The following is a 72,089-nucleotide window of genomic DNA, read 5'->3' as shown; positions in this document are numbered from 1 at the left end:
TATCTGACAACCCGTGTGCACATTATTTTCCGGATATTTGCTATATTAAGGGAAATATTTGATAAATTGTTCATCTGCAGAGCGATTTTCATGTTAATAAGATACCGAACCTGCGTTCCAACAAAACTGAACCCGCTAATGTTGCGTTGAACCTGGTGATATTAGCATAGATAATGATACACCATAGTGGTTTTTCCAAGGACAGCTGCTTCTTAAAGGTGTCCAGAGGTCGCCAACATTTCGTTTATGTATACTTTTTTTTTTTTTTTTTTTTTTTTTTTTTACATATGACATACCTTTTACAAAATTGATAATTTGTTTCACCATCATAACGAAGGCAAATACATATTCAGATACCCCCCCCCCCCCCGGGGGGGAAGTAGATTCCTCCCCATGCAATATTTTTGCTATTTTTGGGATTCAATTGAAACAAGGGACTAACATTTAGTATTATACAACTTTTTAAAAAGTGCTTGAAAATATGCAAATATATTAATTTGCTACTAAGCTCAGGGGGTGATGAATTCGGACCCTCAAACCCATCCTGGTCCTATGCGCGCCTGATATAACCTTTACATTCAATTCAGAAGAAAATGGGGGGAAATCGTAGTGTAATGAAAATCGCACAATGGGATAATAAAAAAATCGATTTCCATGTAGCAATAAAGTACTTTTTAATGAGGACATTAAACAATATCATATTGTACAGAACAAAATCTTTATTACAATGCCGATATATTTGCTACATGTTTGACCCCTCCCCTTCCCCTTTTTGGGGGGAGGGGGGGCTTGTAATTTGTAAGGATACACTGGGATTCATTCACAAGCCTAAAATAAATTAAGTTGATCATAAATATTTGACGTCAAGCTTACAGTAAACACAAGTCTCTGCAATAGAATATTCCACTCCGGATATGTTGAAATTTCTGAATATTTTCATTATTTCCAAAGTTGAATAATGTTACTGGGGATTTATTTTTACTTTGCACAGTATAACAGATAGTTCAATATTCAATATAAGCAACTTCGTAAGTGGAGTGACAACCGTCTTTTGCATCGTCGGGCATACGAAGGAGTTAGACGTGACACTTGAGCGATTGGTTTTCCCCAGTTTGCCGGAAAGACCCGAACAGTTGATTTGAACAAACATAGATCTATATACTCTATGCCAGGAAACTTTTGCTTAAAATTTCAATTTTGCTAACCAAGTGGCTCTTAAGGATTTGTATTTTTAAAAATCCGGTATGTCCGCATGCTAAACTTCGATCATCTATTATCATACTACCCTACTATCGGGGGCCCTGATGTATAAGTGAAGATAACGAACAGGGATCAATCTCATAACTTCTATAAAGAAAACAAAATTAAGAGTAGGACAAACACAGACACCTGGATATACCAGAGGTGGAATAAGGTGCCAAAGAGGATTAAGCATCCCCTGTTGATCGGTCACACCCACCGTTAGTAATCCGTAGTCAAAATCAGGGTGTCAAGAATGGTATGAAACATGGCAAACAGCATGTTACCCAAACTGACTGTAGCTAACGTGTGTTCTGGGCACATCGCAGTCATTTAACGGAAATTTTATTATTTCGTCTACATTATTATTTTTCTTTCAGACCACCTATTCTTCCTGTGGTTATCAGGGAGCTAAATGTAACAGTGTGGTTACTTTCACGAATTTCATTGGATGCACTGCCATTGGGATGACCACGTGATAACTGGTTTGACAGTGAGGTGCATGTATCAATCCCTCGTGAAAGGGTTTTTTCCCGGGGTGTCCTAAGAAAATTTAGTTTGAATTTAAATATTCCTAATCAACGTGTTGTAAACAATAAAAAAGAGTCATATACATATGTACATATAAAACATTAATTTCATTTAATTTGTAAATATGATTACATCAAGAATGTACAACAAACACGAAAAACATACATTCAATAAAATCAATACCTTTTAAAAATGAAGACATATGACACAATATCTAGAGTTGCACCTCGCTGCCTATAGAAAGAGAGCATATATATAGAATACATGTATATTTCCACAGATGTTTCATACAATGCGTTTCACTTCCATATATCTTGTTGATATTTCTCATCATTAACAGTGCCATATTTGTGCATATTGAAACAGTATCAAATCTTTTAAGATTAATTCATTGTCGTGTGAGCTGGATTTACCCATGTGAAAAACTCTCCGAGAAATCTTTAGATATCCAAATTCAAAAAATAATTTGAAACTCTTCTTTTGAAAATAAAAGTTTTCGTATATTACCAGCAATACATATACCGCGGTAGCTCTATCCCGCGGGGGAGAGCGGAAAATACGGGATCCGCGCTGGCCGTACTGTATGTAAAAATATGTAAAATGTGGTTTCAAAAGATCATAAAAGGCATCTTACAAATGGTTGATATCTTAAAAAAAAAAAAAAAAGAGAAAGAAAGAAAAGAAATTAATGAAGTATGATAAACTCGAACACAATAGAGAAATCGTCAATGTTTGGTCATATAAATAACCAATTACAAATATCGTCATGCATAGATAAATAACGTAAAATTGGTTTATATCCTATCGGGGTAGCGTTACATGTATGGCACAATGCAACTAAACGGAGTAGAATGTAGGACGTTGAACGGTGTAAATTACCGCTGAAGGTGTGAGATACTTCGGGAGGGAATAGAAAACAAGAACATCGACACTGTAGATTACCACCGGTTATGTAGAATACAACTGGACGGAGCAGAATCAGTCACATAAAATCACCCGGAATCGCTTTAATCTTCAGTATCGTATCTTACAGCAAGGAAGGTCTCTCAATTCCTGTATTCTTTGATCTTTATGCCAAATTGATAAGGGTAAAATGATGACAAATTTTGTACCCTTTTCTATGACCGCCTGTAAAACTTCGATAAGTGTTCCCTTTACTTCATCAACACAGTGTTCTTGATCTATATCTACCCAATTTCGGAAAAAATACATCAACCTCGATTTGTTCGTCTCCCACATTTTGAAATCATTTTCTATGACGATCTTCTCTCCCATTAACCCTGATGCCTCTTCAATTTTCGTTTCACTTACACTTGTGTGTGAAAGAAGAAGGCATATTCTTATATCCGTATACAGCCCTTCTAGTCTGTTAGCGTAATCTGAAAATAAAAAAAAACAATCTTGTAAATATTAACATTCTTCACGCAGGTTTTAGATTTGGTAATATCAAATGTTTTAGATAAAATTATGTTTATTTCAGTTTATGAAAAGTTAATAAAAGTTCAATCACGCATACGTTTGCAAGTTGTAGCATGTAAAGACTATTGTGTGTAGTAAGGGACAATGTTTACATGCTTTATTTCTAATATGTTGTTCGGTGTGACCGTTGAGACGAGCGAAGCCCATTAACATCTTGCAACACGACTTTTATCCGCCTCTTCATTTAACGCGGGAAATATAACGCGCTTGGTGTAAACAGTTACAAATTGTGACGTCATATTAGCTGCAATGTTTTTTCTTCTCTCAAACCAAGCAAAAACAAAACGTTTGAAGCTATGAGAAAGCTTGTCTGGAATTTTTAAAAAACGTTAATTGTACTTTCTAAACAATCTAATTATTTTAATGACGGGATTGTCAATGAAGTATACCGCAGTGACTGCGACATTTTTCCGGAGGCATTATGGGTAGTCCCCATCATTTTTCAGCTGATGAAGAGCAAACCACGTGACTCAATTGCGTAATCGTTGGAGCGACCTCGTCGCGTCGCTTCACGACACGAGCTTCGCTCACTATAAAAATCATTTATCATTTGTAAGCATAAGAAATCAAAGTGAATCCGCTGATCTTAAAAATTTAATCAGAAAATGGCCTGGTAATTGTTAACAAGAGGCCCATGGGCCACATCGCTCACCTGAGTCACCTTGGCCCATATCTGAAGACTTTCCATATATATTTGCATGTAAAACTTTAGTCCCTATTATGGCCCCAACTACCCCTGGAGGCCACGATTTTTGCAAACTTGAATCTACACTACGTCAGAAAGCTTTCATGTAAATGTCAACTTCCTTGGCCCAATGGTTTTTGAGAAGATTTTTAAAGATTTTCCCTATATTTGTATGTAAAACTTTGACTCCCCCCCCCCCCACTTGTGGCCCCGGCATCCTACTCCTGGGGGCCATGGTTTGAACAAACATGAATCTGCACCATGTCAGAAAGTTTTCTTGTAAATATCAGCTTTTCTGACTCAGTGGTTATTGATAAAAAGATTTTAACTACAATGTATAAATTTATATGTAAAACTTTGATCCCCTTGTGGCCCCATCCTATCCCTGGGGGGCATGATTTGAATAAACTTAAATCTGCATTATGTCAGGAAGCTTTCATGTAAATATCAGCTTTTCTGGCTTAGTGGTTCTTGAGAAGAAGATTTTTAAAGTTTTCCCCTATATATTTGTATGTAAAACTTTGATCCCCCCTTGTGACCCCATCCTACCCCCGGGGCCATGATTTGAACAAACTTGAATCTTCACCATGTCGGAAAGTTTTCATGTAAAAATCAGCTTTTCTGGCTTAGTGGTTCTTGAGAAGATTTTTCCTATTTGTATGTAAAACTTTGATCTTCTACTGTGGCCCCATCCTAACCCCGGGGCCCATGATTTGAACAAACTTAAATCTGCATAATGTCAGGAAGCTTTCATGTAAATATCAGCTTTTCTGGCTTAGTGGTTCTTGAGAAGAAGATTTTTTAATTTTTCCCTATATATTTGTATGTAAAACTTTGATCCCCCTTGTGGCCCCACCCTACCTCCGGGGGCCATGATTTAAACAAACTTGAATTTGCACTATGTCAGAAAGTTTTCATGTAAATATCAGCTTTTCTGGCTCAGTGGTTCTTGAGAAGAAGATTTTAAAAGATTTTTCCTATATATTTGTATGTAAAACTTTGATCCCCTATTATGGCCCCATCCAACCCCAGGGCCAATGAATTGAACAAACTTGAATCTGCACTATGTCAGAAAGTTTTCATGTAAATCTCAGCTTTTCTGGCTCAGTGGTTCTTGAGAAGATTTTTAAATGACCCCACCCTATTTTTGTGATTATCTCCCCTTTGAAAGGGACATGGCCCTTCATTTGAACAAACTCCAAAGCCCTTCATCCAAAGATGCTTTTGGCCAAGTTTGGTTGAAATTGGCCCAGTGGTTCTGAAGGAGAAGATAAAATTGTGAAAAGTTTACAACAACGACAACAACGACGACAGACAACGGACAAATTTTGATCAGAAAAGCTCACTTCAGCCTTCGGCTCAGGTGAGCTAATAATAAAGACCTCAATACTAAACATGCTGGGAATCAGTAAGACCTGGCTAAGCCAAAGAGTGTAGCATAGAACAAAAACAATAATATTTCATGAAAACTTCACACAAAACCTGAAATATTTAATTTTAAAAAGAACAAATATGGTCGTCCGGGTACAAATCTTCAACACAAACTTAATTGTGCTGGTCAGATACTTTAAAAAATAGCTTTCCTAAAGCTATACACTACTGCTTATCAACAAACATAGGAAATCTTATCAGGAAGTTTGTGAGTTCTAATCTCTGAAGTTGGAAACCAGAGCAATGTATATGGAACATGCATGATGCTGATTGGCCACCATATTCTCTAACTTAACATGGTACCCATAATGATTAGATTAATATGGTACACTTTTTATAACTTTTTAAAAATATATAATAGATAGAAAAGCAATTGAAGACAAATGAGATCCATTGGTAGTTATTATCGCTTGGCATGTCCTCTAAAATCCCAAAAACTTGAATCAAGACCTGTTGTCTGTATTCAAAGAGAGAAAATTTTCTTATCTTAACTCAAACCATACGCGGAAATAGCCATTTTATCTTAAATACTGAAAGTGTTAAAATCTGGTTCTACAAAATTTTGATCAAACTGAGAATATCGGGATTCTCTGTCTACCTTATAATGCAAATAAAAACGAAAACCTTACCCCTGAGCTGTCCATCAAGTTTCATAGAATTGTCATAACGTTCGTTTTTGGGAGAGTCGTCTAGAAAAGAAGTAGATAACACATAAATCAAGGGGCTTTGGGAGACGATCTTAAAAACCATCAACATAAAGGAATTTCAGCAGTCTAATTCTATTCTAATGTTCCATGTCAATTCTTTAATATATTTGCATGTTCATAGATACAGGTATGGCTAGTTATCGAGCATTACCTCGCATCACAGATGTCTCGGATAAAGGTAGATTTTCTTCAGCTACATTATTAATTCTTTGCGTTGTGGGCGAATCTGAAAGTGGAGAAGAAAGACGATTCAATATATAAAGTCTCAGTTAGAAGTAGATTGACATCATCTACACTCTTCATTCTTTTCTCAGTGAGTGAATCTAAAACTGGAGAAGAATTGACAATACAACATTGGGGAACGTTATATATATATATCCCATGGGCCACATCGCTCACCTGAGTCACCTTTGCCAATATCTGAAGAATTTCCATATATATTTGCATGTAAAACCTTAGTCCGTATTGTGGGCCCAACCTATTCCCGGAGGACAAGATTTTTAAAAACTTGAATCTGCACTATGTCGGAAAGCTTTCATGTAAATGTCAACTTCTTTGGCCCAATGGTTCTTGAGAAGAAGATTTTTAAAGATTTCCCCTCTATATTTGTATGTAAAGCTTTCATCCCCTATTGTGACCCCAACCTACCACCAGTGGCCATACTTTGAACAAACTTGAATCTGCACTATGTCAGGAAGCTGTCATGTAAATCTCAGCTCTTCTAGGTCATTGGTTCTTGAGAATAAGATTTTTAAAGATTCTTCCTATATATTTCTATGTAAAATTTTAATCCCCTATTGTGGCCCCAACCTAACCCTGGGGGACATGATTTGAACAAACTTGAATTAGCACTGTGTCAGAAAGCTTTCATGTAAATCTCAGCTCTTCTGGCTCATTCGTTCTTGAGAAGAATATTTTTAAAGATTTTCCCTATATATTTGTATTCAAAATTTTGATCCCCCCTTGTGGCCCCATCCTAACCCCGGGGGACATGATTTGAACAAACGTGAATCTGCATTATCTCAGAAAGCTTTCCAGTAAATCTCAGCTTTTCAGGCTCAGTGGTTCTTGAGGATAAGATTTTTAAAGATTTTCCCTATACATGTATATTTGTATTCAAAACTTTGATCCCCCTTGTGACTCCATCCCACACCCGGGGACAATGATTTGAACAAACTTAAATCTGCACTATATTAGGAAACTTTCATGTAAATTTCAGCTTTTCTGGCCCAGTGGTTTTTGAGGAAAAGATTTTTAAATGACCCCACCCTATTTTTGCATTTTTGTGATTATCTCCCTTTTGAAAAGGACATGGCTCTTCATTTGAACAAACGTGAAAGCCCTTCACCCAAGGATGCTTTTTGCCAAGTTTCGTTGAAATTGGCCTTGGAGTGATTCTGGAGAAGGAGGTTGAAAATGTAAAAAGTTTACAGACGGATAGACAACGAACAGGCGATCAGAAAATCTCACTTGAACTTTCAGCTCAGGTGAGCTAAAACAATCTTTCGTGAAAACTTCACACAAAACCTGAAATATTTAATTTTAAAAAGAACAAAGATGATTGTCCGGGTACAAATCTTCAACACAAACTTGATTGTGCTGGTCAGATACTTTAGAAAATAGCTTTCCTAAAGCTATACACTACTGGTTATCAACAAACATAGGAAATCTTATCAGGAAGTTTGCGAGTTCTAATCTCTGAAGTTGGAAACCAGAGCAATGTATATGGAACATGCATGATGCTGATTGGCCACCATATTCTCTAACTTAACATGGTACCCATAATGATTAGATTAATATGGTACACTTTTTATAACTTTTTAAAAATATATAATAGATAGAAAAGCAATTGAAGACAAATGAGATCTATCGGTGGTTATTATCGCTTGGTATGTCCTCTAAAATCCCAAAAACTTGAATCAAGACCTGTTGTCTGTATTCAAAGAGAGAAAATTTTCTTATCTTGACTCAAACCATACGCGGAAACAGCCATTTTATCTTAAATACTGAAAGTGCCGGTCAAACGTCATGTTTATGATGTTAAAATCTGGTTCTACAAAATTTTGATCAAACTGAGAATATCGGGATTCTCTGTCTACCTTGTAACATAATGCAAATAAAAACGAAAACCTTACCCCTGAGCTGTCCATCAAGTTTCATAGAATTGTCATAACGTTCGTTTTTGGGAGAGTCGTCTAGAAAAGAAGTAGATAACACATAAATCAAGGGGCTTTGGGAGACGATCTTAAAAACCATCAACATAAAGGAATTTCAGCAGTCTAATTCTATTCTAATGTTCCATGTCAATTCTTTAATTAATATATTTGCATGTTCATAGATACAGGTATGGCTAGTTATCGAGCATTACCTCGCATCACAGATGTTTCAGATAAAGGTAGATTAACTTCAGCTACATTATCAATTCTTTGCGTTGTGGGCGAATCTGAAAGTGGAGAAGAAAGACGATTCAATATATTATAAAGTCTCAGTTAGAAGTAGATTGACATCATCTACACTCTTCATTCTTTTCTCAGTGAGTGAATCTAAAAGTGGAGAAGATTGGAGAACGTTATATATATACATGTATATATATCCAAATTGTGTTTTTAAAAAAAATCACAGTGTCCGGTATAAAATATTAAAAGAAATAGAATAAACAGTACACAAAGTTAAAAATTTAACGCAAGCGCTTTCATTTTATAATCCTCAGGCGTTACATTTTAAAATAGTTTTGAAATGGTTTGACGTCATAAAGGCGTCCTAACATTTCACGTGCATAACGACGTCATAAACGAATGAAGGGAAAAGGATTTTACGTTAAGCATATTATGACGTCATAGATAATAACAGTAAACATATTTTACAGTAAGCTATTGAGAGCCGGTTTTAAAGTCTTAATAAAGTGTCTTTCTTTTTCTCGTCGGGAAATAGTATTTTCTGTATACAGTTTATAAAACGGAAATACACTGAATTGTCCGTGGCCACACACATCTATATGTTCACTAACTTTAATTTTTCTGTATTCGGGTGCTGAAATGTGTTGTTTATGAACTCGTATACGAGTTCGCAGAGTAGTTCCAGTTTCACCGATATAATGTTTTCCACAGCCAGCACATGTTATAACATAAATTAAATTTTTGGTGGAGCACGTCATATCTGAATTAACCGTAAATTCCTTGTTAAATTCGAACGAATTTCCTTCCCTTAAGTATGGGCACGTTCCGCATCGCCGATCGTCACATTTGGTAACGGTGAAATTTTTTTTGTTGGACTTCTCCTGAAAATTAGATTTACATAACAGTCTCCTAAGATTTTTCGGTTGTCTCTTGCTGTTGATAAAAGTATATTTCTTCATAATTTTCCCCATTTTTTCATCTGTTTTTAGTAGGTCGTTGAGTTGCCGAACGATAGGTGTAACATTAGAGTTCCTTGGGTTGTATGTTGTAACAAACGGTAAAATGTGTGAATTTGTTGTGGGATTGATTTTGGATTTATTGATAAGATTTTCTCTATTGAGTTCTCTGGCTTTCTTGATTCCGTCGTTTATAAGTTTGATTGGATAATTCTGTTTTTGTAAATAACTATTTAATTCCCCTAAACGTTGTTCTCTGGTAGGTTCTTCGCTAACGATGGTACATATTCTTCTGGCGAGGTTGTAAGGTATGGCACGTTTTGTGTGTCTTGGATGCGAGGACGAAAAGTGTAAATACTGGTGAGTGTCCGTGTGTTTGTAAAAAATATCTGTAATTATTTTATCCTCCTTTTTGATAACAGAAACATCCAGGAATGGTATACAAGATGTACTGTAATCCATTGTGAATTTTAAATTGATATCCAATTCGTTTAGAATGTTCTTAAATTTATTCAAATCCGTAATGTATATTATATATATTATTATTACTACTACTACTACTACTACTACTACTACAGTAACTTGATCCGAAGAGTCGGATCATGTCGAGCTGACAGGCGCGGATCATCAGATCACACGAGACGCGAAGTGTCGAGTTTGATCTGATGATTCGCGCCTGTCAGCGAGACGTGATCCAACTCTTCGGATCAAGTTACTGTAGTAATGATGAATTTATTATATACCCCCTATATGCATTTTAAATCCACATTTATATGATACTAAATGTAATCCAAATTATCAAAAATACAGACATACAGGGAAATTATGTTTTGTGTATGCAGTTTTGTTTGTGACGCGGCCAATATTTTAAGCATAAAAACGTTGCGTTGATGCATTGTGACGTCATTGTGACGTTATCAGTTTCAGAGGATACTGATACTTAATCAGAAAACTACAGGGTGATGATCCGGAAAACCGGAACACACGCTGTGAAATCCACAATATCAAAGAACGATACATTGATGGGTATATAATATATATATATATATATATATATATATATATATATATATATATTTATTATATACCCATCAATGTATCGCTCATTGATACTGTGGATTTGACAGTGTGTGATCCGGTTTTCCGGATCACCACACTGTGGTTTTCTGATTCCGTATCAGTATCCTCTGAAACTGATGCCGTCACAATGACGTCACAATGCATCAACGCAACGTTATTTGTGGAAAATATTGAACGCGTCACAAACGAAACTGCGTACACAAAACATAATTTCATAGTATGTCTGTGTTTTTGATAGTTTGGATTACATTTATTATCTTAGAAATGTGGATTTAAAATGCAGAAGGGGGTATATAATAAATTTATCATTACCACAGTAACTTGATCCGAAGAGTTGGATCACGTCTCGTTGACAGGCGCGGATCATCAGATCAAACTCGACGCTTCGCGTCTCGTGTGATCTGATGACCCGCGCCTGTCAACTCGACGTGATCCGACTCTTCGGATCAAGTTACTGTAGTAATAATATATATATATATATATATATATATATATATATATTATTTCCAATCAAGGGCCCTCAAGGGGCAGCATGAAAATACATACAAATAATGTACATATACATATACAAGTAAAGAAAGAAGTGATTACATAACACATAGTTATATACAAATAGTGTCATATATTGTTCAAAATAAATTTTCCAGTTATAAGCTGTATTCCCCCTTATACTTTTTAATTAAAAGTAGTTTACATGTTCTAAATTTATAAATCATTGTCATTTTGTAATTTTTGAGGTCAATTGATGACAAGTGGCCCACATGACGTATTGATCACCAGCTTATTAGTTATAAGTATCACTAGTCCCAAGGGCTATGGAATCTAGAAAAAATTCCTGTTTTCAGGTGTTTTGAATACAAAAATTCAACAAAAGTACATGTACAAGTTGTAAGAACACTTCATTCTTTTAAATGTCCTCGAAGGTGCCTGAAGTGATGAAAGGTTTTACATGATATATGTCACATTAAGATAATATGACTACACGAAAGGTGAAGATAACGAACAGTGATCACATCCTTTTCTGCATTTCCTAAAGTTAGCTTTTATACCATATTAACAAACTTCAAGAAAATAATTCAAATGTTAAAGAAAACATTATCGCTGTAATAATTTTAGCTCCACCCCGTGGTCATAAATATTAATTTTGATAAAGGACTACCTACTCCTTCTTAATACCTAATTAGTTTCAATTTAGTATCAATAACATTGAAAAGGGTATTATCTAAATGTTCCACACATATACACTTTATATACCAAGTTTGGCCCCTTCCTGGAGTCAGAACCTTTACCCAGGAATCATGAAACTTACAATTTTGGTGAAGGTCTTTTTGAAAAGCATTCAAATGGTAGTTATCACGAAGAAGTTAAAAATGTTCTATTGTTCACACATTTAATAACTAACCACTTTGGTCCCATCCCCGATATCAAATTCCCTATCCCTGTGATCATCAACTTTACAATTTTGGTAAAGAACTACCTGCTCTTTCTAAATATCCATTTAGTTTTAATTTAGTATTAATAGCAGTAAAGAAGATGTTATCTAAATGTTTTACACAAACATTATGTATCAAGTTTGGTCCCGCCCTGGGGTTAGAATCTCTATCCCGGGAATCATGAAATTTACAAATGGTAGTAGTCTTCCTGCTCTACATCACTATGTTTTTATTTATTCCTAGACATGTGCGGTTGTAGAGAAGATTTTTGAAATTTTGTCAATTTTTGGCAGTTTTTAACCCGCTCCTCAGGCCCCAGGGGTGCACGAGTCCCGAAATTCACAATTTATGTCCCCCTTGTTCCAATGATTAATACCATATTTGAAAAGAATTGGAATGGTAGTTATCAAGAAGTTAAAAATGTTCAATTGTTAACACACGACGGACGACAACCAATTAATAATTATTACCAACTAATAAAGCTATATGGGAAATACAATATTCACACTGGCAGAACCCTAAAGTTTGGTCATTTTTGTTATACAGATACATAAATGCTTGTTCTGCGTATGATAAGCTTTTAAATCAAGGCAGACTACTGACAAGCAAGTTAATGTTAAAGGAGTTCCAACAGTCTCGTTTGAATTAAGCATTTCGCAAATTCTATGGTCGTTATAACGATCTAGTTCGTCAATACAACCTATCATTGGGTCAAATGCTGTCTGCTTTTCATACCGATTGTTAGGCCGTTCTTGACACACTGATTTTGACTACAGATTACTCCGTTTACCTGATCAAAGACATAGGGCTCATGGCGCGTGTGATCGGTCGACGGGGTTTGCTTACTCCTCCTAGGCCCCTGATCCACCTCTAGTATATCTAGGGGTCGGCTGTACTTGCCCAAATCTTAATTTTGAATTCCTTATAGGAGTAATGAGATTGATCATTGTTCGTTATCTTCACCTTTTCATACAGCGCAAGTCATTAGAAACACGACTTTTTAATATTATGACTAAAAATTAGAAAAAGAAAAAAAAAGACGTTGAAACTGGCCATCAAATATTTTACGGTATACATGGGGGGCACGTGAGTGCATTCATGTGACATCTTCTAACAACATATATATCGTTATTCTCCATCTAAACTTTTCTCCCTGATCTTTAATCAGATATAGGTCTGTATTCACCATACGAAATCTAGCGTAGTTTTATTTTTCTGTCGACTATACCAAATACTTCAGAGCCCATAACGTCCCCACCGGGACTAGGGAGGTCCATGTTCAAATAATACAGATCTAGCTATGGACCTCGCATGTGCTCTACCTACACGACCTATGGATCTCGCACGTGCTCTGCACGACAGGAACGACGGCTTTTCTACAAACGAAATCCACAAAGAACAAGAGTCTATAAACATTGTACTCATCTTTTAACCAAAGTGCTTGTGGAGACAAGACGAACTTTAAAAAAATCCTTAAAATTAGTGTAGACCCGCACGGTATTCCGTATAATGTTAAATGGGCGCGGGGCCCATATACACGCCTCATATCAACGAGGCATTGATTTCAGAAGTATACATGTATTACCGAAATAGATTCGCTCGTTCAAAGTTGTATGTTTTTTTTTGTTTTGATCACTACATAACAGTTACCTAACATCTTGTCAGCTTCATTTTGTTGGGTGTCGATATCTCTCTCAAATCTGTTTCCTGTTTCCTCACCGGGCGAATCTGAAAGATAAAGAATGGCGGTTAAATCTTTCAACGTGTTATTTATAACACATAGCTTAATATCAGCAGTATAGTGTTCCATTCTAAAATTGCTTTGATTACTTAATGCAAATGAAATTCCTCTGAAAGCATGGGAACCCCCCACCCCCCACCAAAATGTATTTAAACAGTGAATAAAATATTTACTACATAAAATCACAGAAAACATTTATTAATGTTTAACGATAAATGAATTTATGAAACGAACCTGTTCTGTGCTTTCTTCTCCAACATACTACTCCAGCAATAGCAGCCAGGATAAGCAGTACACCGACAATAATAACGGGAACGACAATGACGGTAGCGCCATCTGGATCCTGTGCTTCAGTAGAGGTATCGGGGAACATGCTGTCCAGAGAAACACTCCTTTGTGATACAGAAATTATTACATGTAATTAGTTGATATATTGTACCATTTTTCTGAATGTTTTTGATACACGTAGAGTAGAAGGCAGAACTCACATGGCAGGTCCTGAAGTTGTAGATGAAGCTTCGAAGAAACACCCGGGATCTGTTATATAGATAGTTCAGCTAAGTATTTAAGAGTTTGGACCATTACTTCAATAAATCTAATCAACAGATAAAAGGCACGTTAACATTTTCATCACATTGATATCAAAACGTAGCTGTAGAACTGTAGCTCTCTGAAAAAAACATTATGACGAACAGAGAGCCACAGACCCAACCCTTATAAAAACCTTCGATTTACGGCGCACAAAAAGCTGCGCATGGTTGAGGCCTGATATCGTAATTTTTGTGTTGTTATCTCATAAATTTGATATCAAAAAATTCTTAACATATTTTCCTAATATAGCTGTGTCCAAACATACCTTCAAATATTCATTAAAGCCCCATACGACCCGAAAACTTACAGCTTCAAATGATTTCGTTTGTTGACGTAGCCATGTTAGGTATCCGGTCAATTCGAACCCTGTTGCTATTGGTGTCTATTCATAAAAATCGTTATAAGTCATGTATTCACTCTTCATTTATCATCAACACGAATAATTAACATAAATTAAAAAATATAGTTTTTCTAAAGGTAAAATAAGCTCTTGATTAATGAAATTGCTACAAAACCCCATTATGGTCCTTAACACTCGTGAGGCAGGGATGGAGGTCGGACCAGACTAATGAAAGCCGCATTGCTGTGAGTTTAGCTATTTGAATAATTATTATTTAAAGGAACTGGGATGATATATTATTTAAAACATTTAGCTAAAATATTTGTGGGGATATTAGTTCACATCTAGACGTTATTGTACAAGTATGGAAATAAACCGGGATTCGAATTGACTGGCTATCTAACATGGCTACGTCAACGAACGAAATCATCAAAAGCGTGAGTGTTCAGGTTGTATGGTGCTTTAAGGGATATTTGAAGGTATGTTTTGACACAACTATAGTAGGACAATATGTTAAGAATTTTTTGATATCACATTTATGAGACAACAACACAAGAATACTACGATATCAGGCCTCAACCGTGCGCAGCTTTTTGTGCGCCGTAAATCGAGGGTTTTTATAAGGGTGGATCTGTAGCTCTCTGTTTCGTCACAATATTTTTTCAGAGAGCTACAGATCTGCAGCTAATCAAAACGAGGCTCCGCAGTTGAACTGATAAACATTATAACAGTCTCACTTAGATAAGCTTCTAACGTACTAAAATGAACCATGCGATAAATCTACAAATGTTAGTCAAACTTGGCGAATACCTGTTAAAATCTGAAATAAATTCAACTGCAATCAAATAACTAAATTACTCAAAGGGTATGTGCAGATTTGTGTTTGTAATAATTCAACATCTTCACTTTCACTTGTATGTTACCGGTGAGCTATACGTACAGACGTAGATGGCGTTTGACCAGAATGTCGCAGTCGGGCAGTTGTCCACATCAGACTTACAGGTGTATACGTCAATCCGCTGGGCTTCAGCGTTGAACTCGGGACACATGTCTAAAGATAGAATGACAGACGTAATTTTATGTTTGAAATTAGAAATTCCCCAAATATTCCCTTTCGTTTACGTATTTACACAAACCTGACTGTATCCAGACTCGCTGTGAACACTGATAGGTGATCTGAGTGTTAGTATTCACAACCTGACTGTATCCAGACTCGCTGTAAACACTACTAAGTGATTTGTCTGTTAGTATTCACACAAACCTGACTGTATCCAGACTCGCTGTAGACACTACTAAGTGATTTGTCTGTTAGTATTCACACAAACCTGGCTGTATCCAGACTCGCTGTAAACACTACTAAGTGATTTGTCTGTTAGTATTCACACAAACCTGACTGTATCCAGACTCGCTGTAAACACTACTAAGTGATTTGTCTGTTAGTATTCACACAAACCTGGCTGTATCCAGACTCGCTGTAGACACTGCTGGGTGATCTGAGTGTTAGTATTCACACAAACCTGGCTGTATCCAGACTCTCAATAGACACTGCTGGGTGATCTGAGTGTTAGTATTCACACAAACCTGGCTGTATCCAGACTCGCTGTAAACACTGCTGAGTGATCTGGCCGTTTTCGTCTCTGATGCAGTGGTAGTAATTTGGAGGCTGACATTGTAACGCCATGGATGCTGTATTCCAGGTCTCCACAGTGAGAGGACATTTCTTCAGTGCTTCTGCTATCATACAATGCCACAGACAAAGTCCGATTATTCCCTCCACATGTCGCATAATTTTCTTTCCTGTAGGTTAAACTCTGAGTAGGTCCGAACTTTTCTGCTATCAAGATCCAACCCATTAAAGTTTCTGTTGAAAAATGTACAACAGCAACAATTTGGAGCGCATTAGATACACATATTAACACAAATCACTCTGTAGGGACAGACAGTTTACAGGGAGATAAGCGTTATTTAATTCATTCTTTCTCGTTTAGAGTTGATCATGATGCACTAATTAGTTTTATTTCAATCATTTGTAAGCAAAGAATTGCTTTGACGCAAGAATTTTTACAATCAAGAATTTTAAAGATTTTCTCCCATATAGTTTTATGACTGTAAAAAAGGAGACGGGTCATTCTTAAATCGCTTGAAGGATTTTGATGAAACTTGATAGATATTATGTGCAAAAGGTCCCCTACAAGTAATGCCGTTTTCTGTCCGAATCCGTCAAAATGTAGCACCACCAGGTAAAAAGTAGGTTCCTGTGGGTACTCTAATTCTGTTCTATCTATAAAAATTGTCAATTTGCTCGAAAACGAGTTCGGGTACATATGGGTTTCACTGGTTTAGTATATATAGTAATATCATAGCTCTGTTTGTAAAAAAAAAAAAAAAAAAAAAAAAAGAAGTTATGTTACTGTTTTAGATGATTTGAATATGAATGCACGGGGAGTATACATTGTTGCCATAGTAACCGTCATTAAAATCTCAAAATTTGGCGTTTACATTAATATACTATCAGATTCACTATTTTGTGAAAGCCTCTCCAAATACCTTTGAATTAATGCTTAAATCTAAAGTATCCTTGAAAATGAATATCTTTATAATTTGTTTTCTTTAAATCTTATTCGTCATAGAAGAAAATAAAGTTACCAAACCGACGCTTTTGGAAAAAAAAAAAAATATTAAAAAAATCGATTCAAAAACAGAAATGGCTGGGTTGCTTTAAAATATGTTATCCACCATATAGACAGCAGTTCATGGATCCAGATGAAATGAAAATAAACTGATGTATTTGTAGTAGAGAATCAATTACGTAAATGCTTTTACATATTGAAAAAAATGACCTAATAAATGTACAATTAATTGTTCAACAATAACACCCCCTAAAAGAAGCACTTTTAAAATGTCACATTATTTGATTTGAACATATTTCATTGTCTAGATGTTATAACAAAAGAACTGAGCACAAGTTCTTAAAACTTAGAACGCCCTCTCCTATACACATATATATCTTCAATGTTTTCATAACAGTTATAATGTACAATGTCTGAAAGCTGTAAGAGGAACTCGTTACACAAAGTACATGTAGATTTTTTGAAGAATGTCCGATCACTTCCAAAAGGATACATGCTCATCTTCAATGCTTCGATAACAGCTGTTCAAAGTCTGAAGGACGTTAAATAAATGATGTACGAGGAGTTAATTACAAAAATAGGTACCATCTATTTAAGACCTGCTTAAAAATGATAAAGTTCAAATACACGTCTAGAGGTAGAGCGTTCGCCTCACATGCGGAAGGTCGGGGTTCGAATCTCGGCTGCGACAGACGCAAGTCGTGATGTCCAGTTCCATCGCCACACGCTCGGCATCAGGTGTGAATGTCACAGGTCCTGGGAGATGACCTTAAAACGGATGTCCCGTGTCGCAGTAGGTGTGGCACGCTAAAGAACCCTCACTGCTCAATCAATGGCCGTAAGCGCCGAGCATAGGCTTAAATTGTTCAGCCCTTCACCGGTATTGGTGATGTCTCCATATGAGTGAAAAATTCTCGAGAGAGACGTTAAACAATATACAGGCAATCAATCAATCAACATCACGTAAATTTTTCGAAAAATTTACGTGTAGTTGAACTTGTCATTTTTAAGCATGTCTTGAATTTTGTGTAATCAACTCCTCTTACACCTCTAACTTGACACACCTCAAACTTTGTACAGTTGTTATGGACACATTGAAGATGTGCATTTGTCTTTTCTTTTAAGTGAACAGGCAATTTTCGTAAAATGTCTTACCACTTTCACAAACTTTTATACACATGCATATCTACAATGTGTCCATAACAATTGTACAAAGTTTGAGGAATGTCAAGTTAGAGGTATGAGAGGAGTTGGTGTTTTTTTTACACTAACTAAATACTCTATTACAGGGACGCCCACACACCTGCCCGCCCGCACACCCAATCTCTACCCAGAGTTGTCATAAGTGAGTGTAAGGAACGATAACTCTGGGTAGAGATTGCCGCACACCCGCCAGTCATTCGCCATACTATAAGCCGGATGCACGTTGTGCACCCGGCCAAAATCAGAACATGAGAAAATAGACTAAAAATAGACATAATTAGTAAACCAATGAAATGGACAAATTTTGACATTTTGCCTTGAGTAGTTGGAAGATATGTTCCTCTATCTCTAAAAAGTTTCATTCTATGTGAAATTCACACTAAATGATTGGAATGCGTTAGAAATGCGACAATTGATGCCATACTGCATGACACGACATGTTATTGTCTAGTCGTGTAGACTGTTTAGAGTCGCACTTGATTAACATTATATACTTTTTTTAGATAGAAACACAGCGTAGATTCTTACCTCAAGTGTCAGAAGTCTGGTTGTTCATTATTTATCAAAACATGACCTGAAACTACTAAAACATGACCTGAAACTACTTTCGGTTTCCGTTTAAACTGTTTAAAGATCTGTTGAAAAATACATGGCGTACTTAGGAATAAACATTTTAAAGGTATTGATCATCGATTCTTAGTCATCTGCTAAAACTCGGAACGGAAAACGGAATGGAAAACGGAACGGAAAATGTTGTATGCATTAATATAATGACGAGATCAGCATGAACAATCAGGGGAATCAGACATTACAGAGAGACTCGGGTTCCTCCGTATCTTATATTTCATAAGTTAAACCTAATTAATGCGTATGTATTTTATAATCATTATAAATTGTTAGGAAAATGATAATCAAACGCTTGTGGATACCACCCACTTTTCTTTCAAAGTTTAAAATGATATTTCTAGATAGTATGGAAAACTTTGTTTAAAAAATACAATCATTTAGATCCGCATACACACGGATTGAAGTCTGCAATCTTTTATGTAAATTAAATGTTTCACAAGATGTAAGGATATGTACGGAAGCCGATAGGTACCACGGTATAGAATTAATATTAATTTAACTGGCGGCCGCTACTTAATTTATATGGCGACTGCCACTTATAATTTAACTGGCGGTCGCCATATGAATTAACTGGCGGTCATCATATAAATTTGGTGGCGGTTACCAGTTAGATTAAGTGGCTGGCGCCACAAAAATGAACTTATATGGCGGTCACCAGTTATTCAACTCCCTCTCTCTCTCTCTCTCTCTCTCTCTCTCTCTCTCTCTCAAAATGAAAGGGGTGCAATCCTTGTAATATCTCTCTCCAATACTTAGTAATATGTATAATAATATGTCGACATATTTGCACACGAGCAAATCTTTATGTGTAATTATGTGTTATTAATATACCAACGTATCAGGTGCGTAGAACCAGGGGCCTGACCCTCCACTTTTTTGACAACGTTCATTTTTGTTATTTTCATATGCAAACTAAGTTATTTTCACATGTGAAATAAGATTAATTGGCGGGTTGGCCCCCACCCCACTCTTTTGGTGGTAGTAATGAATGGTAAAATGTAGCAATGAATGAACTGATGAATTGAAGGATGAACGGAGCCCCCTCCCTCCCTCCAATTTAGGAGTATGGAGTTTGGGCAAAAGAGACATTTTTTAGGTTCCTTCTTTGCTTATCAACAAGACAATATTTCCCCCGACTGTCCCTATGCTTTGAAAAACGATGCTTCGTGTTTGAGTACTATTCTAAATCTTTCCAAAATAATCACTCAGCAATATGAATTAAATTGTTTTTGCAATTGGTACCCACCATGCATAAATTTAGTGGCGTCCGCCAGATAAATTAAGTGGCGTTCGCAAGATAAGCTAAGTGGCGGCAGCCAGATAAATTAAGTGGCGACCGCCAGATAAAATAACTGACTGCCGCCAATTAATTTGTATAGCGGCCGCCAGATGATAAATGACGGCCGCCAGTTAAGTGAATATTAATTCTATACCCTGGCACTTATCGGCTTCCGTAGATATGAAACAGGATTTTCCACGCAGAAATAATAAAAACAGAAGCCATAACGTGTTATTTTCATCTAATAATTTATCAATAATCTTAATATTCTCAAGCACCTGCATGTATAGCCCCAATGAATGGATTACATTAAGAAAGTTCTGCACTGTATTTGTTGTCTGCCGATATGCAGCTTCATGTTTTGTATGATTCGTCATGCGTATGCTACATTTAAAGAATTTTAAGTCAACTTGAAATAATTTATATATGTTGATTGTGCAATGTTTACGGTCATAAGATTGGATCCGTCCGTGTAGATTGTTCATAGCAAGATAGCACAAGAGCGGATTCAAGAATGTGCCTGTGAAGTTGCAAGAATTACTGCTCTTACAGGATGGGCATCTCGTGAACGCCGTATGTTAGGAGCACGCTTGGACCAATGAATTCATTTCTAGGGAAACATCTCTTTGTTCATTGTTAGCAGCGCGTCGTTTTCTTCACTTTCTTTCAGGACGCCGCAGAATAAGCCCATTTCCACCACTCCACCTTTCATCATTGTTATGTTGTCATTATGTTAATAATCTGTCATAATACACTAGGAGTATGATTTTTTGATCTTATGTAATGATTACTTCATTTATTTCTCTAGTTAATTGGTTAATCATAATATGTTTGTATATTTTTATATTTTAAATTCTCGGTATGAAAGCATATCAAATCATATTTTGATCAATATCATTGCTATCCATAATTATTCCGTAATTTTTATGATACATTATATTACATTGGAAATTCATAACTTTTCAGTTCATTCATAATTAAAGTCACGCTGGTGGCAAAGTACAACATGCATTACAACTTGTTGTACATATTCTGTTGTACCGAGATATAAAAGACGGAGGACAAAGGTGGTATATATTACAACGATTATGAATCAATAAAGATTGTTGTTGATCTCCTTGGATTGTGTTTTTAATCACTTTTAGTTATTACATTATATAAGTACAACCTTGACATTTAGGACGGATCCAAACTAACTTAAACAAGTCAGACGGAGCTCATTGCATCTGTTAGGCGCGTGTTCTGAGAAACACCTTGATATTCCCAGAGGGTCTGCGGCAAAAACCTACAAGTTCGGAGATTAAGGGGGAGGGGGTGTACTGCAGATTTTATGCGTTGGAAATGATTCTTGATACTGGTTTATTGTTTGGGTTCTAGTAATTCTAAATCTGCAAGTGGGGGTTAAATGTTTTTATTGAGTCAGTATTTATGTTGTATTTGTGCGTATTCCTAAATAAATAAACTAAACTAAGCTAAAAATTCTTTATCGCACAACACCTGCTGTGACACGGAGCCTCGGTTTTTGTCCATTTGATCGCCTCTTATGACAAGTAAGTGGTACTGAGGACCTATTCTAACCCGAATCTCCACGGACTAATAACATAGTCAGAGAACGACAGTTGTGCAGCGTACTGTTTGTAAGCTAGATAAGGTAGAAGACGAGTTTCACTGGATCTTAAAATGTTCTTTATGTGATGACCTGAGGAAAAAAGATGTTAAGAGATTTTATTATGCAAGACCCAGTGTTTTAACCTTATAAAATTACTCAATGTCAAAATACTAAAGAAACTATTACCTGGGTATTTTATTTTTTTTACAATATGCAACAACATTACTAGCTCTCATATGGTGAAATATTTTTCCATTTAAAATGAATTTTGGTTAATATTGTTGTCTACTCACTCTCCAAAATGTCATGTTTGTATACAAATTAACAAGAGGTTCAACGACCAAACTGCTCACCTGAGTCACACTGGTCCTGCTGTTGTGATTGTTAAAAGATTTGTTTTTATCAATCTTTATTCCTGTGAAAAATGTTAATCCCATATTGTGGCCCAAAAGGATAACAAAATAACTGAAAATGAATTCACAGACCAAAGAGATCCCTCATCACCAATATGACTAACATGATCTTACTGTTCTGGGGTAAAATAAGGTCACAAGGTCATAGATCGTGGTATGATATGAAAGACATCTATATACAAAATATGAAAGCTCTATCTCAAATAGTTCAGGAGATACTGAATAGGTTAAATTTGTCTTTAAAGTAGATTAAACCTACAGGTCAAGATCAAACACCAAAGTATAACAAAAATATTTTGCCATAAAAAATCTAATATACGAAATATGAAAGCTCTACTATTAATAGTTCAGGATACATTAATTAGGTCAGGGTTTTAAGAAGTAGGTCAAGGTCACAAGATAAAATATGATTATATCAAGGTCCTGTCATAAAGAATCTATATACAAAATATGAAAGTTCTACCTTGAATAGTTCCGATTGATTGATGTTTTCCACCACACTCAACAATTTTCCAGTTATATGGTGGCACCCAGTTTTTATTGGTGGAAGAGAGAACCTAGATACAATGTACCTGGGAAGAGACCACCGACCTTCCAAAAGTAAACTGGGAAACTTTCTCACTTACCGGCGCGAGCGGGATTCAAACCGACGCCGACAGAGGTGAGAGGCCGTGTGATTTTGAGCGCGATGCTCTAACCACTCGGCCACGGAAGCCCCCTGAATAGTTCCGAAGATATTTTCTTAAAAGTAGGTCAAATTTCAAGGTCACAAGTTCAATGGGCATAGTATGAAATAAAAGGTCTAGCCATAAGAAATCTACATACAAAGTATGAAAGATAAACCTTGAATAGTTCAGGAGATTTTGAATAGGTCAGATATTTAAAAAGTAGGCTCAACTCCAAGGTCAAACTTATAGAATAATGAGGTCTCGTCATAGAAAATCTATATATAAAATAATTTTTTAAAAACTCTTCCTTAAATAGTTCAGGTAACTGGTTATATTGAATAGGTCAGTATTTTTTCTCAAAATGTCGGTCAAACTCTAATGTCAAAAGATCAAACAACAATGTATCACCAAGTCTTGAAGGTCTTGCTATAAAGAATCTAAATACAAAATATGAAATTCCTACCGAAAATAGTTCCGGATATATGTAAGAGGTTATGTTTTCCTAAAAGTAGGTCCAACTCTGAGTTCAAGGTCACAGGGTATTGACATGAAATATATATATATATATATATATATATATATATATATATATATGAAAGCCTGACCTTAAATAGTTCAGCACTTTGATAAGGGGATATGTTTAGTAATAGTATGGTCAAACTTCCAGGTCAAGGTCATAACATCACACATCATTGCATCACATGAAAGGCCTTTCCGAAAGAATGTATTTACATAAATGAAAGCCCTCGCTTACATACATGTAGTGGGGAAAACCAACGGGGTAAAAATTCTATCCCTTTAACTGTGTATTGGTAACTACGCAACGTACCATTCGTTCATTGTAAATATGGAATTGTTAAGAGATAAATGTTGCATTGTAGAAGTGTTAAAGGAGTAGGTACGGTTTTGGCCAAATTCTGCCCGGCGTTTATGGAGGGAAATTATTTTGCGTTGGAGATATTTTCCTGTTAAATTCTTAAAAGAGTAACTTATAGTAACTCTCAAAAGCATATGAAAAAGTTTTCCGTCCAATGTTTCGTTTGATACATGCATCAAACAAAGAATTATAAGTTTTATTTCTTATCATTTAATTATGTTTTTAAGATAGAAAAACAAATAGTTTCTCCCATCAAAAAGCTTGAATTAATGTTTCTGGAATGACGCGTAGGAATACATATAGGCAAGAATGAAAACAAAAACAAAACGGCATGGCTGTGCGTTCAGGTCAGGAACAGTTACTGTGCAGATTTAAATGGATCATACGCCAAATTAAAGGTGCACTGGTTAAAAGCTGAATTAAATATAAAGGAAGATAACAAGTGGTGACTGGATTTATGCTGCATCGTGTTGGAGGAGACGTTGAACACTGGTTGTGTCGTTGGAACGGTGGAATGTAATTCGGTTCCATTTCAATATCGAGGAAAACGTTCAAAACGCACTCGTTGACTGAGCCCCATATAACGCAGTTCAATTTCATTGATATTTACCAGATCAGAAGTCGCCACTTGCTCCGTCATGTTATCGATCTCGTAAAGATTCATACCGGGAACTCCACTGTCATGATCGTGTGCAGGATTGGACAAAACAAGATGGTAGACGGTATTTCCAAACAAAGGTAGGCTCTTAAAACTCTTCATTTTACCGACTTATTAGACGACGAATTTATGAATTTAAAACACTGCCTGGCCAGGGAGGCATCATTAAGTTGATTGGTTGTTGGAATTCTTACTCGTGTACACGTACAACTCCAAATTCATTGATCGAAGTTGACGATGTTGTCTCGATAGAACTCGAAGCGGGCGAAGATGTTTCTAATCATGTTTTCATGCATTTTAAGAAAGATACTTTCGGTAAAATAGACTCTGCACTTATCTTTTGACGAAAACTTGAACCAGTGTATGCGATTTGTCCCTTAAATTGCCTTGGTTAGATAGGTATCTTGACTTGAACATTTGCTAATGTGCAGGATTGGATCAAATGTAAACGTGGAATTATTTTTTTTTAATTTGATGGTGAAAAATAAATATTCAGCCCGGACCTTATCAAAGTTTCGTGGGTAAACAGATATGGCTGACAAGTGATAGAAACGTGAAGTTTTTCTAGGAGTGGTCCTTGTTTTAGGGACTTGTCAACCCTTAATAATTGTTCAAAAGACATATAAGTGGATATTCAAGATATTTTAAAGTTGGATCTGCGTGTAATATTCAACCAGAGACATATAACAGAGGGACCGCTGACTTCTTTCGAGATTCTCGGATTTTTTCCCCCATTGCGTCAGAGTCCGAGTGTTCCGAACGAGCTCGATGTTAAATTTTTCGCAGCGCCCTCACCGAGTGTCATGGTAAATAAACAAATATAATGGCGGATTGAAGTTTTTACTATATTTTGGGCAATGGGTGGTAAGCATTGCTGCGTGGTCGGCTGCCACAACTCAAATGAAAAGACGAAAAACAATTTGACGCGCATCAGTTATTTTTCTTTCCCCCAGGACAAAGAATGGCGATCAAAATTGATAGTAGCTGTCAATCGCAGTGATAGATTTTTTAATCCCAACACTTCGCATATTTGTTCGGTGCATTTTGAGGAAAAGAATTTATTGTTTCACGGTAAGATATTTCAATAAATTACATATACATATTTGAATTGAACAATTTTTAATGAAAACTATAAATTTTGAAAGCAAAGGTTTGAAACTAATTCCTGGGAGTTTGCCCACATTATATATGCCAAAGAAAACTATAGAAACACCCTGTCCTCCGCCCAGACATCCACCGGTATATGAGCAAAAGATTGGTTTCTCTTTCAGTTTAGACATTTGCAAATTTGAAAAATAAAGCTGATTTATTCATTCACAAGTTATGAGAAAATGATTTGTCAAAAGATGTTGAACTCTTTGAGAATTAATTAATGATTTTTAAAAAAAATGGGGGGGGGGGGGTTAAAATATTTGAAAAAGGGTACAGTATATGATAAATGCTCATTTATAGAATTATGACAAGCATCTTATGGCAGATCATTTTTATAGAGGTAAACAATCCTGTTTACCAATGAAATTAATGGATTTTTTAAAACTATTTTACTGTTACATTTTCATTGTTTTCACTTTTACTTTACAAGTTACATGCAAGGTGAAGATAACGAACAGTGATCAATCTCATAACTCCTACAAGCAATACAAAATAGATAGTTGGGCAAACACGGACCCCTGGACACACCAGAGGTGGGATCAGGTGCCTAGGAGGAGTAAGCATCCCCTGTTGACCGGTCACACCCGCCGTGAGCCCCATATCCTGATCAGGTAAACGGAGTTATCCGCAGTCAAATCAGTGTGTCAAGAACGGCTTAACAATCGGTATGAAACACGTCAGACAGCATTAGACCCAATGCGAAGTTGTGTTGACGAACTAGATCGTTATAACGACCACAGAATTTGCGAAATCCTGACTTCAATCGAGACTGTTGAAATCCCTGTACCATCAACTTGTTTGTCAGTAGCTTACCTCGATTTAAAAACTGACTATACCCAGAACAAGCTCTTGCATATCGAATCAGTTGAGATATATAAACACCATATGCAGGTGATAATGGAATATTGCTACCTAAATGTGGGAAGTTGACGATGGAGAAGCTGAAATCATCCCGTTTGTCATACAGTTGAGTTGTCAGTTTGCCGTTAATGTCTACTTTCAATAAAATATCTAAGTATGAAGCAGAAGTGGACGACTCTGTGGTGTCCTTTATTTCGAGCTCACAGGGATATATCAAATCGAGATATGAATGAAAGCTATCATTGTTAATAGACAAAACGTCATCGATATATCTAAAAGTCGAATTGAAGGTCACAGCGAGAGATTTTTTCTTCTCACGTAGAAGGTTTTGAATAAATTCTACTTCATATGAATATAAAAACAGGTCAGCTAACAAAGGAGCACAATTCCTGCCCATGGGAATACTAACAGACTGTTGGAAGAACTGATTACAAAACACCACGAAGATATTGTCAATGAGGAACTCTAGCATATTTTTTATTTCAACTTCAGAGTACTTGTGCGTGGAATCAGAGTGGTGTTTAACAAAGTAAGTTTTTGAATGACTGATCACTAGATATGAATATTTCCGTTTTCCGTTTTTGTTGAAGAAGCAACTGTCTATGATGTCAAAAAGTCTAGTCTTTAATTTATCGTGAGGAATGCTCGTGTATAGTGTTGAAAAGTCATAGGTTTTAATGCTATTGATTTGGGGAAAATTCTGTGATTTCAAGTTTTCTAAAAGTTCTTTATAATTTTTTAGAATCCACATTTGATTAACACCACTTCTGGCATATGTAGTCGCACCGTAAGTTTGAAGTTTCTCCTTCACAGCTGTTAACATTTCCGTGAGGAGCAAAGATAGGGGCTTGGTAGAGCACTTACTGGATCCAGCAATGTATCTTTGTAAGGGTTTTTATGTAGTTTAGGAATCCAGTATAGGTACGGTAACTCATATTCATTCGACCCATTGACTGGAATATTAAATGTGTCTAAAACTGAAGCATGGTTTTGAAGAATTTCGTCTTTTGAAAGGGCAGTTGGAGTATAAGTATGATTACCAAAAGTGGAATTAATGCCAAGTTCGTTTAAAATACAGTTGTAATAATGAGCCTTACAAACAAAGACAATGTTGTTACTAGCTTTGTCAGCTGGAACCAAAACATATTCCTCATGTAACCTATCTAATTCTTTTATCACTTCTGGTTTACTAAACACAGAAGGATATATGGTACGTACTTTTGTTTTCATGTGTCTAATGCGGGATTGTAATATCCCTCTTATGCTTTTAACCCATTCTGACAATGTATCAAGTTCTTCTTTTTTCATATTTAGCCCATCGTCTGGCATAATCGTCGACAGAACTCATAATAGAGATGAAGTTCTGTCGCCAATTAAAAGACCGAGGTTCTCTGTATTTAGGACCTTTAAGAATAAGTGATTTGAGGTCCTCATTTTCAACTATATCAACATCACCAGTAATGACATGTCCAGCTGGACTGTAGTTGAAAGAAGATGAAGAACAAGAACATGTTGGTGGATTACGTATAAGATGGTCTATATCTAAGCACTGCATATCATTTTATTGTGTTTGTGTTAATCATCAAAATATTATACTATTGATAATTTATGAGTAACTCAATTTTGATGGATTTCTTTTTATATAGTCAGACTTGTTGTAATGTTGTTTTAAAAACTCTCAAAATGATAATTTGTAATTTATATCATTTATACAACAAATTTTGACCAACTTTGATTCCTTTTAAAGAGCAATAAGTATTGCTTGCCATAAAAAGCATTTAGAATTAATATGTATTTTCATACTCATTTTGTGATCTTTATATTTTATAGACGAAACGTCCATCACCACCTGTCCCTGAGAGAGTGACCTATTTATCTCTGTCTGATCTACAGAAGAGTATTCATGTTCAGGACCTTCATGGCTGGAGTATTCTGAAGACAGATGACAACATTCTTTTTTTTGGAATGTATGACCAGACATCAAGATCACTGGAAAAGACAATTACAGTAGACATTAACTTAAATGTCATTGTCCGATTTGGGGGTGAAAACAAGTTGATAAACAATTAATCCAAATTACCAACACTAGTAACATGAAATATATTTATTTTCTAGGAATGCAATGTATGAATAGTAATATCCAGCAAATGGATTGTATATTGCATGAACATTTTACATCACATGATTTAATTTACTTTAGCTTACATTGAATTATTTTAATGCAGAGGTACTTGTGAAGAATAAGGAAACAAATTTAAGCAAGATTCCCATCAGTAAATTCCTCCAAGAAATTGACAACATCAGAAAGTGTGCAGGGTTACCTGATGGTAGTTGTAAGGAAAAGTGTTTCAGATTTGTTTCTACTGTTGTGAGGAATGTTAAACCCGCAGTGGAAACTGTTGTTAGGTAAAATTCATTCAATATTGGATAAGAAATTGAATATTAGAGCATGTGGTGATCTATATGCTGATTTTAAATGACAGATTATATACATGTACATGTATTATTAATAGATCTCAAAGATGTTCTGGAGGTTTGATCTCAGATGAATCCACACCCGTTTGCTCAGCCTGTACTAGTTTACGTGGGAGCTCTAGTGATGGAAAATCATCTACTATGCAGATCACTGTTCACCCCAAAACACCACTCTCTCGCCTGTCCAAAGAGGACTTGATTAAGGAAGTCAAGGCATCTAGATATAGATTCAGAGAGATTCAAGCTCAAGTACAATCCCTGACAAATGGTACTTATAAACCTGTCTATCTTAATTGTTAAGGGGGAAATATTACATATACAGATTTCAAAACATTATGATAATTTGCAATTAGCTTCATTACTTAATTTAATACTTCAAGTGTTAGTTTAGTGCTCAATTGGTCAGTGTCTGTTGTCATTTTAACAATTGAACATTTTACTACGTATTCTTTTCAAATTGGGTATTAAGCATCTTTGGGACAGGGGGGATATTAATTGTAAGTTTCAGGATTCCTGCATCCCTGGTGCCATAGGGGTGCATGGGGCAATAATTGACCAGTAGTAAAAAATCCTTTTTTTTCTACAATCACACAATCTTTAAGAAAAATCAAATACATTAATGTGGAGCAGAAATGCCTCTTCCAAATTGTGAATTTCATGATCCCAGTGGTAAGGGTTTTAATTGTAGGGTGGTGCCAAAATTATACTGAATATTGTCTTGATTTAGCTTACATATATGCAGATTACAGTATGTAAAACTTATACGGTACCAATTTTGATGCACCAGATGCGCATTTCGACAAATAATGTCTCTTCAGTGATGCTCAATTTTTTCAAACCTTTAATGAAATTTCTTCTTTTGTTCATTTAATGTAGATATGACGGAGACAGTAACAAATGAAGTGGGAGAGGGACTTTATTCTTCAATAGAAAACAATCCTCCAGAAGACAACTTTTTGGAATTGTTTTGGAAGGAGCAGAAAAAGGCATTTCAGTCCAATCCAAAGGGTATGAGGTGGCATCCCATGATGATATGATTTGCCATTTTCTTGTAGTATCAAAGTTCTCGAGCATATGAGGCCATTAGAGAATCTGGTGTTTTAAAACTACCAAACAAATCAACATTGAGGGACTATACCAATGTTATAACACCAGCAACTGGCTTTCAACCACATGTGTTTGAGGTATGTTTTGAGCTAGTAGATCTGACACTAAATCAATCATTTGGGTTATTTTCACTTGATTTATTTGAAATATGATTTATTCTCATATTGATTTTACAAATTAAAAACTATAAGAACTCAATTAGATCACCGATTTTTGAAGGAATATTTTGTAAACAGGGGACATTTGATTTATTTTCTAATATGAAATATGTTTACAGGAACTAAGAAAGATCGCAATAGACCTTCCCTCCGAGAAGAGATTCGTTGCTCTCCTTCATGACGAAATGAAAATAAAGTCCGACCTGGTGTATGACAGACGGAGTGGCCAAGTCATCGGATTCACAAATCCAGATACTTGGACATTCAACGAGGTAAATATCATACATAATATTTAAATGTATATAAAGTACGGGTATAAGTTGAAAGTAAGATATGGGGAAAAATCTTCTTCTTTTTTTTCATCTTCTCCTAATACATATTTAAATTCATTTCCATTCTCCCTTTCATTGAATTTTTTTGTATATTGTAGGATGAGTCAATGAAAATTGCAACCCATGTGCTGGTTTTCATGGTTGTTGGCATTAATTCCCACATAAAATGAGTATTGGCCATTTTCCTACCAGAACTTCCACTGCCGACGAATTATATCCTCTCTTTTGGAGTGCTGTGGCATACTTAGAAATGACATGTGAACTGAAAGTATGGAATTTTGCATATTTGTACTTTGATTTAAATAAGACTATCAATTTAAATACCAGACCAATATAATAACTATTACCTGAAGATCATTGCTGCAATAATGATACAGTTTATATTTCATTAGTTTTCACCCCACTAAAAATGTGTCTTATAATACACCAGATATCTGAGGATGGTTTATTTTTTTATCATATTCAGGTCATAACATCAACTAGTGATAAAGCCTCTGCCAATCAGAGGTTGTATCGAATACACAAAGTAGGAAATGAACCAGTTGTCTTCAAAACAAAGAATGTATTCACTGAGGAGGACAGATATATTTATTTTATCTCTGATGCTCCCCACCTTGTGAAGACAATAAGAAACAATGTCTACAGATCAAAGACAGGTGGATCAAGGTACCTCTGGGTAAGTATAAATACCTTTTAAGTGCTTAAACATCATACAAGTTTTTGAATGTCCACACAATTTACCTACATGCAGTTGTGCATTTATGTCCTGTGTATACATTTTTAAACAGAATAATGGTCGGTTCATTCTGTGGTCTCATGTGATAGATATATATAATGATGACACAAGGGGCCAGTTGTACAGAACAAAACTAACCCATGATCATGTGTACCTGACACCATCTTCCACCATGTCTGTCAAACTGGCAGTTCAGGTAATGATTCAATATAGTAAAGTGCACATCATTTAATAAATATATTTGTTTTAAAACTTTTTAGAAGTATGCAAATGTAAGATATCCACTACATATTTTAAAAAGAAATCCCCAAACAAATAATTCCTAAGCATTTGCATAATGACAATTGAAAATACATGTACATGCATAATATCTTGGTTTTGAATTCAAAATTGTTATATTCATGCGCAAAACGTATGGAAAAAACCCAAATTGAATGCAGATACAAGTTATCAATGTTTCCATTTTCATACTGTAATCTGTGCAATTTTGTTATTAGGTTTTAAGTAACTCTGTGGCACAGGTTATGCGTGCTTATTATGGTCCAGAGGTGTCAGAGATAGCTAGGTTGTTCAGTTTGGTGAACCGATTTTTTGATTGCCTGAATGTGCGGTCATTGAGGGAGTCTGTGTTCCAGAGAAAACCAGATGTAGCACCCTACACTTCACAAAATGACCCTAGATTTCAGGTAATAATAACTCAATCAGTGGAAGTTACTGCCAGAAATATGAAGGGACCTTGAATAATGCATTTATATTGATAATACAGTGACCCCCGCTATATTGCCCCCCGTTATAATGCCACCCCCGCATATCGCCAAAAAAGTTCAAAGTCCTGTTTTCCTCACTATGTAAAACCTCCTTATATTGTCATTCCTCGCATACCACCAACCTATTTACAGGTACGATTTGGTCAATTACCATTATAATCACCCCCGCTAATTATCACCAATCAACGGCAGGACAACTTCAGTGAGCAGGCTTAGGCAATTATCCGCTATTAGTCTCCAAGGTATCAAAGTTTGGAGCAGATTATAAGTTATGTAAATTATAATCAACTGAGTTCAAAAACGCAGTATTGTTTTTGAAATCGGAGTATGGCGGATACACCGAAGTCTAAGCGTGTTGGGCATAAAACAAAAACTGGAAATCATTAAATACCCCTACCATTACTAGTCATTTACGACCACTGGACGCTGGGATTATCCAGGCATTCAAAGCACGATGTAGTAGATACAATTTGTTTGATTTCTTATGACACCTATACACATACCCCCTCCCCCGATATAATGCCAAAATTGCCGAGGTACAATTTTGGCATTATAACGGGGGATCACTGTATATGTATCAATTTTGCAGTTCCTCGAGGATGAAGTCTTAGAATATTTCAATCAGTGGCTCATTTTTGTGAGGTCCCGACCAGACTATAAGAAGACGGAGCAGAACAAAATGTTAATTTCGTATCAAACTCATGAGGGCATTATTATGACAGGTAAGTTATAGGATTAGTTTAATTATGTTACACTATTACATGTAGTTGCGCACATAACCTAATCTATGTGCAATTATCTATTTCAGTGAAATCCTTCATTGAGGCAACAAGATAACTGCTTGAACAGGGGGTGTCATATGTTTTGAGCAATGTCTTCTGTCAGGACCCACTTGAAGAGCACTTTGGTCGCCACAGAGGATTGGGTGCTCGTCATGACAACCCAACAATTCACCAGTTCGGGTATTTTGCAATTCTTATTTTTAACTTTCTAATCTGTAATTGAGATAAAAGTTAAAATCAATGTTAAATAGTCAATTTATTTGCATAGTGCTTTTTGTTTACTAGCAGTTTCTTGTAAATATTATAAAAAGTTATTGTTGAACTTTGACATACCTACTATTTATTTTACAGTTACCAAGAAAACCAACTTCGAATTCAGAGGAGCTTAGCCTTCAACTTTGTGCCCAAAGGAAACACTGCAGGAAGGGCAGGAGAAAAAAGACCCATTGTCATAACAAACAGTCCCTTAAAACGCTTAAAACATAACTAAAAGAAGCTTACTTAACAAAGTTGTATATATATCCAATTCTGTATTTGAAAATCAATGTTAATTATGTCTCCCCTCTTCTGGGGGAAGACATTGATTTTGTACTTTCTGTCCGTCTGTCTGAAAATGTTGAAAATGCTTCTCCTCCTGTATGACTTGTTAGATACACTTGAAAATCTGTGCAATGCTTCATTGTCATTTGTAGATGTGCACATTGTCGGAAAATGAGGATCCAATCATTTTCGAAAAAGTTATGGTGGATCTAAGATGGGTGGAGGGTTGAAAATTCTTGTATATGTTTACATTATTTTGACCCAAGTGTTCAGTAATTTCTTCAATTTACAGTGGATCAAAGAAAACTGTTTTATAGCTCATTATTTTTATTTAATACACGACATTGGTCACATCGATGTTGAATGCAGTACATTAAATTGGGGAACAAAAACAAATTAATCATAATATCTGGTCAACATATACATGTAGTGCTTTTGCTTGTTAGCAGTTTTTGTATATTAGTAGTTGTTACTGTTGAACTTTGAAACATTTGCTGTTTTGTTTTGTTTTCTGTTTTATAGTTACCAAGAAAACCAACTTCAGTTCAGAAGAGCTTAGCCTTCAACTTTGTGCCCAAAGAAAATACTGCAGAAAGGACGGGAGAAAAAAGACTCATTGTTATAACAAACAGTCCATGACAACTTAGCTGTAATAAACACACTGACAAAATTGCATGATTATTTTTGAATTTGAAAATCAATGTTAATCAGTCAATACATTTGCGTAGAGCTTTTTGCTTGCTAGCAGATTTTGTTCTTGAGTAGTAATTTTCCATGAGTTGTCTGCACCTAGCATGACATCTTACTCTGTGAAATATTGATAGCATTGTGAAAAATAATTTCTCTTGCATTACCACATCTGATTCTGAATGATAAGTGCAATCATAGAACATGGACATAGCGTCATTTTCTCGACAAATTGTATTGGTGAACTGTTGAAGTGTTGGAACTGACACTGCTGTGCATGAATTTCTAAACACAAGTTCTAAAACTACAAAGAAATGTATCGCTTCAGAAGAGGGCTGGGTTAGACCACCTCTGGATTTTATGGAAATTGATTTAGTGTTTCCGTCTGTGTCAATGAGTTTGCTCATATATTTTTTGACATCAAAAGAAGAGGACAATTTTTGTTTGCATCGAAACAATATGAAGCCTGCAATGTATGCAATAATATCTCTCTCCCCAATTGTCAGGACATTTTTTGTGTCTAATTTTACAGAAGAATTCGAAGATGGTGTATTCTCTCTAATACAACGTTTTGAAGTTTCTGCACAACATCTGGCTGTATGAGATGGAAATTATGCCAGGCCTTTTCCTTGGCTGCACTAGAGAATACTTCTACCTTCATGATGGTGTCTAACTGCTGAAGAGCTGGAACCAAGTCAGCAGCTGTAAAGGACAGTTGTTATGTTAATTTCATACAATAACAACAAAGTTTTAACATATGAGTTTATAACTGTTTGACATTTCCATGAATTATTTGTAAAATATTTACATCCATATTGTATATAAATCATATACATAATATAAGTATAACAGAAAGATTTTAGTGTTTTTAATTATTTCAACTTGTAAAAAGGATACAGACTTGTCATTTCCTGAATGTTATTATTCACATTCCCTTGGACCAGACTATGTAGATCATTCTTTTGTAACCATTCCTCATCATGAAGTATAAAAATTGCAGTCAGTGATCAAAGGACAAAATTGACAATTTAAATATGAAGTCAATTTGTGTACTTTTCTCAGATACCACATATAAAAAACAAAAACAAAGTTAAGATGAAACCTGGAAGAAAGAAATAAAAACATAAAATAATAACACAGTAGAAATCTCGCAATATCAACAAATAGACACAATACATGCAAATTACCACTTATAGATTCAAGAGGTCGTTTAACTTCGGCGGGCAAAATCATGTCATTTTTAATCTGGATAATGATCTTGTTGATCAAGTCTTCTGATAAACATGTAATTTTAATTTTCTCTGGAGCTGTTGGCATGTCAAGTTCCTCAAAAGTATCATCTCCTATATCCTGAGCCAATGAAAATAATGTAAAAAGAACAATTTAATACAAATTAACGCCAGCAGGCTTCTGAAGTTTTGCATACCCCCCCCCCTCTCCCGCACGGAGTGACATGATATTGCGTCTTGTATTCATAGATATATCGTTCTGTATATGTGCATGGTTAAAATATAGACTGGCTACTTAGACATACTGTGTAATTATGATTACGATACCAGGAATGTCTTGTATTACCTATAGCCCGGTATACCGGTAGGTCGTTCGTGAACTTTTCAACTAGGCCAGGCCTACTTATATACCATCTCAAAATACTTTCTGTTTGCATATCATGGTATGGTTGATCGTTGCAATTTCTATTATTTTTTTGCTTCTGTGAAATTGAAATATACAGGTTATGATAATGATTTTAGTTATGTTTTTACCTTGAAAACATCAACCAGATTTTCGTCACTACATGCCATTTCTGTAACAGGAAGTTTCGCTTATGACTCCCGGTGAGGGCGCTGTGAAAACAGGAAGATAATTTGGCGCGAAAGGAAGTCAGCGGTCCCTCTGTTATATGTCTATGATTCAACTGAGATTGACCCCTGCTGTACAGATCGGGGTACTTCGAATTCGACGTAAAAGTTTAACTGTTTAAACTATCGTGCACGGTGCAGATGCTTACTAGTATGCCGAGGTCATTGCGATTCTTTGGGGATTTACTGGAGGCAACCACCACCAAATGTTGTTATCTACTACACAAAGGAAAGTGTAAAGCAGACAGAGCAGTAAACTTCAATGTTTCAAGGGAAATATTTTTTCCTATTTCAGGTTGTTGTCAGTGGTTGTTCCCGTTGGAAGTGGTAAGTATAAATGTCGAATTTTCTCTGTTATTTTTCTTTGAAAACTGTCTTTGATTGCTAGACAATTTTGATGAAAGTTCTCAAGATGTGTCAATGCAAACAATTCATTTGATGAAATGATTCTTTTTAAAATAATAATGATGAAAATGATAAATCTCTACAGTAAAAATAAACATTAAATCAATCGGGGGGGGGGGGTTGTTAATGTAGGGATTTTTAAAATATGTACAACACAATGTTCATCCACAAATCATTGAATTAAGAAACAATAGAATCACACAAAAACAAGATGAAAGCGGTGGAAAGTTCAGTAAGTGTTAATAAAAATGTTTATTGTGCTGCAAGCTATGTACATATTAGCATGCATGCATAAAAAATAATATATATTAAAATTATATCAGATTATTTTTGACTGATTTTTTTTTTACTAGCTACTTTTCACATGTGTTTGTTTTTTGGATTCCTAGATTTAATAACTATTAAAGGATGAATGAATCAGTGTGAGAGGGTAGTATATGTATATGTATGTATGTGACAAAAACCGAATAATAAATATAAAAAAAATAATGATATACATTTATTCATGTAATTATGCAACTATAAGAACCATTATGTGTGTGGGGGTGGGGGTGGGGTGTTAAAGGTTGATGTATATCATTAATTTACTTTTTTTCTTTCTCTAAATTTAAGCTGAATGGATTATAAAATTCAGATGGTTTAACATGACACAAAATCTGATGATTGATTTGCATCCGCACAGATACTAAAGTGTATTAGTGTGACATACATGTATACACTGTATACCAATTACCAAAGCTTGATAATGAATACAACACCCATTTCATTACAGATTTGAAAAATAATTATAGTCAAATCGCCCCTACTGCAAGCCAATTATCAGACTGTATCAGTGAGTGTATTTATTTATTTCAATCAAAAGATTTTAAATTCAGAACATGGTACATCTGACCTTGTCATATTGTCATAATTCATAAATTATGTAAGTTTAGAACTATTACAGATAAGGGCTTAATTCCACATTTGACATGTATATTTCTTGAGACAAATCCTGACCAAAGGCATCCAAAGTTATGATGTCACAATCCTTTTGTTTTAACCCACTTGACAGACATGCATGTAGTATATACAAACTTTAACTTTGACAATAACATAAGAATAGTTAGAGATGGGAGTTGGATATTTCAGAAATGTGTGTTCCTTATGTCATATGATAGTAACATTTTTACCTTACGACCTTGACCCTTCATATTGAAGTTTTATGTGATGTCACCATGCCACACACAACACATACATGCATTTTTTAATTCATGACTGTTATCAAAGATTTTAACCCACTCGACAAGTTTTAAACTCTCTTCAAACAATTCTTGTTTAGATAATTTCAAATACTAGCTCGTATATATATAAATAAGTCAGAGGTGATGTTTTGAAATCAGAATGTGGTTTAATTTTTGAATCAATGAATATAAACTTTTATTCTTTTAGCTCACCTGAGCTGAAGGCTCAAGAGAGCTTTTCTCATAAAAATTTGTCTGGATTCTGTTATCATCATTGTGGTAATAATTTTTCCCATTTTCATCTTCTCCAGAACCAATGGCCCAATTTAAATCAAACTTTGCACAAACCAAAAGCCCCATTGGGTGAATGAGATTTATTTTCGTTTAAATGAAAGGTCATGCCCCCTTTGAAGGGAGATAATCGAGAAAAGGCAAAAATAGGATTGGACTTTGATATAGATTTCACATATTATAGATTACTAGTGAAAAGAGCTTTACTTTTTAACTTCTAACTTGACCATGTTGACCTACTTTTGAAAAACATTCATTATTAGCAGATCTGTTATATCTTGAGGGATAAGGTATTGGGTGGGTTTGTTTAACATGAAATACCTAATGACCAGAATTTATTTTATATCATGACCTTTGACCTTGTGACTATATCAAACATATGATCTTGACTTTCTTAGTACATTGCTTACAGTGCTATTTAAACATGTTCATCATTTTATTTCCATTAATTTACACAACTGTTATTATTTAGATCTCAGCTGAGTCCAGGATAGGAAGAAGTTTTGGAGAGAACACAGAATTACTACAGACAAAAGACTTGTGAAGTTATAAGGGGAATTGTAGAACTCATAGCTCCACTTCAATCTATATCTGTTGACAGTTATTTCACAGAAACACTTTGCAGCTGACAAAGATAATCAAATGATGACCACTGCTTTAACTCTTTGGTTGCAGCATATCTCAATTTTTGAAGTGACAGATTATTCCTGTTTGGGAACCAATATTCAAAAGAAACACTGCTATGGCATTAGACATAAATTAGAAGAGAGTGGTGGGGTGGCAAAATAAGATTCCATACTGTGAAATGTATCAATTGTTAATATACATTTATCAATATAAATTCAGTGCCAATTTTCATAATTTTTAGGGGAAAAGTTTGTTTGTAACAAATGTCAGAAATATGCACTAGCTCTTTCTTTGCAAACCATGCTACTAAGTACCAGGCATTAAGACATGATTTGTTTACTGGCATTTGTTAAACAGAGATTGGTACCGTATAAGATTTACATCCAGTGATTTGGAAAATGATCTAAGATCTGCATTAGGTCATATCCCATGAATTGATAAAGTAAATATGTTTATTATTCATTGCTATTCATTGGGAACCAATATTCAAAAGAAACACTGCTATGGCATTAGACATAAATTAGAAGAGAGTGGTGGGGTGGCAAAATAAAATTCCATACTGTGAAATGTATCAATTGTTAATATACATTTATCAATATAAATTCAGTGCCAATTTTCATAATTTTTAGGGGAAAAGTTTGTTTGTAACAAATGTCAGAAATATGCACTAGCTCTTTCTTTGCAAACCATGCTAGTTACATGTAACCTTTTATGCATCAGTGGATACTTTATGAACATTTTCCGTCACTGGATAAAATTCAACAAACATTTTGTGTATCTGGAAGTGGTCAATATATATTTCAACATCAGAGTAAACATGCATTAAAGCAAGTCCTGCCAATCTGATGTAGGAAGAAAATGGAATCTGGCATGTTATTTCATGAATGCAAAGGGAAATGCTTTACAAGAGAGTCAAGAAATTTTTGGTTAATGCTAAATAACTATCTAGATGTCCCAGAAAAAGGGAGAGGGTGTGTTCTAACCCCCCAACCCCCCCCCCCCCCCCCCCCAACCCCCTCGGGATCTTCCAATGTCAAGTTTGTAATGTGAGTGAATGAATTAAGATTCTTCATGATAGGCAATTGATTAAAATTTGATTTACTGATAATTTTAACTTCATATATGTGTGTTAATTAATTGACTAATATCTCAAATCCTGTGTCAGAAATGACCTCTAGAAATCAACATTGTAAAATTTTATATAATGATTTACATAGGCATTTTTTTTTTTTTGGCCTTTATTATATAGAATGTATACAAAGACATGAGATTTATTTCTGAATGTTCATAGGTTCTAGTAATTTTTCATGAATTTTAATCATTGATTGGTTATATCTACTTCATATTTATTTCTATTTATGTAGTTCAACAATCTTCATTTAAGTAATTGACCTTTTTGCAGTTCAACTTTTCACCATCAAACCTTGCTTTTCCCTAACATATAAAATATTGCTTTTCTCTATTTCTTAGTTATATGACATTTTAGAGCTGTTCAAACCATAGACATGTCTCTGCTCAAACATAACACTTTTTTCCAATATTTCGTGACCTTTTTGCACCGAAAATCATCTCAAAGTTGTTTTTCCATGTCGATCCCAAACTAAACATGATAGAAACTTTTTATTTGGCAAATTTCATATTGGGGTCAGTAGGAACCTGTGCCACGGTTGGAGAGAGTCCACAACAAACGTGTCACTGAAATACTCTTTATTTCCCCCGCCAAGCGGGCGAATGAATGCCCGTATTCCGAGCCCGATCACAGCTGATAACCGTGTTGGCGCTGTGCACAAAGTTTCATGAAAATCTTAGAGATAGCATGTGCCGACCTCTGCCTGATATCATAATGGACACCCTCTCAAGCCTATCTTACAGACCGGATGCCATATTTGCTGTTATGGCTATAGTGTAAACAGAACGGTGTATAAATAGCACCAACCGACGATTCGTGAGACATACCAGGCAAACTACACACATTAATTTGATTAAATGGGAAACGGCGTGTGGTATATTACATGTAACAGCATGTAGACGACAATATCCACCTCGGTACGTATGTACATCAGTGACGTATTTAGTGCGAGTGTAAAATTTTATATTTTTCAAAGACAACAATTTATTTGTCAGAAAGTATACGATGGTTATTCACGAATATAAAATTTTACGCACACTATTTATAAATACACCGCCGCGGTGGCCGAGAGGCTAGAATGTTCGCCCCGCATGCGGAAGGCCCGGGGTTCGAATCTCGGCCGCGACAGCCCTAAATCGTTAAAAAACAGGTAGTGACAGTTCCATCGCCAAACAAACGCTCGGTATCAAATGTGAATGTCACCGGTCCTCGGAGATGACCTTAAAAACGGATCGTGTCACAAAATGGCACGTCTAAAGAACCCTCACTGCTCAATGCCCGTGAGCGCCTAGACGTTAAGCAAGATACAATCAAACAATCAATATACAAATACATACAACGCTTACAGTATGTCATGAAAATCTGTGAGGTACAGAGTGGTGCAAAATTCATCTGATATTTGGGCATTATTGTTTTGGTGTTCTACTATATCTGTAATGGTTACAAAACTATATTTCGTTGTTTGGGGAACACTAATTCACTTTCATTTTTGAAAACACAATACAAAACAAAAAAAGTTTGTGTAGCTAAGATAGGGATTAATATATATTTCCTGCAAGGCACTTTTTACAAGTTTGCATTAGTCCTAGAAGGAATTGAAAATATGTTACTTATTAAAATTATTTTTAAATGGTATGATTGAGGTGCCTGGAAGATAATTTGTCCATAAGTGTTACTCGTATTACGGTATGTATTTTGATTTACAATGATTGAAATTGAAATAGATTATAGGCGCATAGATCGTTTTTCAAAACAAAAAAGGGGGGGGGTGACTTCTCGAAAACAGTGACAAACATAAAAATAGGGATTTTGGTAGCATTGGTCAATGGAGTGGGTTGATTACATGTATCCAATGTATCACTTACAATTACATTTCATCTATCTTTCTCTACTACTATAAAATGCAGTCCGGTGGAGGGAGGTTACACAAAGCGAATACACAACATATGAATATATAAAAATATAATATTGAGACTCGCAATATTGAACATTCCGTTAAAATTTAGTTTTTCTCCATTCGAGATAAATGTACGATGTACATGTATGTATATACTTGCATAACGAGAAAATGCAGTTTATATTTGAATGGGTTTTTTTTTATCATGGGGCGGGGGTTGGTTAGCAAGTCTTAAGTTTTATTTCTCTTTTATAAACTATAAAATGATTTTTGTATTTTACAACTTTTAAGAGGGTTTCTTTGGGCAAAAGTTGATACAATGACACTGAATTGCACCAACCAAGTGTTGGGATGTACCAGCTTTGTATCGCTCAGTTGTACAGTACCGAACACATTGACGATTTTTTTGTGGAGAAATCTGAGCCTGATAGTGGTGAGTGAGAGAGTGTGTGAATATGTGCAGTATTTATCATAATCAGTGCAATGCCAGTGGGGTGGAACGACTGTGTAAATGTTGTTACGCAATGCATTATCCATTTAGTGTTCACATAAAAATGTGTATTCGAAACTTTTAAAGGACATGTGACACAAAACTATTTGTTCTCCAAACATTTTCTTTGATAAAAATAAATTAATTCATCAATAAGCGTTTTGTTTAACAAGCATCAGATAAGAAAACACAGCTTGAGATAGGGTGCTTAAAATTCCTGTTGTAGCTGATCTTTATTGAAATCATCGTTGCAAACCACGATTTTGAGTACACCCACGATCCCCCAAATCCGTGGCTGTCTAATGCTATTTTTGCTCGCATCTAATTAATTATGCACGACGAGAGTAACCAATCAAATCACGTCCGAGTAAACTTTACTCGGAGAGCCCAACCAATCACGTAACACCTTTCAAAATGATATTCGGAAAACAATCAAGTATGGCAGGGCCATTATTGACGAAAGTCAGAGAGTTTTTGAAGTGGAAAAGCTAAGTGCTTAACAGGAAAAGGTAATCAGTAGCCTTTTAGATAACCGGGATGTGTTCCTCTCCCTGAGAACTGGTGGTGGAAAATCACTCTGTTATATGGCATTTCCTTTGTTTTACGAACGTATGAACCAACCACAACTGACACACGTGCTTATTGTTAATCCCTCCTTGCTATTATGAAGGAACAGACTTTTATTTTGATATCAAAAGGATTTAAAGCAACCTATATTGGTAAAGATGCGTGCGAGGACGATGGGATCCTTGCTGGTGAATACTAATTTATCTTTTAGCCACATTTAATATCCCAGTTGTAATGTCCTGATAAGTGTGGTGTTCTGATTGACCTGATGGGAAATAATTTTATCTACACTAAAGCATATTTTAAAAATATGATATTTCAAGATTTGTTCTGATTATATGTTTTTCTTTCATAAAATAAAGAAAAATTAAAAATGCATTTTAATGCAAATAATTCATCATTTTCAAACCCGAGGGGTGTAATGCCCTAATATTTAGTGCAATGTCCTGACGAGACATTTCTACAAAAAGGATACATTTTTAAGATGTTTTATGCATCCAAATTATTTGTGTGTATGAGTTGGTATATATCTTGAGATATTCAACTATTTTTTTTAATATTTTTGGTTATTTTTCATTAATTTAGGTTTAAACTAAACCAAGGGTGTAATGTCCTGATATCGGAATGACCTGATGACACGATAGAGCGTTATAGAGTAATATCCTGGTGGGCTATTTTTATTGTCACAAAGCTTCCTTTGATGATGTTTGTTTTTATACTGATTTTTTCACAAACGTACATTTGTCAAATGATATTTTGAAAATACATAAATCAATAATATGGTTATTTATTATTTCAAACTATTCACCTTTCATGCATGTGTCTTTTTGAAAGTGATCAGACTTTTTTTTTAAGTTTACATGCATTTGAACTTTGTCATTTTTAAGCATATCTTTTATAGACGGTACCGATTTTGTGTAATGAACTCCTCTTACACCTCAAACTTGACGTTCTGAAAACTTTGTATAGTTGCTATGGACGCATTGAAGATGTGGCTGTGTCTTTTTGAAAGTGATCAAATTTACATTTAGTTGAACTTTGGATCCAGTAAGTGTTCTACCAAGCCCCTATCTTTGCTCCTCACGAAAATATTAACAGCTGTGAAGGAGAAACTTCAAACTTACTTTCCGACTACATATGCCCGAAGTGGTGTAAATCAAATGTGGATTCTAAACAAATCCTGAAGAACTTTCATTAAACTTGAAATCGCAAAACTTTTCTCAAATGAACAACATCAAAACGTATGGCTTTTCAACACTTTACATGGTCATTCGTCACGATAAATTAAAGACTGGACTTTTTGGACATCATAAACAGTTGCTTCTTCAACAAAATTGGAAAACGTAAATATTCATATCTAGTGATCAGTCATCCAATTACTTGCTTTGTTAAACACCACTCTGTTTCCATGCACAAGTAATCTGAAGCTGAAATAAAAAAAAAAATATGCTAGAGTTCCTCATTGACAATATCTTCGTGGTCTTTGGTGATTAGGTCTTCCAACAGTTTGTTGGAATTTCCATGGGCATGAATTGTGCACCTTTGTTACCTGGCCTGTTTTGATATTCATATGAAACAGAATTTATTCAAAAACTTCTACGCGAGAAGAAAAAATCTCTTGCTGTGGCCTTTAATTCGACATTTAGACATATCGACGACATTTTATCTATTAACAATAATAACTTTCATTCATATGTCGATTCGATATATGAACTCGAGATATAAGACACCACAGACTCGCTCACATCTGCTTCATACTTAGATAATTTATTGAAAGTATTCATTAACGGCTAAGGAACAACTCAACTTTATGACAAACGGGATGATTTCAGCTTCTCCATTGTCAATTTCCCATATTTATGTAGCACTATTCCGTTATCACCTGCATATGATGTTTATATCTCTCAACTGATTCGATACACAAGAGCTTGTTCTGCGTATAGTCAGTTTTTAAATCGAGACAAGCTACTAACAAACAAGTCGATGGTACAGGGGTTTCAACAGTCTCGTTTAAAGTCAGCATTTCGCAAATTCTATGGTCGTTATAACGATCTAGTTTGCCAATACAACCTATCATTGGGTCAAATGTTGTCTGACGTATTTCATAGCGATTGTTAGACCGTTCTTGACACACTAATTTGACTACCTGATCAAAATATAGGGCTCGAGGCACGTGTGATCGGTCGGCAAGGGATGGTTATTCCTCCTAGGCACCTGATCCCAAATCTGGGGTGTCCAGAAGTCCGTGTTTGCCCAACTATTTATTTTGTATTGCTTATAGGAACTATGAGATTGATCACTGTTCGTTATCTTAACCTTTCATTTCTAAAGCATGGTGCCTACTTTGTGTAACCTTCTCCTCTCACAACCTTTTCTCGGCGTTTTGGAGATCTTATACAATATAGTTGTTATAAAAACATTGAAGATATACATGTGACAGGTTAAAAGTACTTCTGACTTTTACTTTGAAAAATTCTATATTTGATATGTCATTTTTTCAGTGTGTTTTATACTGCTGTCTCTATGATAGATAACATATCTGAAAGCATCCCGGCTATATTACTGTCTTTCCAATTCCTTTGAAATTTTATATGAAGGATCTCTGGGACAAGGGTGACACAAATGATAAATTTTAGGACTTCTGTCCCCCTGGGACTTTGGGTAGGCAAAAATTGATAATTTGAAAAATTCTTTTCTACGACCCAACATATTTTGGAGAAACTAAATGCATAGCGCTATAGAGCATGTAGGCATCTTCCACATTTATAAATTTCATGATCCTCGAGGTAGATTTTCTTTAATTCCAGGGCGGGACCAAACTAGGTTTATAGTGTTTAATATCATTGAAACTAAATGGATATTTTGAAGGAGAGATAACCATTTATCAAAATTGTAAATTTCATTATCCCAGGGTAGGGCTAGAATGGTCATGAATATTAAATGTCTTCATCATTTGAAAGACTTCTTTAATTTTGCTGATACTGTATAAAAACTGAAAACATATTTAGGAAAATCAGAAAAGGATATATAAAAAAATTGGGAATTTCGCAACCAAAAGATGGATCCAAAATAGTCATATAGTGTTAATGTAAGATAAAACTTTGTGGGGACTTTGTCTTTTTTAAACAGAATACATTGTGCTTTATACTGTTATTAAATATAAAACTCTAGCCTATATGAAAGGTGAAAATAACAAACAGTGACCAATCTCATAATTCCTATCAGCAAAACAAAATAAAGAGCTAGGCAAACACATACCCCTGGGTATGCCAGAGGTGTGGTCAGGTACTTATGAGGAGTAAGCATCCCCTGTCGACCGGTGGTTCATAAAGAAGTTAATCAAAAATCACTAGGAGAGTGGATTACTTCAAGAAGGTAATTTGTTGTACAGACATGTCATAGTTTCATGTAATCATTCATATCTTCATTTATATACATTGGTTGCCTTTACCATTTCTACGTTCCATCAAGATCAATTAACACATGTATCAATATTATATATATATATATATATATATATGTGTGTGTGTGTGTGTGTGTGTGTGTGTGTGTGTGTGTGTGTGTGTGTGTGTGTGTGTGTGTGTGTGTGTGTGTGTGTGTGTGTGTGTGTGTGTTGAAAATCAGAATGACACATTCCATAAAAACAATCATTTACTGCTAGCGCTTTCTCCATGTCTACATGGTTCATCAGGCAGTTCAAATATGTATACAAAAATTGTTTACCAACGTCTTTGTTATGACGTCAATACGCCAGTTTCGAGATACACCCGAGTTATTTCCTTTTGGAGAACTCTCTTACATAGTGAGACACGAAACAATTTGTTTACTCGCGGGAATGGGACTAATATTCATAACTGCGTAAGTGAATGTACTCGGTAAGTTTCTCATACACTGTTAGATTTCCCGAATTCGACTGATACACAAACTAAGTAAGTTATAAGTATTTAGGGAGTAATTAAATACATATAATTATTATCATATCACGTTATTTCGTTGGTTATAAATACCATATCTAAGATATTACTTGCAAATACGACATTGTTTTTATGTTTCCACTTTAGTAAAACATTTCTTTTGATAGTATTTTGTATTTCCCACATTTACATATCAAAAGAGAAGCCGCTTTTATTACATTTCATCGTCTTCCTCGTTGACTGTAGGTCCACTCTGTCCCACTTAGTCATTCAAAGTTCCACTAAATGCACCTCCTACACAGAAGAGTTCGTATCTCGAAACTGGCGTATTAAACGAGTCCTTTATGACGTCATAATAACGTTAACCGGTAGCGTTTTGTAATTGTCTATAATTCCCACATATTTTGTAAAAATATGCTAAATTGTAGTTCAATTGTTAAAATAATCATTTTCTATTAAGGCTTGGATTGAAAAATTTAATAAAATAGTCCTCTTTGGCTTTGCGAGTTATTTCATTTTCAGTCCACATTTTAAAGAACGGGAACACTTTAAATTTACCACCCCCGCATTCCGCAAAATGTTCACTACATGGGGTGTTCCGCACACTAGGATCTTTTATTTGTTGTTTGTGCACCCTCACTCGCGCATTAAGTTTGTTCGTTTGTCCTATGTAGTTTTCCCCACAAGTTGGGCAAGTGGCACAGTAAATAAGGTTCTCAGATTTACAGTTCATGTTGGCATTGACTTTCAATATTTTCCCGGATTTAAAAGTAATGGAATCACCCTCTTCTATGTATTCGCACGTCCCGCAGCGTGGGTCACCACATTTTTTGACGTATTTGACCTTAATCAGGGAGAAATTGGCTCTAGTTAGTAGCTTTTTTAGACATGGTGCCTGACGTCGGCTGTTAATAATTTGAGATGAATTCACCACATTTTTCATATTGTTGGATTTTTCCAAAATTGGAAAAAAATCGTTTAGCTGTATTTAAGATATTGTGATTCCTTGGATTGTGTGTGACAACGAAAGGCACATTGTTGTTCTGTTTGGTATCTTTTTGGCAGGTTTTCCGAAGTTCTGAAATAGGTATTTTTTCTGCTTGTTGGATTCCAGTATCAATAAGGTTTTCTGGGTAATGCTGTCGTATCAAATGTATCTTTAATTCTTCTAATCGTTTTTAACGTAATGTTGAATTTGGAACTATGGTGCATATACGTCTGGCCATATTGTATGGGATATTACGTTTAGTGTGTGACGGGTGACACGATCTAAAATCTAAATATTGATGAGTATCCGTTTCTTTGCTGTATAAATCGGTGGTAATGTGATTGCCCTCTTTTATGATAAATAAATCCAGAAATGGTAGATTTTTAGTGCTCGCTTCCATTGTGAATTGGATTGATTCATGTGAATTATTTAAAATTGAATGAAATCTTTGTAAATCCTCATTGCTTCTCGTCCAGAAAATGAAGCAGTCGTCTAAGTAACTTTGTTGTCTTCCGGAGCATCCAAACCCAATGTCCACTTCAATTTAAATCCTTTAGGAAGAAGAGTCAACATATGTAGGTTGATTGTTTTGGGTTTAAGGCCTTAATGGCAATATCTTTCTTTCTTTTTTTTCCCCCTTTTTTTTTTTTTTTTTTTTTTTGGCGGTTGACTAAATAAGATATGATTGGTTGGAACAGCATAGGGATTAAACAGAAAGAAATATACAGTATAGATAGCATTAGTATCTTTGTGACATTTTGCGTCGTTCGTCGCCTCGTTTCGGTACTTTGATTTTCCTTTCATTATTCTTTCTGTAAACTAAATATAACAGCCATGGAATATTCGTGGTTAACCTACTCTCTCGAACTTCATTCATTCATTGCACTGTCATTGATTGATTATTGTTTTACTTAAGAATTGTTCACTCATATGGAGACGTCGCCATTGCCGGTGAGGGGCTGCAAAATTTCGGCCGATGCTCGGCGCTTACGACTTTTGAGCAGGGAGGGGTCGTTATCGTGCTTGTGTACATAGCATCTTCGGGGGATCTTGAGACAGGTTATACATGAAAATGCTTTGTTAATTTACTGCTTATTTTCCCCATGTTCGTGTCATTGTTATCGCTATACTCGGATCTGATTTAAACGTTACTCCCAATAGGTCAAAAGCTCTGCGGTAAATGGTGCAAAATCCTGCATTCTGAGCATTTCCTGGCACTTCTTTTTCACTTTTAAAGTTTCTGCTTCTTAAACAAAACTTTTATGTTTTATGTTACTTAATATTTTTTTTATATCGTAAATATATATCAGTGTGTCGTCTTATTTATCCTATAATTAAAACATATACTGGTGTTGATAAATTTGAATGATGCAATTACATGCAAGTATCCACCTTTGATATCATTTTGACTCAAAGTCTCGTTAAAATTGAACTGAATAATTTTTTTGGTCCTCCCTTGGGTATTGCTTCATTGCTTGATCCGACTTTCAACAAAGCAAACAAAATAAGATATGTTTGTAAAACATATATTCCCCCATGGTGCAAAATTGGAAAGGGTTATACACATGCACCGTATAATTGATAGTAGTATCACCAATTCAAAATATTGAGCAGACAAAATCGTCCCATGTCAAGAGTGAATTGACCATGCGACCTAACAATCAATAGGGGTCATCTACTCCTTATGCTGTACCAGTGTATCAAGTTTGGTGTCAATCAACCAATTGATTCTCAAAATATAGAAAACAATATATTATTACTATGTCCAGTTTAACTACTACAGTGTAAGAGCTCTTATAATCGTTAAACTGGTTGGTGCTACACACAAACAATGGGTAAGCGGTACTTTGATAAGCCCAACTGAGCCGATTTCATTGGGCAATATTGATTTTCATGTCGCACTGGAGGGATTCCGAATGGTAGCACCGCACTCTAATTAAATTCAGACTTTTTTTTTTTTTTTTTTTTTAGATCCGCGTCGTATATACTCTTACACAGAGTATAATGCACGGATCTAAGAAGTATGACTTTAATTACATTGGGTAGCGCCGTTGTAGCTTTCTCGAATCTCACGCATCTCCATTAAAAGACACCACAGACTCTCCACATCTGTTTCATACTGAAATATTTATTTGAAAATGAATATTAACGGCAAACTAACAATTCAAATTTATGACAAACTCAATGATTCAGCTTCTCCATTGTCATCTTTCCATATTTATGTAGCAATATTTCATTATTACCTGCATATGGTGTTTATATCTCTTAACTGTTTCGGTACGCAAAGGGCTTGTTCTGTGTATGATATGTTTTTAAATCGAGGCAGGTTACTGACAAACAAGTTGATGTTACAGGGGTTTCAACAGTATCGTATAAAGTCAGCATTTTGCAAATTCTATGGTCGTTAAATGATCTAGTTTGTCTATATAAGCTATCAGTGGGTTAAATGCTGTCTGACGTGTTTGATACCGATTGTTGGGCCGTTCTTGACACACTCATTTTGACTACAGATTACTCCATTTACCTGACCAAGATATAGGGCTTATGGAGGGTGTGACCGCCGACCGGTCAACGGGGATGTAAGCGTATTACTCCTAGGCACCTGATCCTACCTCTGGTATGTACAGTGGCCCGTGTTTGCCAAACTCTTTATGTTGTATCTCTTATAAGTGTTATGAGATTGATCACCGTTTGTTACCTTCACCATTTACTTTTAAAAAACAGATAAATACAAATATACATATAACAACATTAAGAGTAAAAATGATTTTATACCGGTAAATACGATTACACCGAGAATTAAAAAAAACACAAAAAACGCATATATTCAATAAAATGTGTACCTATTAAAAATGAAGAAAATATGTGTTCACGTTTGCGCCTATCTAATCACTATCAAATATTTTAACATGAATTCATTGTCCTGTGAGCAGGATTCACTCGTGTGAAAAACTCTGAAAAATCGTCTCTAGATACGCAAATTCAAAAAATGATTTCAAAGTCTTCTTTCGAAAATTGAAGTTTTTTGTACATGATCAGCAATATGTAAAAAAAAAAATATGTTAAATGTGGTTTTAAAAGATCATAAAAGGTATCTTACATGTAGTTGACATTAAAAAATCAATAAAGTATGGTAAACTCGATAACAACAGAGAGATCGTGAATATTTTGTCATTTAAAGAAGTTACAATTATCGTCATACATAAATACAATGCTAATTCTAATTGGTTCATATCCTATCGGGGTTAAGTTATGGTACATTGCAAATGGACGGAGTAGAATGTAGGAGGCTAAAGATTTGAAGTACACCTGGAGGGAACAGAAAACAGAAAATGAACACTAGATTACTGCTGCTTATGTGGAGTACAACTGGACGGAGTAGAATGTAGGACGTTGAACAGTGTAAATTACCGCTGAAAGTGTGAGATGCAGCGGGAGGGAATAGAAAACAAGAACATGGACACTGTAGATCATCGCTGGTTATATGTAGAATACAACTAGACGAAGATGAGTACAGTCGGACGAAACAGAATCAGTCACATAAAATCACCCGGAATCGCTTTAATCTTCAGAACCATGTCTTACAGTAAGGAAGGTCTCTCAGTTGATGTATTATTGGATCTTTATCCCAAATTGATAAGGGTAAAATGATGACAAATTTTGTACCACTTTTTATGACCGCCTGTAAAACTTCGATAAGTGTTCCCTTTACTTCATCAACACAATGTTCTTTATCTATATCTACCCAATTTCGGAAAAAATACATCGACCTCGATTTGTTCGTCTCCCACATTTTGAAATCATTTTCTATGACGATCTTCTCTCCCAATAACACTGATGCCTCTTCAATTTTCGTTTCACTTACACGTGCGCTTATGTGTGAAAGAAAAAGGAATATTCTTATATCCGTATACAGTCCTTTTAGTCTGTTAGAGTAATCTGAAAATAAAGAAACAATCTTGTAAATATCAACATTCTTTACGCAGGTTTTAGATTTGATAATATCAAATGTTTTAGATTAGATGATGTTATGAAGTATAGCTTATAGTTTGTGGTACTTTACCTACAGCTGGTAGCAACTCAATATGAGCGAAAAATTTAAGACATGAGTAAAACAAACATCGTCACTAAACATGCTGAGAATCAGTAAATCCTAGCAGGCCAAGGAGTAAGGCATAGAACAAAAACAATCTTTCATGAAAACGTTACCTAAAAACCTAAAGAATTGGTTTTAAAAAATACAAAGATGGTCTTCAGGGTAAAAGTCTTCAAGACAAACTTAAATATACTGGTCGAGCATTTTTTTTTAATAATACATTTCGAGTTCCTGGTGGTTTAAGAAAAATACAAGTTCTAATCTCTGAATGTCGTAACCATTTACAAAGAGGTGGAGTGAGGCAGTATATAGAGCAATGTACACGGAATACGCATGATGCTGATTGGTTACTACAATATGAAAGTTGAAGATAACGAACAGTGATCAATCTCATCCCCTGTCGACCGGTCACACCCTACCTTACTTCAATAAAATATCGAAGTGTGAAGCAGAAGTCTGGAATGTCTTTTATTTCGAGTTCACATAGATAAATCCAATCGACATATGAATGAAATTGTTTATTTAATAGATGATAAGACCGGCGAATATAAAGTGCTTGGCACACTGATTTTGACTGCGGATAACTCCGTTTACCTGATCAGGATATGGGGCTCACTGCGGGTGTGACCGGTCAACAGGGGATGCTTACTCCTCCTAGGCACCTGATCCCACCTCTGGTGTGTCCAGGGGTCCGTGTTTGCCCAACTATCTATTTTATATTGCCTGTATGAGTTATGAGATTGATCACTGTTCGTTATCTTCACCTTGCATTGTGACGTCAAATGTTTTGACTGTACCAGATGAACATAACGAATGCTGTATATTTCATTTCTTGCCACTCTATATTCATCGGTCTTATATCTAACTGTCGAATTGAAGGCCACAGCAAGAGGGTTTTTTTCTTCTCACATAGAAGTATTTTTAATAAATTCTGCTTCATAAGGATGTAAAAATAGGTCAGCTAACAAAGGAGCACAATTCGTGTCCATGGCAATTCTAACAGACTGTTGGAAGACATGATCACTAAAGACTACGAAGATATTGTCAATGAGGAACTCCAGCTTATTTTTTACTTTGAACTTCAATATACTTCTGCATGGAATCAGAGTGATGTTTCACAAAGCCTTTTTATGACTGATAACTAGATTTGAAAATTTCCGTTTTCTATTTTTTTTTATTAAAGAAACAACTGTCTATGATGTCAAAAAGTCTAGTCTTTATATCTTTATTATATATATATATATATATATATATATATATATATATATATATATATATAACACAAAAAACGCGCAGCCTTGCAATGTCGTCCACAATACAATGTATATATTTAAATACTTAAAGTCAGATACAAGGTCAAATACAAAAATTATACTACACTTTCAATCAATCGTGAATCAGATCAGCTTACTAGACGAATAACACAGGAAAAAATAATAAATAAGCGATTTGAAGGGTAAATTCGAACTTCAGATTTAATTTAGATTTAACGCCAGCTCCTTTGTATATCCAGGCGAGAGAGAGAGAGAGAGAGAGAGAGAGAGAGAGAGAGAGAGAGAGAGAGTTTTGTCATATTCATGTCATAGGTTAAAGATCTTTTAAAACAAGCTTTAAGAGTCTCACATGCCTTATTGTTCACCTGAATAATAGTTAAAAGTATCAATAGTCCAAAGGGCTATGGAATCTAGAAACAAAGATAAATTCTAATATATAGCAAAAGTATCAAACAAGATATGTTCTTAAAATTTAAAATGCTCCTTAAGGGACATGGACACGATTTGAGCTGAAAATTTTGAAATTTTGTTGTTTCGTTTTTAATGTTTAGAATGCTTAACTAAGGTATCTTTAATTGTCAGCAAAACTTTGAATGTCAATTGTCGACGTACATGGGAGATACAGAACCAACAATACTATGTTATGTGAACAATGCTTGTGCCATGTATTTGTTTACATAAGCTAAATATACAAGTAAACGTTCATTTAAAGCAGAATTTTCAATTTACAATTTAATTCTGAACACAATTAAATAATTTCTGGTGTTTAGCAAATCTCATTTTGTTAAACGTGCTATTTTCTGTTAAATACTCTATATGTAAACAAAGACATGGCACGCTCCTTGTTTACATAACAAAGAATTGTGAGCTCTGTATCTCACTTGTAACTCAACAACTGATATTCAAATTTTGGTTGGCCATCAGAATACTTTAGTTAAGCATTGTAAACAATAAAAATGGAAAAATAAAAATTTGAAACATTTCAGCTTACATTGTGCCCATGCCCCTTTTAAATTAAAGTGCCTATACTGATCAAAGACTGATATAAATAATAATATAGCTTGAAAATACGGATGTATATTTAATTGCTGTTATAAAATTTAGAAATTCATTTCAAAATTAAGGATTATCTCCCTCATGTATAGCTCTTATCCTTGGACGAATTTGGCTCCACTTTTTTGGCACGCTGTTTTAGGCTATATTTAGCTCTAAAACTTCATAGTTATTTCAGATTTCAAACATTTCGGTTGAGCATCACTGAAGAGACATTATTTGTCGAAATGCGCATCTGGTGCATCAAAATTGGTACCGTATAAGTTTTACATGTAAAACTAACACCGATAAGACTAATTAAAGATCTGTCCTAGAGTCAAACCACAGGGCAGTTTCAGGATATCAACATAATGCAAATAAAAGCAAAAAAACTTACCCCTGAGCTGTCCATCAAGTTTCTTAGAATTGTCTTCTCTTTCGTTTTTGCGAGAATAATCTAGAAAAGAAGTAGATAACATATAAATTATGGATATTTTGGGAGATGATCTTAAAAATCGATATCAAAATAAGTTGACCTTACTTGACCTTACTTGACCTTACTTGAGTTTCAACATTTCGAAAATTCTATGGTCGTTCAATAATAATCTGATTTGAAAATACAACCTGGCATTAGGTCAAATGCAATCTGACAGTTTTACACGAAAATAGACGTTAACGTCAAACTAACAACTTAACTTTATGACAAATAGAATGACTTCAGTTTCTCCCATATCTACGTAGCAATATTCTACTAACACCTGCATACGGTGTATATGTCCCTCAACTGATTTGATAAGTGAGAGCATGCTCTGCGTATAATAACTTTTTAAATTGAGACAGGACTACTGACAAATTGATGTTCAAGGAGTTTCAACAGTCCCCTTTAAAGTCAGCATTTCACACATTCTATAGTCATTATAATTTGCAAAGAAAACCTGTTATGAGGTCGTCTGCATACTAATTATTAGGCCGTTCTCTATATACCAGTTTTGACAACGGATTAATCTGTCTGTTTATCAGTTCAAGATACAGGAATCACTGCCGCTGTAACGGGTCAACAGGGATGCTTCCTTCTCTTAGGCACCTGATCCCATCTCTGCTGTGTCCAAGGATCCATGTTTGCTCTACTCTCAATTTTGCATTCTTGAAATTTATCAGATTGATCTCTGTTCGTTATCTTCAGTTTTCTATCAAAATGTATATTTCATGTGTGGTAAGTTCTAGAGTACGCGATCTCAATACTTTTTATGCAACAAGAGCCCCATGGGCCACATCGCTCACTTGAGTCATCTTGGCCCATATTTAAAGATTTTCCCTATATATTCACATGTAAAACTTTGATCCCTATTGTGGCCCCATCCTACTGCCATGGGCTATGATTTTAACAAACTTAAATCTGTACTATGTCAGAAAGCTGTCATGTAAAATGTAAACTTCTTTTGCTAAATGGTTCTTGAGAAGAATTTTAAATATTTTCTCCATATATTTGTATATAAAACATTGATACCCTCTTGAAAAAGAAGATTTTCAAAGATTTTCCCTAGATATTTGAATGTAAAACTTTGATCCCCTTGTGAAGCAGGGTTTATTTTAAAACTCCTACTTGAGAAGAAAAAATATCTTGCTATGTCCTTCAACTCGACATTCAGATATATCGACGACCTTTTATCTCTTAACAATAATCATTTTTATTCATATGTCCATTCGATATATCCCATTGACGGCGGGTGTGACCGGTCAACAGGGGATGATTACTCCTCCTAGGCACCTGATCCCACCTCTGGTGTGTCCAGGGGTCTGTGTTTGCCCAACTATCTATTTTGTATTGCTTGTAGGAGTTCTGAGATTGATAACTGTTCGTTATCTTCACCTTACATCCCTGTGAACTCGAACTAAAAGACACCACGGAGTCCTCTACACCTGTTTCGTACTTCGATATTTTATTGAAAAAGGATAAAGGGACAGATTCACGATTTTCCCCAAAATTTTGTTTTTCACTTTTAATGTTCAAAATCTATTGTCTAATGTGTTTAAAAGATTTCACATAAAAATTAAGGTTATACATTATCACAGAAGGCCATTTTAGAGAGTTTATTATTTGTTTTGTAAACAAAGATTGCGGTATGTTATTGTTTACGAAATTTCAAAAGAAATGGATATCGATCTAAGTTTATTATATCTTTCACATTTCAAGCATTCTTTGGGTAAAATGTATCATCTAAAAGTTAAAATTTGTGAGTATGCAAAATTACGATGCTTTATATTACAAAATTAACATTTCACTGGGTTTTTTGTATACATAAAAAGACTCGAGTCTTTGTTTACATAACACAGATTTAAGGCTAAAATATTGCTTTTATTCTTGCATTCAGAAGGTCAAATTTTTGGCTGTCATTATTAAATCAGATATATTTTTAATGTTTAACATGAAAAATATGTTTTTCAAAAATCGTGAATCAGTCCCTTTAATGGCAAACTAACAACTCAACTTTATGACAAACGGGATGATTTCAGTTCTCCACCGTCAACTTCCCATATCTAGATGTATGTAGCAATATTCCATTATCGCCTGCGTATGGCGTTTATATTTTTCAATTGATTCGATACACAAGGGATGTTCTGTGTATGATCAATTTTTATACGCCCGTTATTAGACGTCCCGTTTTGTGTCCGTGCGTCTGTTCGGCTGGCTGGCTGTCCGTCCGACCGTCCTTCAGTCCGTCCCGGGTCATGTTTTCCCGGACTTTTTTCCGTAACGGATGCATGTACAACTTTGAAATTCGGTCACAATATCTACCTTAAGAATTGTAAGAGTGAGTTTGCATTTCAGCTGGATTGGTCCATGCTTGACCTACTTTAAGGCTATAAGTAGGTCAAACAGTTTTCCGGATTTTTTTCGTTACAGATACAGATATTGTCCTGAAATTTACACATAAGCTTCCTTTCAGAGGAATACAAGTTCAGTTTGCATTTCAGCTGGATTGGTCCGTCCGTCCGTGATCTACATTAAGACTAAAAGTAGGTCAAACAGTTTTCCGGAATTTTTTCCATTATGGATACAGATAATGCCCTGAAATTTAGTCAAAGGCTTCTTCTCAGACTCAGAGGAATACAAGTTCAGTTTGCATTTCAGCTGGAATAGTGGATTGGTCCATCCATGACCTACTTTTCAGTTAAAAATAGGTCAAACAGTTTTCCGGGCTTTTTTCATTATGGATACAGATAATGCCGTGAAACTTCGTTAAAGGTTTCCTCTCAGAGGAATACAAGTTCAGTTTGTATTTCAGCTGGATTGGTCCATCCTTGACCTACTTTTGGACTAAAAATAGGTCAGATAGTTTTCCGGGGTTTTTTTCCATTACGAATACAGATAATGCTCTGATATTTAGTCAAAGGCTTCCTCTCGGAGAAATACAAGTTCAGTTAACATTTCAGCTGGATTGGTCGATCCTTGACTTACTTTTGGACTAAAAATAGGTCAGACAGTTTTCCGGGCTTTTTTTCATTACAGATACCGATATTGCCCTGATATTTAGTTAAAGGCTTCCTCTCGGAGGAAGACAAGTGCAGTTAACATTTCAGCTGGATTGGCGCACAATGACCTACAGTACTTTTGGGGTAGAAGTAGGTCAAACAGTTTTCCAGATTTTTAGTATGGTCACAGGTATTGCTCTGAAATTTAGTCACAACCTCCCTTTCAGAGAAACACATAATCAGTATAACATTTCAAACATTTCAACTTAATTGGTGCACCATGACCTACTTTAGGGCTAAAAGAAGATCAAATGGTTTCCTGGACTTTTTATCATCATAGATATATATTACACCAACATTTTGTTTCAACCTCACTCTCGGAGAAATACATAATCAGTTCACATGTCAGACGGATTGGTGCACCATGACCCACTTTAAGGCTTTTCTATTCAGAATGTGTGTCAATTCATAGTGCACAATATGCTTCCAGGTTGAATTTCACTGCCTGACGGGCGTATATTGTACCGTTTGTGGTACTCTTGTTAAATCGCGGCAGGCTACTGACAAACAAGTTGATGTTACAAGGGTTTCAACAGTCTCGTTTAAAGTCAGCATTTTGCAACTTCTATAGTCATGATAATGATCTAGATTGCCCATATAATATATCATTGGTTCAAATGTTGTCTGGCGTGTTTCATGCCGATTGTTAGGCCGTTCTTGGCACAATGATTTTGACTACGGATTACCCCGTTTACCTGATCAAGACATAGGGTTCAATGCGGGTGTGACCGGTCAACAGGCGATGCTTACTCCTCTTAGGCATCTGATCCCACCTCTGATATGTCCAGAGGTCCGTGTTTGCCCAACTCTTCATTTGGTATTCCTAATATGAGATTGGTCACTGTTCGTTATTTTCACTTTTTCATGTTAGCGAGACATTAATTTGATAAGTATACATGTATTACCGAAATAGATTCGCTCGTTCAAAGTTGTATGTTATGATCACTACACAACAGTTACCTAACATCATTTCAGTTTCATTTTGTTGGGTGTCGATATCTCTCTCAAATCTATTTCCTGTTTCCTCACAGGGCAAATCTGAAAGATAAAGAATGGTGGATAAGTCCTTCAGCGTGGTATACATAATACATAGCTTAACTCCTGCAGTATAGGGTGAAATATTAAAGAAAACTGATTTGTTGGTCTTTATGAATCATGCTTTATAACCCCCCCCCCCTCCCTTCCAGTATTATTAGAGACAATTTCCATTTTACAACTGCTTTCATTTTTCCATTTCTCTCTATTTTGTATTCCTTATAGGAGTTATGAGATTGATCACTGTTCGTTATCTTGACCTTTCAATGATGTGTATTTTTTTCCCATTAGAATTTCGAAAATCCGGATATAGAGTCAATTTAGGTAAATACCACATATGCAGTACTTTCCAGTGATGTGTGATGAATTTTTAGTATGGGATTGATTAAGGGTTCGTGGGATATTATGTATCATATAGAACGTTATATTGTATTACCGTATGCTGGCTTCGTTTGATAGTATATATCTACTAAAATATAACGCGTGCATGATGCTTTGTTAACCACAATAAGAATTTAAAGAAGCTTTTATATTATTATTTGTATTAATCTAACCGATATACTGTTGATTCGTTATTTTACGGGAGTACTTTTAATATGACGAAATGACTCGCATACGTTAAATCCACTGAATTCGTAATAAAAGACAATACATGGTTTCCACATCTGTCTCGTATGTGGATGTTTTACTGATCATAGACGACAGACTAACAACACACTTAATGGTCATCCTGTTGTCATAAAATCGAGGTATTTAAGAAATGAACATCATTTTTGAGCTGTTCATGGTCAGTATGAACGGATTTGGATTTGTGGCAAATTCTCTGTGAATCGCGCTAGCGATTCACAGAGAATTTGCCACAAATCCAAATCCGTTCATATTAACCATGAACAGCTTAAAAGTGATGTTTATTTTTTATATTTATTATAGGATCAAACATTCTTTTTGAAGAATTTATCGATGTGTAAACTCCGGACATTTTACTCACAAACTGAATAAAAGTGCTGAAGCGGTTGAGAGTTATTCCCCTTTGCAGTATTTTGTAAATCAAGAAATCATTGTATATAATTTAATTAACGTGTTAATTGATTAAAAGAAATTACAAGAATGAATGTTGTATGTATATAAATAAGATGAAAATGAATGTTTGGTTCAGATGAGCAAAGTAAGCTCAAAAATCGGATTCTTGCCTATAGAAAATTATGCTTATTGACGTAAAGATTATTTATATTGGAAAAAGGCCGGGGTGATAGTGTGAATTGATGTGTTCAACTTGCATGACGACGAATTGTTGTCGGGCTTAATTACAAACTAGAGACAATAGTCGTGAGAGTCAGAACTAGTGTAAGTAGTTATCGTAGGTATACTACAGTTTGACAAGTGGCAAGTGACCAAGTGATCACAGAGAGCCAAGTTGACTACGGGTTGTGTGGCCATACATTGTTTGCATAAGCCAAGTGGCAAGTGCGGGTGACCAAGTGGCAAGCTACCAAGTGGCAAGTGCGGGTGACCAAGTGGCAAGCTACCAAGTGACAAGCTGCCAAGTGGTGTGAGTAAGCCAAGTGGCAAGCTGCCAAGTGGTGTGGGTAGCCAAGAGGCAGCACCTTGATTAAAATAGGCATAAGTGAGTTCTCTTTGTTAATTATAGCACTAGGCAAGTGACACAAGCATATCTGTATATAAGAATTTGTTTTACACTAGACAAGTGTCCATTATCTGTATATTTTGCATTCGTTATTATCCTTATAAGACTTGGGCAAACCAAGTACGATCCCAAGGAGATCGCTCGGGTCTCGCACGTTACAGTGCGAAGCACTTTTATGTTAAGTTTGTGAGTAAAATGTCCGGAGTTTACACATCGATAAATTCTTCAAAAAGAATGTTTGATTCTTATAATTCCAATTCATTCACTTTATTAACAATTGCAAAAATTTGAATAGTTTCCCCGCACTATGTTATTTGTTTTCAGGCGTGTATGAATACATCGCGTTTTCGGATTTATTGATGTGTAAACTCTTGTACAGCTTTATATTTGTCCAATCAAAACAATTGTAATAAATAACATTGGAATCATATTCATTTACTAAAATACCGTTTGTTTATATTGCTTCTATTTTGTTGCATAAAACGAACTCCTAGCCTCTGTCACAGTAGTTATTGTGACATACGTCAACACATTTCGTCTCACCCTGCCTTTTATCAACATTGCAAGGTGCACTGTATTTTGGAGGTAGGAGACCGCAATATTGGGATGATAATCCACGTAAGTTTACAATCTTAATTCAAAGGTGTGATTTGCGAGATCTTTGTAACAGATGTCACACCCGTAGCCGGGGGGGGGGGGGGGGGGGGGGGGGGGTTCGTGGGGTTCGTACGAACCCCCCCTTGAAAACTACTAAGCACTATTAAAGTCGGCATTTTGTTTGAATTGTGACTATTAAAGTCGGGATTTTTTATGAAAATTCATAGTAAAAAAGGCATGATTCCAAAATTCAAATTAAGTGCCAGGAAATTGCTAGATTGCAGGATTTTGCACCAAATACACCAGAGCTTCTGGGGGCCTTGAGCCCCTGCCGTAGTGGCACCTCGCGGTGCGAGGTGATAGACTCGCGTTGCGAGTCTATGTAACTCCCCCCCCCCCCCTTGAAAAATCCTGCCTACGGGCCTGGATGTTCTATTTTTCTCCTCAAATCATTAAGCTCTCTCAGTCGCGTGCTTTAAGCTAGTTCACAATCCGTTCATAGTCAATTTGAACGGATTGTGTCGAGCGCTGAAATTGGTTGGTTCATAGAGGAAAATGCGATTTGCAATATAAATATTAACGTGTAACTCTATTCGGTGAAATATCCAAAACATGAAACACCTGGAATACTCCGTGGTGTATTTCATTTCGAGTTATTCGAGATATATCGATTATATGTAGGAATTCAAATGAATACTTTTGACGTCGCTGATGTATATGAATGCATATTTAAAGGCCACAACAAGAGTTTTCTTCTCATATACAAGAATTTGAATATGTTCTACTTTGGTTCAGTCAAACGTAGAAACTGCACCTTCGCCATTTTGGTATTTTGTTGGGGGAGGGAGGTAGAACCTTAAAGCCCTAGGTCCAGTGTCAGAGTAGACAGTGACACTATATAGAACCCTCACCACTACGCTCCCAAAGTGACAGACATGTCGATATGAGTGAACAATTTTCAAAGGGACGAAAAATAAAACAAACCTAATGTATTTAAATTCAATATCTGAACTCTCATGTACTCACCATTCCTCCTCCTCCGTACCCTTACACACCAGTAGAACAGAATTACTCCAACCACGATTACGATGAAAGGCAACGAGTATATTACCTCGGCAATCACATTGGCAGAGTCCTGTGTATTTGAAATTGTAGGATTTGTGAAGTTTGTGAAGTTTGTGTTGGCTAACGTCACGTACCCCAATTCATCCTGATACGACAAAGAACTTCCTGTGTGTGTCACTAGTGTCCTAAAACAAACAGGACGTTAAATGTTTTATTGGGTATATATACTAGTTTACACTAGTTTATAGAAAACAAAAAACATTCAAAAGCTTGATAATTTCGACATATATAGTCTGATTATTCTCTGCAACTTCCATTTTTCATCTCTATCAGTGTTTTTCCCAAGTACTATAGTTGAGACCGCAAAAACTGAGGTCCCGTGTCACAGCAGGCGAAACATGATAAAGATCCCTCCCTGCTCAAAGGTCGTAAGCGCCCAAAGTTTGAAGTCCTTCACTGGCAATGGTAATGTCTCCATTTGAGTGAAAGATTCTCGAACGGGGTGTTGAGCAATAGTCAACCAACAAAATAGTCTTATTCTTATTTAAAACTCTCTCTCTCTCTCTCTCTCTCTCTCTCTCTCTCTCTCTCTCTCTCTCTGTGTGTGTGTGTGTGTGTGTGTGTGTGTGTGTGTGTGTGTGTGTGTGTGTGTGTGTGTGTGTGTGTGTGTGTGACATACACGCATAGTCACATAAACACACAGTCAAAACCATATACAGTCACATACACGCACAGTCAAAAACACACGCAATCACATACACGCAAATTCACATACACGCACACAGTCACATACAGACACAGTCACATACACGCACACAGTTACATACACGCACACAGTCACGTACACGCACACATTCACATACACACAGTCACAAACACGCATAGTCACATACACGCACAGTCACGTACACATACAGTCACATACACGCACAGTCACATACACGCAGTCACATACACGCACACCGTCACATACACACACAGTCACATACACGCACACAGTCATATACACGCACAGGGTCACACATATATGTACATTACCGGAACACACTACTTGCAATCGGGTAGCTTATTTAGGACATGATTTCTAGTAAGTTTAACTTAAAAATTCTGTAGTGTTTGTTCATTTGTTAATTTTCTACATGTATATCACTTTTTGTCCCAGAAAAGGGCGGGTTATCCCGAAAATTTTACAATTTTCATTGTTCATGGGTCATTTTAGTGCCTGGCATATGTTTTCTTGACGTTCACGGTTGTATCTGCTGGTTGTATCTACTTTGGAGAGAGTTGTTGGTTTGCAGATGGATGGATGGATGGGCGGGTGGACGAACGGACAAACGGACGGACAGACAGACAGATAGTGATACTTTCCAGTCCGTTTACAAATTCGCACTGAACTTACAGTTGAAAATTTCATCGCTGATGTAAGACTTTTCAGGACATCCAGACAAAAACTTCTCGCATCCCTCCACATCTAGGTGACCACTAGGATAGGCGTACACACATAGACCTAAAATAATTTATATTGTTTTCAGTTTCAGCATCTCAAATGTTTTGTTTGTTTTATACTATATTGATGATATTTTATTTGTGTAAAGACGTCATTTGCTTTAGATGAAGCCACCACCCCCACAACCAATATGACACTTAGGCTGTAGCGCATGGCGATAAAAGGTCATTATCAAGACTGAATCTTCAGTCAGTATCAGGCCTTTCGACAAGATTACTTAGCCATGATGACCAAATGTACACGTATACTTGTTGCAATCATGCATTATACATGTATATCATTATAACATTGAATTTAGCGTAAGACCACCATTGTGAAAATATAAGGCTTCAAACTTCAGTCAAAAATGTCTAACGAGGAATCCATGGTAACAAATTAATACCAGTATCTACTATTCTGAAAAGACAGACAGATCCTGAACTTACCTTCTTCATATCTCCCTCTGGATCCCTTCAAGCAGAACTCGACCAAGTCAGTCTTATCATCCTTAGGGGCACACTGGTAAAGGTTCCTGCCGATGGTGTCATTAGGACATTTCAAATTGATTCCAGCCTTCAACCACGAGTCGGCATCCCCAGAGCAGGACTTCACGGGATACATCTCCACTGACATGTTTTAGTCCAGCAGATATGTGGGAAGATTGTGCTATTAGTGATACAAGCATGAAATTTGGTAGACTGTTAGAGCATTCTTTAAGGAAGAGTTTTGGATATAGGGACATTCCAAATTTCTCATTAGGACAAAATGGAGGTCAATCTTTTAAAATGACCATTTTCGGGTAATATGCGACACACTATCCATTTCAATATAACTGTATTTACATGTACTTATTAAAAAAACCACATCACTGACGTTTTTTCCTCCTCACATAAACAGGTGTTGTGGTGCCAATTAAATGTGTCAAAGCTTACATACCATTTAATTGACCCTTCTGACCAAAAATAGTTTTTGAACTTTTTAAACAAACTTATAAAACGCGACGAAAATGAACGGGATATGTCACTTTAACACTCTAGGAGTGCTTCTATTTGACTTTTACATAGAAAATAATGCACAGAAAAGACTTGGATCCAAGTGATATAGTATTCTACATAATTGTGTACAAGTGTGTAATCTCTTCTGTAAACTATCTTGTGCACTCCCTTCCGCAGTGACAGAGAGCTGTGCACTGGAGTACGACCTGAACGTACTTGCACTGTTCTCTTCAAACCCATCTTGCATCCACATGTAATAAATTGCCAGTATGGCCAAGTTGCCTCCGGGAGGAGTTTGAAAGGTGAAGGTAACGAACAGTGATCAATCTCATAACTCCTATGAGCAATACAAAATAGAGAGATGAGCAAACACGGACTCCTGGACACACCAGAGGTGTGATAATGTGTCTGGGAGGAGTAAGCATCCCCTGTCGACCGGTCACACCCGCCATGAGTTCTATATCTTGATCAGGTATACGGAGTTATCCATAGTTAAATTCGGTGTGCCAAAAACGGCCCAACAATCGGTATGAAACACGTCAGACAGCATATGACCCAATGATAGGTTGTATTGGCAAACTAGATCCTTATATCAACCATAGAATTTGCGAAATGCTTACTTTCAATGAGACTGTTGGAACCCCTGCACCATCAACTGGTTTGTCAGTAACCTGCTTCCATTTAAAAAAAACTGACCATACGCAGAACAAGCTCTTGCGTATCGAATCAGTTGAGAGATATAAACAACATAATTATGCAGGTGATAATGGAATATTGCTACATAAATATGGGAAGTTCAATACAAACCCCAGTCATTATCAATCTGAACCCAACCCTGTTTACTTTGCGAATGAATCACTGGTGTGCAAATCGTCACATGACCCCAACAGAAGCCGGTTTGGTAGGCAACTCTATGATATACTATCTGAGAGCTCGAGTTGGTGGGATGGCCTCTATTGATCTGCCACTCTGGGTGAAGAGATGCTTGCAAGCCTCATTGACATGTTCCTGGCTGCTGGTTCGATGGTTAAGCAGGACAACAAAACACTCCAGTGGATCCATGTAGTCATCTACACTTGCAATGGTTTGGTATGACAGTTACAGTGTAATGCACAGAAAGCTATAGTGACATCACAGGATTTCCATGTTTCCCATGCTGTTTTCTCTTCCCAATGGAGCATGTCACGGTATCATACCCGGTGAAGGCGTGTAAGAATGGCAACTCTCGGCACTTGTTCAGTTCCAGTGCCATAGCCATTTTGCGGGCTGTCAAGTACCTGATGTTCTTTCCTGTAGCAAAAGTAAACCAAGGTTTATCGATGTCCAGGCGTCCAGATGTTGTCACTGCAAGGATGGCAATATCTGTGTCCAATGTGAATATCGACATCTTTGTATAGCCCCGCCTCAATGTTTATTTATCCCAAACAATATCTAGCCTGTTTGAATGCTGTAGCTGACATGTATGGCAAGAATACTATGTATGCTCAGAGAAGGTATTTGCCATGCCACGTGCAGCATGTTGACGATCCATCCAGGATCATGACTTCAACAAGCACTTGTTGAACTCAGGTTATGATCAAAAGTTATCCATTGCCCCATTTGTAAACTGATCTCCCCAGCCTGTGTGACAAAATGGACCCGCCTTCTGGACGAAGCGGGATATTCTGCTCACCAAATCCATGGAGATGCCCAGCACCCTTATCATAGCAGATCGATCGAGAGACCCAGGTGAAACAAAGCATCAACCATGTCTCGTTTCCCAGTCTTTAAAGGGAAAAGCAACCCTAACCACATAGTTGCTTTTATGAATAAAGTATTACTTACTGATATCGTAATTGACAGTCTTTAACAACAAAAATCCTTGCTTAACAATTAAATCAATATTAATATATCATGTATTTTAAATTTCCCGCCGCTAAGAGAGTGGCCATTGAAGTTTAATTTATGATGTCACACCGTCTATTCCGGTTTATCTTATCAGCAACACTGTAAACATGACAAGTCACGAACAGTTAAGTTTCGAGCCGTATAGATTTGAGCCTGTTCTTTCGCAAGAAGAAATTGAGAAAAGAAGGCGTTCAGTCGAGTCAAAGACAAGGCAGACGGTAAACGTTCTTCATAAAAATGTCTTGAACTTCAACTTTTCATTACGCAAATGATTGATCCACAGTTTACGTAGTCTTTTCTTTTCAAATGCCTTGGTCGAGTCGGGAATTTCGGGGAAAAAACAACCTTTATTCACATCTCCCCTTAGCATTAGTGTAATTAACTGCTTGCCAGGAAGGCATCAACTTATTTATTCGTAAGATCTATCACATGCATATCTTTGATGATCTCACAGGTGCTTGGGTTCAGGACCCCCCCCCCCTTCCGAATGAGCTACATGAGTTGATTTTAATTAATTTTTTTGGACTTAATGGGTATGCAAGACGTTGTTGACACGCATTAGAAATATTTTCAAGAAAAAAATAATTAAATCAACTCATGTAGCTTATTCGGAGCGGAGGGGAGGGGGGGGGGGGTCCTGAACCCAAGCACCAGTGAGATCATCAAAGATATGCATGTGGTATGTTAGTAAGTTGTTACCAGCCAATGAAGTTATGACGTTATTGCATATTATGTACATAACATAACATAATGATATGTCCACTGCATTGTATTTCATACCCAGTACACATGGCATAGCTGAACTATAGGAGGCAAATTTTAGTATGCTGTCGGGCATGTTTCATACCGATTGTTAGACTGTTCATCGCACACTGATTTTGACAATGGATTACTCCGTTTACAGAGGGCTCAGGGCGGTGGTGACCGGTCGACAGGGGATGCTTACTCCTCTTATGCACCTGATCCCACCTCTGGTGTATCCAGGGGTTCGTATGTGACCAGCTCTTTATTTTGTATTCCTTAAAGGAGTTATGGGATTGATCACTGTTCGTTATCTTCACTTTTCGGAAGCTCAAATGACATTTACATCAGCCACAATCTCTCTGAAAAGGTCCATGTTATGTTGTACTTCAACGTCGCAAACCACATTTTACAGAACTCAATGATTGGAATGCTTTAGAAATGCGACATTTGACAGTATACGGCATGACAAGTAATCGTGTAGAAGTGTAGAATGTTTGTTCAGATTGTTGTATTTGATAAACATGATGCACAGAGACACGGTGTATATTCCTACCTGAAGTGTCAGAAGCCTGGTTGAAACCAAATGTTCTTTATTTATCAAAACATGAACCGATATATTTTCGGTTTCGTTAAAGATCTCGAGATGTACTTAGCATTGAATAAGCATTTAAATGTCCCAGTGCATTTATTGATATCGATTTAAAATAACAAACAAGACCAGTAAATCCTTAATATTCTGCTAAAACACAGAACGGAAAACGGAACGGAAAATATTGTATGCATTCATATAATGACGAGGTCAGCATGAAGTCCCCAATGACTGGAAGAAGGGAATCATTACATGGCCGTAGGAACCGGGGACACGGAGGGGGGGGGGCGTGCCCCCCCCCCCTATTTTTAAAAAAAAAATTCATATAGTAAAATTCACATATAGTGTAATGTATAATTATTTTTAAGCAGAAAGTTCATTTAATTCAATGAGACTCAGAGTCAGTCAGTGTGACTGTCCTTTAGTTTAAATTATAAAAAAATATTATGAAAAGCACTTAATGCCTTAACATTTCTTAGGGCATCATCCAAAAGGTCGTAATCATGAGGTAATGGTTCGGTTCTTGTTCCCAGCTCCGCATCTGGCGTCAAACCTATGATATGTAGTGACTGTTCCTTTGCCAAGTGCCCGACACTAGTGTCGTTTAAAGTCCTTTACCGGTATTTGTTGACGACTCATACGAGTGAAAAAATCTCGCAAGGGACGACTGATCAAAAGGTATCTAATATGTGTGACCTTGACTAACTTTCAAGGTCTAATAATTCATTAGATAGCTTGTTCATAGAAACTTCGTCTTGATACAAAAATGTCTATGCCCAACTGCCCTAATAGCAGTTCAACGTTTGTATATATTTTAAAAAAAATTGTAAAGCTAATATGATGAATTGTTGACTTTTTTATCATCACAGTTTTTATGGTAAAGGTAAACCCGACAATGTGTGAAGTACTATTTATCAGTGACGTAACACCCCCAATGTGACGTAGGTCATGACGTGTAACAACTTTTTCAAAGCTTGTAAAGTCTCAGGCTGTCAAGACCTGTTTCATTCTTGGTCCAAGAGTAGACACTATCATATCAGTGTAAGATCAACCTTCCGCACAGTTTTAACTTTGATTATATTTCACAATGTATGCCCAGACGGACGAAAGAAAGGCATTTTTCGAAAAAGTGCACGAAGAAGCAAGGAATGCAGGAAAAAAGGGATGGGGAGCGCTAAGTTTTCTTGTTAGACTCAAAGGACAAACTTTTAAGAAATATCCTCTTCCAACAAGCATACCTAATATCCCAACTTCGAATATTCGAAAAGATGCTGTTTCCTCCGAGCTTTATCCAAATGATGCTCCTTCTGAGCTTATCCCGATTCAGATATATGGTGATTGGAATTGTTTTATCAGAACTCTCTCTTTTTTGTGTTTGGACATGAGGACAATTTTAAGGAAATGAGGGTACGAATTGTGTTTGAACTTGTTTCAAACCTGAAGCGCTACACGAATGAAAACACTTTTGTGATAATGTCCACAAACAAAAGTTCACTTCAATATGTCTTTGAAAGTTCCCTGTCAGAAGGGTGCTTAATTACTGGTGATTTGATTGCTTTGTTACAAAAGGAAACAATAAAAACAACCCAGAACGGTTACTATTCAAGCCTTTTACATAGGTTCGTAACTTCTAACGTTTTGCAGAAACCAATCATGTCGATTTTCCCCGAGGTGCAAAACCCTGGTGTAAACAGACAAGATCATAATCAGCTTATTGTTCCTCTTGACCGTGCTGATGCTAAAGAATATCAGGATGCTATCCACATCATGTGGACTCAAACAATTGCTACAAAAATAGATGGTTGGACACCTAATCATTTTGTTGCCTGTATTCACAAGCATGAGGAACCTCTTTCAAAGCGTTCGAGGTTATCCTTTGAGGATTCTGAACCTCATCGCTCATTTGAACCAAAACAATCACAAGATAGTCCTTCCCCACTCTTGGAGTCTAACACAAATGAGGAGTCTATTGAAACCGGTAAATTGGGGGGAAACTGAAAACAAAGAAACAGACAAACATGTTAAGGTTGCTTCCTTTATTGATTCTTCTTCTTCAGAAGATGATATCTCAGAAATACCAGTTCAAAAGGCCCAGGTTGTACATGAAAAATGACATACACCAGAGATCGGTAGTACCCCAAATCAGCCACTGAATATTTTCTTTCAAGCAAAAAAGTTTGGTAAAAAGATTAGATCTTTCAATGCCTCCTGGTTTGATCGGTGGTCTTGGTTACATTATGTAGAAATCAAAGATGTTATATTCTGTTTTCCTTGCATAAAATCATTTCAGAAGAAGACTCTCAGTTGTCACAAGAAAGAAAAAGCTTTCATATCAAGTGGTTTTAAAAACTGGAAAAAAGCAACCACAAAATTCGCCGCACACGAGAAAAGTGATTGCCATAAAGAGGCAATGGAAAGGGAGTTTACGATAAAGGAGGAGGTTAAAGATGTTGGAGAATGTATTTCAAAGACGCACGAAGTCGAGAAGAAGTCTAACAGAGAGAATTTGCTTAAAATCACAAACATTTTGAAGTTTCTTGCTCGACAAGGAATTGCTCTTCGGGGTGACAAAGACGAGAAAAACTCGAACTTTAATCAACTTCTCATGCTAGAGGCTAAACGCGATCCCCAGCTTCGGGAATGGCTACAACGCAAGACAAATAAGTATGTTGCTCCAGATATACAAAATGAAATATTGCAGGTGATGGGGTTGCAGGTTTTGCGACAAATTGTTGTTTTCATCAAACCGTCTGAATTCTTTTCAATAATGGCAGACGAAACACGAGATATTTCCAACAAAGAGCAACTTGTTTTATGCATTCGATGGGTTGATCAAAATTTTACCGCTCATGAAGATTTATTAGGGATGTACTGTCTTTCTGACATTGGGGCTAATTCAATAACCCTAGCAATTAAAGATGCCCTTTTGAGGTTCGATCTGCCTATCAACAAAGTACGAGGCCAGTGTTATGACATGGCTGCTTCTATGGTTGGTTCAAAGACAGGTGTTGCAACATAAATTCATGCACTTGAACCCAGAGCCCTTTACATACACTGTTATGGTCATGCTCTTAACCTAGCTTGAAGTGATTCTATTAAGGGATGTAAGTTGCTTAGAGACACCCTGGACATTGCAAAAGATATAACAAAATTGATTAAAGAATCTCCATGAAGGGTGATGATTTTCAATACATTAAAAAATGCCCAAAATCTAGAGAAAACGTCAGCGGGAATAAGGGTTTTGTGTCCCACAAGATGGACAATCAAAACCGACACATTTTTGAGCATTTTGTCAAACTATGAAATTCTAAGAAATGTTTGGGATGAAAGCCTCCAATACGTGCGTGAGGTAGAAATGAGAAACAGAATTAGGGGAGTGGCTGCTTATATGTGCAGGTTTGATTTCTTCTTTGGGTGTTTACTGAGTGAAAAACTTTTACGTTATAGTGATAATTTGACTAGGGCTCTGCAGGCTCCAAATCTCCCGGCGAGTGATGATCAAAAAATGGCATCAACGACAATGAGTGCTTGCAAAGTCTCCGAGATGAGACAATCTTCAATCAGTTTTACGAGGAAGTTGCTGAAAAAGCAAAACAGATGAACATCGATGACCCTGTTCTTCCTAGAAAACGCAAAATTCCTCGTAAACTTGATGATGGGACAGCAGCACATACTTTTTCATTGTGTGCAGATATGTATAGGAAAGATTTCTACGAGGCATTAGATCTGCTTTTAGCTGGCATAAAATCTAGATTTGACCAACCAGGTTACAAAGCTTATGTTAATCTTGAAAACCTCGTAATTAAGGCTTGCACAGGTCAAACGTTTGAAGAAGAATTCAATTTTGTCACGACCCTATATGATACAGATTTGAAGCCAAAGGATCTTCACTGCCAGCTTATAATGTTAAAGACTGTTTTGCCAAAAGACTTTACGCCAGATATACCAAGTGTGGTTGAATATTTCAGACATTCAAATGAAAAAGTCTGCCGAGATCCTCAAAATTCTCAAACTAATTTTGGTACTTACTGCAACTAACGCTACCAGTGAGCGCTCATTCAGCGCCTTGAAAAGATTGAAAACATCACTGAGATCAACAATGAGCCAAATACGAACAAACAATTTGCTTTTATTGCATGTTCATAAAAATGAGACTGATGAACTGAATCCAGAAAAAATAGTTGAGGAGTTCGTAAGTGAAAGTGAACACAGACTGGCGATTCTTGGAAAGTTTACCGAGTACTAAATACCTTATGACTCAGAAATGATTGACAACAAAATGATAAAGATATAAACAAAAAAATAGATTTAAAAAAATCCTTAACACCCCCTCAAAAAAAACCCCAAACAAAACTTAAAATTAAAGTTGAGAGGTTTTCTGGGAAACTAATTAGATTCTATGTACATAATTAGATTTATGTACATGACGTACACCTCAATGCTTGCAAATAGTTATGCAGTTATCTTTTTACTAATGGTTTTGTCGATATAACTTTTTTTGTCGTAAATTACTTTGGTGTGGTGCCCCCCCCCCCCCCCCCTCAAAGTGAAAT

At 36.0% G+C, this 72,089-nt stretch overlaps 3 protein-coding genes and 1 pseudogene across 3 annotated transcripts; 1 reads left to right on the top strand and 3 right to left on the bottom strand.

Moving 5' to 3' along the window:
* Positions 1-1,852: 1,852 nt before the first annotated feature.
* Positions 1,853-19,126, bottom strand: LOC125683380 (uncharacterized). Its single transcript, XM_048924516.2, has 11 exons — positions 18,971-19,126; positions 16,191-16,470; positions 15,550-15,660; positions 14,167-14,215; positions 13,913-14,070; positions 13,588-13,665; positions 8,441-8,515; positions 8,208-8,267; positions 6,224-6,298; positions 5,995-6,054; positions 1,853-3,149 (listed from the first exon to the last, which is right to left on the bottom strand). Exons 2-11 carry the CDS (start codon positions 16,393-16,395, stop codon positions 2,785-2,787), a joined length of 1,236 nt encoding a protein of 411 aa, XP_048780473.1. The 5' UTR covers positions 16,396-16,470; positions 18,971-19,126; the 3' UTR covers positions 1,853-2,784.
* Positions 19,127-29,942: 10,816 nt separating this feature from the next.
* On the top strand, positions 29,943-33,860 carry LOC125683382 (uncharacterized; annotated as a pseudogene).
* Positions 33,861-49,665: 15,805 nt separating this feature from the next.
* LOC125683395 (uncharacterized) lies at positions 49,666-62,718 on the bottom strand. The gene is made up of 5 exons (XM_056141833.1): positions 62,663-62,718; positions 61,797-62,020; positions 58,454-58,531; positions 54,357-54,416; positions 49,666-51,496 (listed from the first exon to the last, which is right to left on the bottom strand). Exons 1-5 carry the CDS (start codon positions 62,716-62,718, stop codon positions 51,126-51,128), a joined length of 789 nt encoding a protein of 262 aa, XP_055997808.1. The 3' UTR covers positions 49,666-51,125.
* A 371-nt stretch (positions 62,719-63,089) lies between these two features.
* Positions 63,090-64,094, bottom strand: LOC130047372 (uncharacterized). Its single transcript, XM_056142151.1, has 2 exons — positions 63,768-64,094; positions 63,090-63,342 (listed from the first exon to the last, which is right to left on the bottom strand). The coding sequence occupies exons 1-2, from the start codon at positions 63,952-63,954 to the stop codon at positions 63,212-63,214; spliced, it is 318 nt and encodes a 105-aa protein (XP_055998126.1). The 5' UTR covers positions 63,955-64,094; the 3' UTR covers positions 63,090-63,211.
* Positions 64,095-72,089: the final 7,995 nt, after the last annotated feature.

Source organism: Ostrea edulis, chromosome 6 (assembly GCF_947568905.1).
Source record: "Ostrea edulis chromosome 6, xbOstEdul1.1, whole genome shotgun sequence".
Classification (NCBI taxonomy): Eukaryota; Metazoa; Mollusca; class Bivalvia; order Ostreida; family Ostreidae; genus Ostrea; species Ostrea edulis.
The sequence above is the reverse complement of the archived record's forward strand: the minus strand, read 5'-3'. Positions and strand labels throughout refer to the sequence as shown.

Bases quoted from the DNA above. Each gene is read 5' to 3' on its own strand.
- LOC125683380 (XM_048924516.2), bottom strand. From the start codon at position 16,395: ATGCGACATGTGGAGGGAATAATCGGACTTTGTCTGTGGCATTGTATG. The intron at 6,055-6,223 runs GTAATGCTCGAT...CTTCTTTTCTAG, and splicing joins CGAGACATCTGTGATGCGAG to ACGACTCTCCCAAAAACGAA. The intron at 3,150-5,994 runs GTAAGGTTTTCG...TTTTATTTTCAG, and splicing joins ACTTGATGGACAGCTCAGGG to ATTACGCTAACAGACTAGAA.
- LOC125683395 (XM_056141833.1), bottom strand. From the start codon at position 62,718: ATGCGTGTTTGTGACTGTGTGTATGTGAATGTGTGCGTGTACGTGACT. The intron at 62,021-62,662 runs GTATGTAACTGT...TGTTTGTTTTAG, and splicing joins GTGTACGTGACTGTGTGCGT to GACACTAGTGACACACACAG. The intron at 51,497-54,356 runs GTAAGTTTTTTT...CTTTATTTTCAG, and splicing joins ACTTGATGGACAGCTCAGGG to ATTACTCTAACAGACTAAAA.
- LOC130047372 (XM_056142151.1), bottom strand. From the start codon at position 63,954: ATGTCAGTGGAGATGTATCCCGTGAAGTCCTGCTCTGGGGATGCCGAC. The intron at 63,343-63,767 runs GTAAGTTCAGGA...AAATTATTTTAG, and splicing joins CAGAGGGAGATATGAAGAAG to GTCTATGTGTGTACGCCTAT.